Below are 51,200 nucleotides of genomic sequence, written 5' to 3'. Positions count from 1 at the left end.
CCTTAACATTAAAAGTAAACAGTACTAAAAATGTTTCGTTAAAACTCTCTGTAAAAATACTTACGATCAATCAATCAAGACTATTCCACCTAAAAGCATTCCCTTTGGTTTGAATCCACTTGGGCATTCATTCTTCTTTTTCACAAAGATATGCATTATTTTCTTTCTACTTTTTTCTTAAGCTTCTTTTCACAATGTCACCTTTTTTGGAGGCAGATTGTATGCCCTCCTGTATGGTGTCCTTCCCATCCTCTTTTATTTGTGTGGTCACGATTAAATCATGTCAACATTTTATATTGATTTTTTTATAGAGATAATAAGACAAAAAGTACCAAGAATATAAAATATTGATATGACTTAACTATGACCACATAAATAAAAGGAAATGAGAAGGGTACCACGGCAGACAATCTGCCTCCACGTTTTTTTCCACTTAAAAGCATTCCCTTTGGTTTGAATCCACTTGGGCATTCATTCTTCTTTTCACAAAGATATGCATTATTTTCTTTCTACTTTTTTTCTAAAGCTTCTTTTCACAATGTTACTTTTTTTTACACGTCAGAATGTTCACCACAAAACACGTCCAACACAACAGTGAACAGTAAAAACTGTACCTACTTCTCTCATTATATTAAGCACATTCATGGAGTGCTCTTAACTTTCAAAGATTGTTGCTTTGATCTCGTTATAAGCATTGGCTACTGCAAAAACTTACCCAATTACTACAATTTCATTGCTAATTCGTGGTGATGCAGAAGCTGGCTGGTAACCTCTTTCTCTTTGTTTGCTTCATTATTATTGCATTGAGTTGCTCCACACATCTGGGACTTGCTCAGCTGATTATGCTACCCCAGCAGGAAGGTGAGTGCTTATTACTATATATCTTTCTATTGTTTACAATCCCTAGTTGCCTGTTTGGTTTTGAAAAAGTTGTTCTGCGGCCCTGCGGGAAAAAAGTCTTTGTCTTTCGTACGTACAAGGACTCATCAAAGTTGCTTGGATTAGCTGCATGGCCTGTCTGATATGGACAACCCAAACTGAGAATTGTGTCGGTTTTCATTTTCGAGGCTATCACTATGAGGCCCTCCTTTTGAGACTGCTTCTCGGGAAACTGCTCATATATAAGCGTTTTTGTTACAAACACGTCTGAATTCTATTGACAATCCAAGTGCTTCTTGAAGAAGTGCTAGGTGCTTCTCAACGCAAAAGCACTTTTAAGTATTGTTGTCAATCCTAGTTTCAAGTGTTTTCAGTCGCCAGAACCGTGCATAAGCAATCTAGAGACTAGAGAATATAAGCTCCTCAAATAAAATGGCATCTAGTCTTGGCCTTCACTCATTGCTTGTTTATAGTATTGATTGCTACATGCTATGACTCTTATAGTATCGTTTGAATTTGGATGCCTTTTAGTTTATGCTCTCCGAGAAATTGCTACCACGATGGGTGCAAAATATTGGACTTTTAACGCTGGTACTTGCCGAATTGAAACGGTGGGTCTAACAGAGAAGCAACCAAAGGGATCCGAAGGAAATACTGAATGTGATTGCAACTTTGAGAACGGCACTGTTTGTCATATTGCAACGCTGTATGACTCTTAACTTTTACATTGATTTTTCCATCTCGGCTTAAGGAAAGGCAACGCGTTCCATGTCACAGAGCTCTGAATCTCAGTAGCAACTTTAATATCATGTGTTTAATGTGTTACAGAACGCTCATGGGTTATAGTTTACCTGGGTTGCTGCCACCTCAACTCGTCAAGCTTCCTTACCTTCGAAAAATGTAAGAGCTATCATATTTGACTTACATGATATACATTGGAGATTCGGTATCGAAAGCTACATATCTTTATTTATTTATTAATTAATTAATCAAAGTAACGTTTCTCTCTTGTAGTGATTTTTCTTACAACTATCTCAGTGGTACAATACCAAAGGAATGGGCTTCAATGAAACTAAATTATTTGTGAGCCTTTTGAATTTCTGTGAGAAGTTTTTAATCTCGTTGCTATGTACGTATTGATAAATTCTGGTGAATTAGTTTTGGTTCCTGGAGGCAGACAAGAAGATGAAAATAGAGAACACAGAATCGGGGGAGGAATGTGAAAGGTTTCTTATCTGTGAAGTAATCACAGATATTTCAATAAATATCAACTTAGGATATTTCCTTACAAGCTAATCTAGAGCAATCTCAGCCCTTGATTCAAAACAAAGATCTAAAGCATACACTTGTCTTATGAGACTAGACATACACTTTTCTATTGATTTCTTCCTTCTTAAACACTTGAACAAAACTGAATTCTATTTAATTCCAACACTCCCCTTTGAATGAATTCTGGTTTTGATCCCAAGCATTCCTCTGAGATAGACAAACCTTTCCCTCGGTAGAGCTTTGGTGAAGATGTCGGCCATTTGATCCTGTGATTTGCAGTAGATCAGTTCAATGGTATTCTCCTGCAAGGCTTCCCTTATGAAGTGAAACTTCCTTTTGATATGCTTGGTTTTCTGATGAAAAATAGGATTCTTGGTCATAGCTATTGCTGATGTGTTGTCACACATAAGTGGTGAAGCATCCACTTGCATTTCACCAAAATCCTTTAACACAAACCTCAACCATATAGCTTGGGAGGTAGCCATTGCAGCACTCACATACTCTGCTTCAGCCGTAGACAATGCAACACTTTGTTGCTTGACAGAAGCCCAAGAAAATATCCCAGAACCGAATGTAAATGCATATCCTGAGGTACTTCTCATGTCATCTTCACTGCCACCCCAATCGCTGTCACAGAAGCCTACCAGAATTGCTTTTTCTCCCTTTTCATATTTGATTCCATAATCCAAGGTCCCTGAGATATACCTTAGTACTCTCTTAGCAGTTCCCATGTGAATTCTCGTGGGATTATGCATAAACCTTGATAAGAGACTGGCTGCATACATAATGTCAGGTCTTGTAGCAGTCAAATAAAGCAGACTTCCAACCATTCTTCGGTATAAGCATTCATCAGCAGATTCAGAACCATCCACTTTACAAAGTTTCTCATTCGTGATCAATGGTGTTGCCACAGATTTGCATCCTTTCAGATTGAATCTTTCAAGCAGTGATTGTGCATACTTCTGTTGATGTATGAAAATCCCAGTAGTTTCTTGTATTACTCCAATTCCCAAGAAGTGATGCAACAAGCCAAGATCCGACATCTCATATTGTCGCATCATTTCCCTTCTGAATTCTTCAATCATTTCTTCACAATTACCAGTAAAGACCACATCATCAACATATATAGACACAATAAGCATCTCAGAGTTCTCACCAGTTTTTGTATATAATGTTGCTTCACTAGGACTTTTGTTAAATCCACTCTTGCTGAAATAGGAGTCTATCTCACTGTACCAAGCCCTGGGGGCTTGTTTGAGTCCATACAGTGCTTTGTTTAACTTGTAGACCTTCTCCTCTTTATTTGGCACTTCAAATCCTTGTGGTTGATCCACATACACTTCTTCCTCCAAAATGCCATTTAGAAAAGCTGATTTGACATCTAACTGGTGAAGTTTCCATCCCTTTTGGGCAGCAAGAGCAATCAATGTTCTAATGGTGTCTAACCTTGCCACTGGGGCAAAGGTTTCATTGAAATCTACCCCAGGTTGTTGTGAGTAGCCCTTGGCAACTAATCTTGCTTTATTCTTCTGTATTGATCCATCCAAATTCAGTTTGATCTTGTAAATCCATTTCACACCTATCACAGGTTTATCACTCGGTCTATTTACCAATTTCCAAGTAGAGTTTTTTTCAATCATGGCAATTTCTTCACTCATTGCTTTCTGCCAGGATTGATCCTTCTCAGCTTCTTCAAAACTCTCAGGTTCAACAACACAATAGTTACACACTGCATAGATCTCATTTAAACTCCTCATTCTCGATGGAGTTGTTTCAGGGGAGGAATCCTGTAATTCTTGTCCTTCTGCATTTGAAGTAGAGGACTGAGATCCTTGTGTTGGAGTTGAAAAATCAGTTTGACTCTCATCTTGTATAACAGGTTCATTCACATTTTGCACTTCAGCTTGTGCTTCTTCCATTGCTAGTGGAAATGAGATAGTGTCTATGTTATTGGTTTCCCAATTCCATGCTTCATTCTCCTTGAACACCACATCCCTTGAGAGAATCACTTTACGTGACTCAATATTGTAGAGCCTATAGCCCTTTTCACAGCTTCCATAACCTACAAGGACACACTTGACACTATTGATCTCAAGCTTGTGTCGTAGTTGAGATGGTATCTGTGCATAGCAGATTGATCCGAACACCTTCAAGTGCTTCACACTTGGTTTTCTGCCACTAAATGCCTCAAACGGTGTTTTCTTCTCAAGTGCTTTAGTTGGACACCTGTTTAGGAGATACACAGATGTATTGACAGCTTCACCCCAAAAAGAAAATGGCATTTTCTTATCATGGAGCATTGACTTGGTCATTTCAACCACGGTCCTGTTCTTCCTCTCAGCCACACCATTCTGTTGTGGTGTGTAGGCCACTGTCAATTGCTTCTGTAATCCTGCTCCTTCACAGAATTCTTGGAACTCAAGTGAAGTGAATTCACCACCTCTGTCGCTTCTTAGTCTTTTGATCTTGAGACCACTCTGAAGTTCAACCATCATTTTGAATTTCTTGAAGATTGAAAAGACTTCACTCTTGTTTCTCATAAGATATACCCAAACCATCCTGGTGCAGTCATCAATGAATAGCAGAAAATATATGTTCCCACTGAGTGTAGGTGTCTTCATTGGACCACACACATCTGTGTGTATGAGTTCTAGAGGTTGACTTGCTCTCCATGCACTTCCAGTTTCAAAAGAGTCCCTGTGATGCTTCCCCAGTATGCAACCTTCACACGGTTCTTTAGTCTCTTGTAACTCAGGAAGACCAGTCACCATTTGTAGTTTCTCCAATCTCTTTAAACTGTGAAAGTTGAGATGTCCGAACCTCTTATGCCATAACCAAGAGTTTTCTGCAACACTTGCTTTTAGAGCAATTGAATCATTGTAATCTAGCATAAGTGGAAAGCTTTTGTTTTCTGTCATGCCAACTTGTGTTACCAAGTTTTGGAGGCTTCTGTCATCAAAGATCTCCACCATATTGTCTCCAAAAAGTAAGAAATAACCATGAGCAATCATCTGTCCCACACTAAGGAGATTCTCATCAAGACCTGGTACAAGTATTACATCCTTGATGAATCTTCTTCCACCCTTTGTCTCTAGAACAAGAGTTCCTTTTCCAGTAGCTTCCACTAGTTGTCCATTCCCCATTTTAACTCTGCAATTGAAGCTTCTATCAATGTTGATCAGTAAGGATTCATATGCAGTCATGTGATTACTGCATCCACTGTCAATATACCAGATTCCTTTCTTGTTTTCAGTTTTTGCAACACTACAAGCATAAAAGACATTTACTTCCTCTTCTTCTGCTCTATGTGCATAGTTGACAACTTGGTTCCTTCTTGGATTACAATCTTTTGCTAGATGACCAAATCTGTCACACTTGGTGCATTTGGGTTTTCCCTTGAACCAGCAAACACCATAGTGTAATTTGTCACAGATTTTACACTTGGTTTTGGTAGACTCACTGCTAGATTCTGATTTTGATTGTGAAGTATGGTTGTTGTCCCATTTCTTCCCTTTTCCTTTCCATAATTTCTTTTGATTTGAGTTGCTCCCCTGACCCCTGTAACTGCTATCTCTCTCAGTCACACTTAGGCTAGTAAAAGCCTTTTCAGCTAAGTTTTCAGAATGCATATTTAACCTCTGCTCATAGCCTTTCAATGTACCAATCACTTCTTGAACCTCAATGGAGTCAAGGTCTTTAGTTTCTTCTATAATAGATGCAATGGAATCATAAGATTTAGGCAAGCTAATAAGTATCTTTTGCACTAATCTTTGATTTGTCAGTTCTTCACCGAGAGTTTTCATTTGATTCACAATATCAGTCAATCTTGTTAAATAAACAGATAGAGCTTCACCATCATTCATCCTAGTGTACTCAAAATCTCTTCTTAAACATTGTAGTTTGACAGACCTAACCTTTTTATCACCACGAAATTCTTGTTGAAGAACATCCCATGCAGTCTTGGAGGTTTCAAAGTTTGAGATTCGAGGAAAGATCTCATCAGACACTGCCCCTTGAATGATACCAAGAGCTTTTGCATCTCTTGTTTCATTAACTTTCATTGCTATCTTCCTCACAGACTGTTGATCTTCATCGCTAGAATCATTTTCAGTTTCTACAGCTTCATAACCCTTGTCCACCAAATTCCAGAGATCATGTGATTTGAATATGGTCTTCATCTTGATGGACCAAAAATCGTAGTTGATCCCATTGAAAATAGGAGCCTTCAGATCTCCTCCACTGCTCGAAGTAACCATGTGAGGCTTTGTAAGAACAGATGAGATTTTCACGATCTGGGTATGTTTTTCCCCTTTTCTTTTCAGAGATACGAAGCACACACACAAAACGCCCAGTCCTGAATTTGATCAGAACCTAAGCTCTGAGGCCATGATAAATTCTGGTGAATTAGTTTTGGTTCCTGGAGGCAGACAAGAAGATGAAAACAGAGAACACAGAATCGGGGGAGGAATGTGAAAGGTTTCTTATCTGTGAAGTAATCACAGATATTTCAATAAATATCAACTTAGGATATTTCCTTACAAGCTAATCTAGAGCAATCTCAGCCCTTGATTCAAAACAAAGATCTAAAGCATACACTTGTCTTATGAGACTAGACATACACTTTTCTATTGATTTCTTCCTTCTTAAACACTTGAACAAAACTGAATTCTATTTAATTCCAACACGTATGTCTAATTGTGAATTTCCTGCAGCTCTGTGCTTGTCAATCGGTTATCGGGGAAAATCCCAAAGGAGTTGGGAAATATTACCACTCTGACAGACCTGTACGTATTGAAAATTGGTTTATGTTTAGGGCCTCAACACTACATTTTGATTCAAGTTCTTGTAATTGTTGTGAAAATATACTCACATACTCATAAAAATGATACATCAACTTTTCTTTCTTTTTCTTTCGTAAATCATCAGGAACCTTGAGGCGAACCAATTTTCTGGTAGTCTTCCTACTGAGCTTGGGAATTTGGTTAATTTGCAGACTTTGTACGTTATCAAACCTCTCTTTACATTTCTAAAAAGGAGATAAGAGAATTTTATGTCGAGTTGATAGTTCATTACTGCGTGTTGCAAATGTAGGATGCTTTCCTCCAATCAGCTGACTGGATACTTGCCAGAGACATTTTCTGGGCTAAGGATTTTAACAGATTTGTAAGGTTTAATTAGATTTTCTGTTCTTTTATAACATTAAACTGGTGCTTGTAACTAATTAATTAGCAAAATTCTAATGAAATGCAGCCGAATAAACGATAACAACTTTAGTGGAACACTGCCCGGCTGGGTGCAGAATTGGAAAAACCTGACAAGATTGTAAGATCCTTATATTTTCGTAAAAACAGTTGTTCCCGTTGCCTTTTGACCATTTAAAAGTTTATACCCTGTATTGATCGTTTTCTTTTTTCTAATTGCCTTGTCAAAGAGAAATGCATTCGAGTGGACTGGAAGGACCGATTCCATCAAATATTTCACTTTTGAACAATTTGAAAGAGTTGTGAGTAATTTGCATTCCATTCTGCTCAGTTTTTCTGCATGATCTTTGGTGCATCTTTGATCAATAATTCTGCGCGTCATGTCATATCTTATACAGGAGGATTAGTGACACAAATGGACCAAATCAGGAATTTCCTTTGCTGAGAAATATGACAAGCCTAGTAAGATTGTATGTTGAGAGCGTCTTGCCGTTTAATGCTTTGATAACCTTGTTGATTACATATACATGTATTAGTGCAAACACATACTTACGCACACTGACAATCATGTTTTACTACTTGTTGGGAAAACAAATTCCATTTTTCATGAAATTTAAAATAAAAAAAAATTAACAACTGGCGAAAGCATTTTACTGGATTTGCTTATTACCGCTGGTTTTGACGTAACAGTTGGTGAGCATGGATTTCGTGCTCATCATTGTGTTCTTCTGCCAAAAATCGTGTGTATCTGCTGTTCCTTTTCTATTCAATAGCTATAAGCCTCTAACTAAGAGCTGTTTGATGCTGATTGTTTAACAAATTGAAGGGTTTTGAGGAACTGCAATATTTCCGGAGAGATCCCCGCATATGTCTGGTCCTTGAAGAATCTGGAGATGTTGTAAGTAATAAAAGTTTATTTAATGTATCTGCTGAATGATATCTGTGTGAGGACTTAGGGTGGAGACTAATTGGTTGTTATTATAACATGGTGATAGGGATGTCAGTTTCAACAAGTTAACAGGCGAACTTCCATCCACGATAGGAGCTGAGCGTCTAAAATTTGTGTAAGTGCAAAATTAATTTACGTTTTGATACTATCAGTTATAATATCTAACAGAGAACAGTCAGTTGTTTTCAAATTCTCGATACACAAGTCATAACTATTACAGGACAAAAGACGTGATGATTTTTATGTAAGCATGTACATCTTCATCTGCACACTAACAAATCAGCATACTAAAAATTAACAGTTTTTCATCTGAACAACTTGCTTTTCACCAATAACCATGTCGTAGAAACAAAACCAAACTGATGACGTTCGCATATTTCTCCGTCGTCCAGATATCAAATACTAATACTTTTGAGTTGGTTTGATTAGCTTTTTGACTGGCAACCTGCTAAGTGGAAACGTGCCAAGGTCAATCTTGCGAGATGGAAGTAAAGTGTAAGTTTGTTTTCTGAGATGTTTTCTATTAGCTTCTGCTTCCATTTTATATCTGCATTCTAATAAGTTCTAAATTATGTGTATCTACCATTGTATATTTCAAATTTCTCCTTCTTATTTGTAATTCCATGGCACTCAGGTTCCTGTTTTGTTGCAAAACTGACAGTTGTTTTTTATGCTTTGTTCACAGTGATTTGTCGTACAATAACTTCACATTTCAAGGCCCTGAGAAACTGGATTGTAAAAAAAACTTGTATGAGTAGATGCTATTCTCCATAGATTACTTTTTAGATTATGGTGGTTTAGGAAAACTAACAGTTTTTTCACCGTCATCTTTCAGGAATCTAAGTCTAAACTTGTATCGGAGCTCTTCAGAGGAGAACAACTTGTAAGATGCTTCCTTTTGTTTTGATTGATTCTTACTTCATATCTTTTCTTTTCAATTTCCAAAGTTAACTTCAAAATTTGCATTCATCGTTAAGCTCAATCTGTGACAGGAGGGGAATTCTTCCATGCTTGAAGAATTTTAAGTGCCCACGATGTAAGCATACGTGCTGGAGTTTTAAATATTATAGACTGCTATGAGACTAATTTGATCTCATTAGCCTTATTGTACACCTAAAAATTCAGAGTCGAGTTCATTTACGAATGTGCACATAGAAATATAATGTCAGAAATTACACCATATTTGAATTTATGTTCACACATGACAATTTTTTGGGGCAGATTCAAACTGTATGCATGTCAACTGTGGCGGAAACGATATAATTGTCAATGACGAGAATCACACAAATATCCGGTTTGAAAAAGATGGGGGAGTTGAAGGTGGCAGTGCTAAATATTTTTGGAATGAGAAAAGTATGTGGGGATTTAGTAGCACTGGTGACTTCATGGATGACTTCGAGCTGCAAAATACACGCTACTTTGTATCTCTGGCATCTTCGAATCTTTCTGAGCTATATACAACAGCACGCATATCTCCGCTTTCACTTACTTATTTCCACCGTTGTTTAGAAAATGGGATTTACACTATAACTCTCCACTTTGCGGAGATTGAATTCACAAATGACAAAAGATACACTAGTCTTGGGAGGCGTATTTTCGATATCTATGTTCAGGTAATTAGCAGCACGAATAGGATTGCCATCTTTATGTTCTTGTAACTTAAGGTTTTGATAAGGTCATTTTTTTTTCTCAGGAAAGGTTGGTGTGGAAGGATTTCAATATTGAACACGAGGCTGGCATGGCTCAAAAGAGATTAGTTAAGCAAGTAGATAATGTCAATGTGACAAGTAACGTCTTAGAGATCCGGTTCTACTGGGCTGGAAAAGGGACAACGAAGATTCCAGAGAAAGGACACTATGGTCCCCTCATATCTGCTGTCTCTGTGGTTTCCAGTGAGTCAATCTTGTCTACGTTTCCTTCGCTATCATTTTAGTACTATCATTTAAACTGAAGGTTGTCTAAAAGGCTTCCTAAGATACTGTAGAATATGAAAGGCATTCCTGCAGTATTAGCACATTTTGAATATTGTTTTCACATTTCATAATTTTGCTTATCTGACCAAATCTTTGTAGTCAGCATTATCTTCTTTCTTTTTGCTTGAAATCATTTTTTGAGTGAGCGTAACTGGCTTATTCTTTTGTTCAGTCTTTAAACCGTGTACAAATGGTGGAACTGTGCGAACCATTTACATCATTGCCGGTGTTGTTGGGGGATGCCTAACACTATTCGTACTGGCAATCCTTTGGTGGAAAGGATGTTTGGGAGGAAAAAGGGGGAGACAACAAGGTGCATATTACATTAAACATCCCATTCTCAAATTGCTAGCTTGCATCATGCTGAAAAGTATATTGAAAACAAAACTAGCTTTCTTAATACTCAATTTAAAAGCTGCTACTAAAGACTTTGATTCTGCGAAAAGATGTTTGGCATACTTTAATTTCTTCTTGGACAGATCTTGGACAAGACATGCAGACGAGGACTTTTACTTTGAAACAAATAAAAGCTGCCACTAACAACTTTGATTCTGCAAGAAAGATTGGAGAAGGTGGTTTTGGTCCTGTCTACAAGGTAGCCCTGGTTTTCTTTGGAATATATATAGAACTCTCAAAGCAAGTCCTTTTCTTGTAATACAAATCTTCATGGCTAAAAGTAGATTCTAAAAATTATGGGTGAATGCAGGGTCACTTACCTAACGGTTCATTGATAGCAGTTAAGCAGCTCTCATCCAATTCAAAGCAGGGAAATCGCGAATTTTTAAATGAGATTGGCATGATAACTTGTTTGCAACACCCGAATCTAGTGACACTGCATGGATGCTGTATTGAAAGGGATCAATTATTACTGGTTTACGAATACATGGAAAACAATAGTCTTGCGCATGCCTTATTCGGTAACTTTCATGACGTCAATACTCAATAGAATCTGATCAAGTTAAAACCTGAATATACAAGACGTTTAACATTTGGTTTTTCTTGTTGGAAAGTCTATAATTCAACGTTTCTGTTAAGGGAAGTTTTCAGGTTTGCTTATCGGTTTTTTATTTGTACACTTAGAAGTATTTTTGGTTGTATGATATATAGGCCTGGAGAACAAAGTTAAACTGGACTGGCCTACACGGCTTAAGATTTGTACCGGTATAGCCAGAGGTTTAGCTTTTCTGCATGAAGAATCAAGACTCAAGATTGTTCACAGGGACATAAAAGCTACCAATGTGCTGCTGGATGGGGATTTGAACCCTAAAATATCGGACTTTGGATTGGCTAAACTTTATGGTGAAGAGAGCACACATGTCAGCACCAAAGTTGCAGGAACCATGTCAGTTGTCATAACATTTTCTTTCGACGCACGTTTACATATATATGTATGTTTTATAGTTTTACTTGGAAAGTGACAAATTATTGGGACAATCTTAATTTGCAGAGGATATATGGCACCAAAATATGCTCTATGGGGTCACTTGACCTACATGGCAGATGTTTACAGTTTCGGAGTTGTCGCGTTGGAGATTTCCAGTGGGAAGAAGAACAGTTATGTACCAAGTAACACTTGTGTCTGTCTCCTAGACTGGGTACTATACAGCTTTCAATCTCTCGAGCTACCGCACAATTTGTGGGTTTTCGGACAATTTTATGTTAATCAGTAAGAAACATTTTGATAAAGCGAAATTTCCGTGGCATGCAGGCCTATCAGTTGCAACAAGGTGGAAATTTGAAGGAGCTGATAGATGTGAGCTTAGGGAGTGAAGTCAATTACAAAGAAGCAGAAGTACTGATTAAAGTCGGTTTGCTGTGCACGAATGTTTCTCCGTCACTTAGGCCTACCATGTCCGAGGTGGTGAGCATGCTTGAAGGACGAACAACAGTCCCGGACACAAAGCAAGAAGCGATAAATTATACTGAAGATTGGAGGCTCAAGGCCGTGAAAGATCGACATCATCAAAGCCAAACACAAAGTTCAAGTGGAAGCCAACACGAGAGTTTGGTAACTTCTTACACATTTTACTCTTCCTCTACATGAGGCCATGAATCGAGTTCAATCAAATTTGAATCAAAATCCTGACGACATCATATATAGTAGCAGTCTAGCTAGCTGTCCGTCCTTCTGTTGTAATTTTACCATACTAATTGTTTGAGATCTCGTAGCAAATACATATGCTCTTCCTAAAGAACGATATTAAATATTTGGAAGGCTTTGCGTGTCTAGGATAGCTCTCATACTGAGGGTATGTGTATTTATAAGAAAGCGGTATGCAAAGTATCAGTATTATTCTCATTCTTAATATATCATGCTTTTACTAATACATAAGGAATGAAAAATTGGTTTTCAAGTTGAAATTAGCTAATACGTCATAGTCGAGCATTTAGGTATGAGATAATTAATGTGGGTTTACGTCATATACTTGGACAACGAGTATACCTCATTCTCATCCATGACTTCTCTTATTTCATAAAATATAAACATGCTTTGAGTGAGACTTTAAGGTAAAATGAAAGCAAAATACGAGGAGTCTTATATTTACGTAAGGATACTCTACGAATGATATCGTCGACACTCTTTCCTTTAGGCTTGATCCCCATTGTGTACCCAGAGTTACAATGGGCTCCACCAATAGCCTGGTCAACTATTTACGTGGAGAATAGAGTCACTAAAGTCCAATGTCATCACCTTTCAAGTTTGAAGTTAAACTAATTTATTAGGTGCGACAGATATATACATATATAAGACCTCTAATCATCGAAATAAAACTCAAATTTTAAGTTCTAAACTTACCCCACTTGCTCTCACCCTTGGGCCAAATATAAGTTAAAACTCATTTATGGGGCAAAGTTAGCCCAGGATTCTCCTTGAGTTAATGGAGCTGGCCCACCATATATGTGTATTTTTTTAGTTTTATATTTATAAATGAATTGAATCAAACGATTAAGATCTAATTTGATCAAATCCAACGGTAATATATATATATATATATATATATATATATATATATATATATATATATAACGATCCAAATTTAAATCCAATGGCTAAAGTAATTAAAAAAATTTATTTTATCTGTTTCATATTCTTTCGTAGTATTCCGCGAGTTTCATGGTGTCGGTTTAGTGATTTTTCAATATTTATAGGAATCAAAATATTTTTAGGTTAAAATGTTCATAAAATTAAATTAGGATAATCTACATAATTTTTTTTTTTCAAAAGTTACTTTAGGAAAGAAATTATCCTAAATTTATTCTTTAATAATCTCAGGCTAAATATTTAACCCAGAAGGGTTAGAGAAGAAAAACTATTCTAGATTGAAACCTAAATTTTTTAGGCTAAAAATTTTATGTTTTAATTTAAAAATTGGAGATGGTCTAAGTCATGGTATTTATCATATTTGCAAGTTTTAAGGAATTGTTTCCCTATGTAGTTTGTCAGACATGAAGAAACAGTGATTTGGAAATTTTGCATCGGATGGTCAAACTTGGATGGAATATTTTAAAAGAAAATTAATGAAAAATGATTAAAAATTTTAAGTTTTAACGATAAGAACAAAATAAAAAATAAAGTGAATAGTATCATGATTGACTTTTTAATGTAAAAATATAATTTTTCATTAAAGTGAACAGTATCGGAAGTTTTTCGTTTAAATGTTCATATTTTAACTGCATTTGAGATCTTGCTGGCTGGGTGGCTGCCGGCTGCTGGTTGCTAGCCCAAGCTTAGCTCGTTCATAATTTCATTCTCTATTTTCATACTGCATGCCCGTTAAACTCAAGGTTCGTTTTAAATTCTTGAAATTATATTAATTTTGTAAAAAGGAGACGGAATATATTGATGTGAAACAAATATGACTTACACCAATTACTAATTAAAGCAGTCAAGCAAGCTCGATCCATAATTTTTGTCATTGTCCATATTTGAATCCGATTTAACAAAAATTAGGCCTTAAACTAGTGATTCCACGTACTCTAGGTTGATTAGTCTCCAAGGGTTTAAGCCGCCATGCATGCATTCAACTTTGTCTAGATTTTTTAGTCCAAGAATTACAAACGTTGTTTCAACGACACTGCATATGAAAAATGGGGAAAAAGAAAAAATTTTAATGAAAAACTTTCGGTATTGTTTACTTTAACGAAAATCACATTTTTATACTAAAAAGTCAATCCTGGTAACATTTACTTTACCTTTTATTTTGTCTTTATCGTTAAAACTCAAGGTTTTTAAACTATTTTCATTAATTTTTCTAAAACAAAAAGATGTTAAAAGATATTAAGAAGTGAGAACTTGGAAAAACAAGAACAATTAAACAAGTCTAAAAAATGCTTTTGACTGCATGTTGACAAATGCGACATGGCCCTACCCATGGCGACAACGAGGCCGTTTCGTACTTGTCCAAATAAAGATCAGGGAGGGATGTAATTGAGAACTAGGCGGTTTCGGAATCATTCCAAGTTGAAAAAAATATATACGTGAAGGTATTTTGTGTATTTTACGAATGTTTGATACAAATATCTTTTGTATGTATTAAGTGTTTGATAAAATGATTGTTGCATGTTGAATCAACAATATTATTTGAATTCTCTCATAGCACTTATCAGATTACTTCAATATATGTTTATATGCGGAAATTTGTTCAGCTAACAACAACAAGTTCATCAAGTGTTTGACAAAACACCTTAATGAATAAACTGATATTTTTTGTCCCTTCACGCTCGGATTCTAACTAAAATCTTAAACCTTACCACTAAGACTCCTCACTTAATACTACGACATAATGATATTTTTTTTACTTGTAAGTGAGAGATTCTATATTACATTCTAGCCAAACCCAAATTTTGAACCACATTATTACAAATCTATTGTGAGACTTGGTCACTCCCTCATTCCTCATCTAAATAATGTCATTTATTAAAAAAAAAAAATTAAGATCCCCAATTGAGTTTGAATTCGCACTGAGAAAAATTATCCTGTAGTCTAATAAAAAGATTATCCATCAAATAGTAAATTACGTGCGAAGGAGATGTACAGCGCCTCACGTACTGGTCCTATTCAATGTTTCGAATAAAGTCTCAAATATGTCTTGTTCTGAAACCGACAACCCCACCCCTAATATTTATATCTCGTCATAGCTGAGATCTTATCACAATTATTTAAAGGGGTTTTAATAAAAAAATTTCAGTATTATTTATTTTAACGAAAAATTATATTTTTTTTATTAAAAAGTAAATTCTGATACTATTTACTTTATCATTTATTTTATCTTCATAGTTAAAACTCAAAATTTTCAAATAATTTTCATTAATTTTTATTTTTTTAAACGATACATACCAAATTAATATTTAATAGAGAAATACTAAAAAGATCTCTCACAAGTAAAACTTATTATAAGAGAAAATAATGAATTTCTTGTATTAAAAGAGAAATAATTAAATTTTAATGAATCGCTCACCATCCTTAAATGGAATGATGCTCATCATCCTATTTATCATTGTTAAATGAATTTGAATTTTAAAATTTGTATTTACTACACAAATTTTAAAACTCAAATTTATTTAACGTTGATAAATATGATAATAAACATACACAATAACTTACGGTAGTAAGCAAAAATACTTTCCTAATAATCCAATCGGTTCGATACTTTCGTTCTTTAAGTTTTCAAAGAAGTTCAAACGTTTTCTTTTGCTTTGCAGGGTCATACGTTGAAACTTGAAAGCAGTCCATTCTATCACACCGCATGCATTGGCTGACCCCACGACTTGTCCAAACTCCAAAGTTACCAGCTTTCCAATCTTAAAAGAAGATATCACTGGCTTCACTGTACAGTACTATATTGTCACAAATCTTTCAGAGGCCAGGACTCTCGTCCCACATCTTTCAGAGGGCAGGAGGACAAGGAATATCGTCCCACATCTTCAATCTTCTTCACCATGCTGCCCAAGAGCAGCAGCTTCTCTGCTCTACTGGTTATTGTTTTCAGCTGCAGCTTCAGCTTGCTGAGATTTTCTGAGTCTGTGGTGCCCCAGGATGAAAGTAAGAGATAATTTCTTACTCTATTGCTTTGAACTTCAATTAGGCTGGTGCCAAAATGTGTGGGGAAATGAAAAGTTTGAATCTTTGGAAGTTGCCCTCTGAAATTTTAAAACCTGGGTTTTGTTATCTTGAAATAATAAGAATCAACCATTTTTCTTAAATTTTGTTCTTAGATTTACTCAGTGACCAAAATGGGTAATTGGAACTTAAATTGCTGTGGGCATAATTTGTTTTTCTTTAATGTGATGTTCAAATGCTAAATATTGCTTTTTCCCGAAAAGGAGCTAGTTCATCAGTAAATTATTTGTCATCCGTGAATGCAAGAAATTCATTATTTTCTTTAATATTTATATCTGTATGTGATGGTCCCTTATAATTGTGGATAGTTGATGCTCTCCAAGCAATATCTAAAACGATGGGTGCAAATTATTGGAAGTTTAATGGTGATTCTTGCGAGATTGAATCTGTTGGGGTAACAGAAGAGCCACCAAAAGGAGCTGAGAGCAGTATTGGTTGTGAATGCAACAACACTGTCTGTCATGTCACAGAAATGTATAGTTCCCTCATCTTATTACTGAATATTTCTTACATGATTATATATATTTGGTATATTTTGTAATAATTTACTCGGAATCAAGAAAAGGAAAATAAATGAAGAAAGTTTTTATACTTGTTTCTATATTTTCTGGTCAACTATACTGACCTCCGATGGGGTTAGGTGAAATACAAGAATCCTCCTTGCAGTGGTAGAACTTACCTTTGGCCGTCCTTGTCTAATAGGTGCTAGAAGAGGTTCTGTTGCTGGAGGTATAGATGTTCTCAGTTTTCCACCTAATGCTAAACTTGGCAGTGGTAATGAGCTTGATGTTCTTGACCTTAATGTCTCGGAGGTTTGTGTAGTTTGCCCATATTGGTATTTCCGTCTAAAGGAAGGGTTCTTGACCTTAATCATTCATTTGCAAGCAATCCCCTTTATGATTATTCTGCTTTCTTAATAACATTGTACTCTGCGTAATACTCGATTTCATAATTTTGAATCTAGCAGAGTACTCAAGGGTTATAGTCTACCTGGCATGCTTCCCCCTCAACTTGTCAAACTTCCTTACCTTAAACAAATGTAAGAGCATTTTGTAAATTTCAAGAGTAATGTGACTATGTCTAATGACTTTGTTCTATCTGTGACCTTTATTTCTAGTGACTATGAGTATCACTTCATTTTCTTTTTCTTCCTCTTTGTGTAGTGATTTTGCTCTCAATTATCTAAATGGTACTATACCAAAAGAATGGGGTGCAATGCAGTTAACTTCAATGTGAGCTCTTGTCAATTTTTGTGGTTGTATTTTGATTTTGTACTTCTTGTTGTAAATTAAATAGAAATTCTATGCAGCTCTCTTCTTGTGAATCGCTTGTCAGGGGAGATTCCGAAGGAGTTGGGAAATATTACTACTCTTACATCCCTGTAAGCTTAGATTTTTCGTTTTTCTCAGTTATTATTTTTTTTGATCATGGACTTATTGTAACTAAGATTGTCAGGGTCTCCATCCCGTCTCCCTGGATTACATTCTACTATTACTTCAAAAGCTGCAGAAGCTTTTCTATTTGCATTCATCGTGAAACCCTTTTTTTCCCTCCAATTTGGATTTTCTCGCAGTCAATGAAAGTGATTCTGGCTTGCTCTTTCCAGTCTCAATATTCTTTATTTTTTGACAATCAGGGTTCTTGAAGCAAATCAATTCTCCGGAGTTGTTCCCCATGAGCTTGGAAGTTTAATCAACTTGGGAACTATGTAATGCAATTTTCCTTTTAGACAAATTTGGTTCTTTATATATTTTTTGGTACACTGTTAACACTTTTTGAAGGATGAAAGATAGGTGAAAATTGATGGTTCATTGCCTTGGCATTGGAATTGCAGGATGTTGTCCTCCAATCGTTTGATTGGAAACTTACCAATGACATTTTCTGGGCTAAGAAATTTGACAGACTTGTATGTTTTTTCAGTGTGTTTGTTTTTGAATGTCTAAAAACCTGCTTGCGTGTCACCTGATACAATTTTATTGTCCAATGCAGTAGAATAAACGATAACAACTTCAGTGGAACAATACCTGATTTTATACAGAATTGGAAACAACTCGAGAGATTGTAAGATCTTTTGCTTTTGAAAAAATTCAGACCTGCCGTTTAAATCATTATAGATGAGCCAAATTACTTCAGACTTATTTGTTTCTAACGTGTCATGTATGCGTGAAATATGTATATTTTGGATCGTTGAAGAGAAATGCATGCGAGTGGGCTTCAGGGACCAATCCCTTCCAACATATCTCTTTTGATCAACTTAACAGAGTTGTGAGTAAACGCATTTTCAAGTTTTCTTCGCAGCTTTAAGTTGTTATTTTTATTTTTGTTCTATTGAATTACTTGCTTTTATTTCTTGTGGTGCCTACTTAGGAGGATTAGCGATATAAATGGAACAGAGCAGGGTTTTCCAGTATTAAAAAACACAACAGGCCTAGTAAGATTGTACGTACAGTATTTGTATCATCCAATACCATGAAGGTGTTAGTTATATTTACCTTTTATGCCAGTTTTTCTAATGCTATTTAGTTACATATCTTAGGGTTCTGAGAAACTGTAACATTTCTGGAGAGATTCCTCCATACGTCTGGACAATGCAAAACCTGGAAATGTTGTAAGTAGTGTGTGAAGTTGGGGACTGATTGCACTGTTGTTTTATGACTGGGAATGCAGTTTAATTATATTTTTGTATTCTGATTGTTATAGGGATGTCAGTTTTAACAAGTTAGTAGGGGAAATTCCATCCACATTGAACTTAGAGCGTTTGAGATTCCTGTAAGTATATCCTTCTGATACATTGACTATGAACTATATTTTGGGAATGAAACTTTAGATTTTCAGGTTGCTGCGTGCTTAATTGTTTTTTCATTCGTTATATAATCTAATTGAATATTGATGTAACACTCCAAACATCTGATGTTGCTTTCTGTAGATTTGTAACTGGCAACTCTATGAGTGGAAGTGTACCAGACTCAGTCTTCAAGGATGGAAGTAACATGTATGTCCGATACTTATTTTGAACGCGTCATCTTATTTCTTTCTCTCTTTTGATATATTTGCAATTCACCTTTACCTTCGATGCTTCTCTTTGTACCCAAGATCTTTCTCATGAGTGTATTATTGCTAAGTAGGTACTAACACTGGCATTCTGGGAGCTAACCTGTTTTAGCAATATAACGATGTTTGCACATATGGAAGATTTTTCAGTCTCACCTTTTCCTTGAAGTATATAATTTTCCAAAATCTGCAATATGCTTTGCTATAAAATACATGTACAGTACCAGACTACCAGTCTCCTGTTTCCATTTTTTCATTTCCTTAGATGAATCTTCTTCATTCTTTTTGGCTTTGACGGAGAGGGGATGCGCGTCCGGAAATGGCATCTCCAGGAGCAACGTCACTCTAGCTTATGTACCTTTTTCCTAGATAGAGAGTGACCTTTACGATTTATTTATTGCATGCAGTGATCTTTCGTACAATAACTTCACATGGCAAGGCCCCGAGAAACCTGCTTGTCAAGACAACATGTCAGAATACTTCTCTAGTAAATATTCATGTTTTATGCCAGTTTTATAGCGATATAAACTGATTATTGTTTCACATATTTCCCTATCGTTAGCAATCTAAACCTGAATCTGTTCCGGAGCTCTTCAAGAGAAAACAACTTGTAAGATTGTCTCTCTGTCTTGCTTTCTTTTGTTGCATTATACCAATCACAAAAATGTTCATATATGCATGGTGTACATTCCATGTTAACATATTTTCCACTCAATTATGGCAGAATGAGAGGTCTTCCATGCTTGAAGAATCTCGACTGTCCACGATGTAAGGATATATTTAAGATTATATACGCAATAAAGTAAATTCTTCTGACTGTAAAGTGTGTGTTTCAAAAAAAAAATGCTGGCAGTGAAGTTTGAAACCCGCTTTGCCTGAATTTTTTTTTACATAGAACATTACATAATTCGAAACTTCAATGTTTTCATCACTGTTGTGTGTTAGTAGATAGTTGTATTGCATCCTTAGTACGTTACTATCCAGCATTCTTTCATGTTCTCTCACTTATAATTTTATTTTAACATATTATGCCAGTTTCAACTTGTTTGCATGTTAATTGTGGTGGAAATGACATCACTGTCGAAGGAAACAAAGGAAACATTTTGTATGAAGGAGACGGAGGAGTTGAAGGTGGCACTGCAGATTTTTTTTTAAATGATGCTTCTTATTGGGGATTTAGTAGCACTGGAGACTTCATGGATGACAACGATTTCCAGAATACACGCTACTCTGTATCTCTGGCATCTTCCAATATCTCTGGATTATACACAACAGCACGCATATCTCCACTTTCAATCACTTATTTCCATTATTGCTTAGAAAATGGTGACTATACTGTAACCCTTCACTTTGCGGAGATACAGTTTACAAATGACCAAACATATACGAGTCTTGGAAGGCGCATTTTTGATATCTATGTTCAGGTAATTGGTCATATTGTTACAAATATATGTTGAAGTCACAAAGCGGTTTAACTCAAGCACTTTGTCTCAGGATGAAGTATTGCGGAAGGATTTCAATATTGAAGAGGAGGCAAAGGTGGCTCAAAAGCCTGCAATAATACAACACAATGTCAGTGTGACAAATAATATCTTAGAGATCCGATTCTATTTCGCTGGTAAAGGCACAACAAGGATTCCTGACAGAGGAGTATATGGTCCCCTTATCTCTGCTATTTCCGTGGAATCTGGTGAGTAATTTTGATGAGTTCTTCATTGCAAAGTATGCCTAAGAAAAAGCTTGTATCACAAAATTTTCTGAGTTTAGAACATGAAAATGAATGGATTTCAAATTTTCAACTTCGTTTACGGTTTCTTTTGTTCAATATTGAAAGTGTTATGTTCATTTCAACCTTTGAAATTAACTTGTACCTGGACATATATCTTATCCTTTCTTCTTATATGTTATTTCAGTTAACTAATTGATGTATTCCTTTGAGCAGATTCCAGAGATTGCTCAAATGGTGGAAAAAAAAGAACTGCTCACATTGTCACTGGAGTCGTAGTAGGAGCATTTCTCCTAGTATTCATCATATTAGGGATCCTTTGGTGGAAAGGGTACTTGCCTTGCAAAAGGGGAAGGAAGAAAGGTGCTTGATCTTTCAAATGTGCCATTCTAAGATTCAATGATTCGTATTGATAATTTTCACAAAAGAAAACTAACAATTAGACGACATGTTTGCTCAAGAAAGGAAATATAGTGATGAATAATACTTTACATGCTTTTCTGCTGTGCCTCCTTGGACAGATAGAGACGGACTTGATGGGCAGAGAGGGGGTTTTACTTTAAAACAACTAAAAGCCGCCACTAATGACTTCAATTATGATAACAAAATTGGAGAAGGTGGCTTTGGTCCTGTCTACAAGGTACTTTAGGAACCTGTACCAATTGTTTCCCTGGTGTTTAAGATTTTCTCTTTTTTACATTGAGATATGTAATTCTGAACATGGATTGGGTGCAGGGTCAATTGCCTGATGGTAGAGTGATAGCTGTTAAGCAGCTTTCGTCTATGTCAAGGCAAGGAAATCGTGAGTTCTTAAATGAGATGGGCATGATTTCTTGTTTGCAACATCCGAATCTTGTGAAACTTCATGGATGTTGTATCGAAGGAGGTCAGTTATTGTTGGTCTATGAGTACATGGAGAACAATAACCTTGCAAGAGCTTTGTTCGGTGAGTATGATGCCAATTAATGAACTGTATAAGTATGGTTATAACCTTTATTTATTTGTATTTAGATGCGCTAGACTGATTTCTAGATTTCTTCTTCTATACTCCCTGAGTAGAGTTTCGTTCTTTTTGGAAATATCTGTTTACATAATTATTATAGAGATGAAAAGAAAGTTTGAGTGAGCAATATTTTCTTTGATATAATTTTGTAGGCCGAGAAAATCATCTTAGATTGGACTGGGCAACAAGGCTTAAGATCTGCATTGGGATAGCAAGAGGACTAGCTTTTCTCCATGAAGAATCTGTGCTTAAAATTGTTCACCGAGACATCAAAGCGACTAATGTGCTGCTTGATGAGGACTTGAACCCTAAAATATCCGACTTTGGATTGGCAAAACTTGATGAAGAGGAGAAGACGCACATAAGCACCCGAGTAGCTGGGACAATGTCAGTTCCCACTTGCCATATCCTTGTGTACATTGACTTCGTGTTATACTTGCAGTGAAATCTAGCTAAATTGGTGAATATTTTTTCAAGTAACAACATATCGGGATCTTGATTTGCAGAGGATATATGGCACCAGAATACGCACTATGGGGTCACCTGACCTACAAAGCGGATGTTTACAGTTTTGGAGTAGTGGCCTTGGAAATCATCAGTGGGAAGAACAACAGCAATTATATTCCGAGTGATGATTGGGTTTGCCTTTTAGATTGGGTACTCTTACCACACCCTTTTTCTGTTTGATCCATTTTCGCATCCATTCATCTGGTTGTTATCATTAATACTGATTCGGCACGAAACTACGATGAACATGTGCAGGCTTGTCATTTGCAACAAACAGGTAACTTATTGGAGCTGATCGATGAGAAGTTAGGTTCCGAGGTTGACCAAAAAGAAGCAGAGATCATGGTTAAAGTAGCTCTCCTGTGCACAAATGCCTCTGCATCACTTAGGCCTTGCATGTCCGAGGCGGTGAGCATGCTCGAAGGACAAATACCCGTCCCTGACGTGGTACCAGAACCGAGGACGTATAAGGAGGATTTGAGATTTAGGGCCATGAGAGATCTCCACCGCCAGCGGGGTGATCATAGCTCGAGTATTAGCCATACGCAAAATTCAATTACTGTCCATGCATTCGAATCTACCTCTACGACTGGCCTCTACTTCTCGGAAATCAACTCGGAATCAAGGCCCTCTTGAGAATCAGTGGAAGTTCTATTTCTCTTGTAGCAAACTTCTTGTGTTGGTAGTCTTTGTAAACGCATATGCAGATCTGCTGTGTCCATATTTTCTTTTACATATATGTGTTCTCTCCAGGGTTTAGGTTGTACTGAAAAAAAATTGGATGAAATAATTATTTGCATGGAATCATTTGAAATGACTGTTTAAATGATTGTTTAATGAATTTAAATGACTGTTTAATGACATAATTTTGTTCTCTCTAGGGTTTAGGTTGTATTGGAAAACATTGGATTGAATTAATGAATTTAAAATGACTGTTTAAATGACATAATATTTGCATGGAATCATTTGAAATTCGTTTTTGTTTTTGTTTTTTTGGTTTTTTTGAAATTCTACTTTCATTACGGAGAAGGCTGGAGTTTTGAACTTGGTACACATGGATAGAAATTCAACTCTCGATTCACTATATATTGGATCGGCATGCCAAATAAGTGAAGACGATAGAAGCTCTAAATTGGCTAATTTGTCAGCACCTGCATTCCCTTCTCAAAATGTATGAGAGCAATGGAATATTATGTTTTGTAATCGAGAAATAGATGTCTGGAGCGACCAACGAGGATAAAAAGAACAAAAAACAAAACAAGATATCACGCTATATAAGAGTCATTTTCAAATCATAAATTCTGTCAATCTCGCGTGCGAGCCAATTCCACATCAATTAATGCTAGTATTCGTCAAATTAATTTATTCTAACTTCTCAGTTTTCCCAGTATTTATTTGAATGCTTATACAGACTCATCAATTTACCAAATTGATATTTTGTCACAGTTACAAGTTACAACATACAAGTCATGATCATGCAAGTTGAACCCAACGTATGATTGTTGAAACTGTGTGTTGTGTGCTTAATCAAGGTTCCTGCCTTTAGTTGTCAAAAAAAAAAAAAAAAAGATTGTTGAAACTTCCAAGTTCCAAAAGAATATCTGCAATTCATGGGGTCGTGTCTTTAATTACTCGTGCCCATTGATCAATTCGAAAGAAAGGGACTTGTTTGGTTGCACTACTTCAACAGCATCACTTATTGAAACTTAAGGTGAATGAAGGGTTTCATTTTCCTCTGAATTTTCTTACGAGCTAGACAACTTTTTCCCAAATCTAAATTTCTCGTCCCCAAACTCATTTTTCTGGGAACCAAACGCCTTCTGATTAGTGGCCATCCATGCATGAATTGGACCAGAGCGACAGCACATGTGTAATGAATACTTGATTATAGTCGCAATATTGTTCTATTCCTTCTGATGACTTTTCAAAACACAAGATTATAGTCGAAATATTGTTCTCTTCCTTCTGATGACTTTGCAAAACATGAGGTTTGTCATGCACGGTGTACTTATTTTCTCGATGGTTTGAATTTTCCAAGTTAAAGAAGGTTAATCTACTTGCCGACGCATAAAAGTTAAAGGAATTAACTTGGATCCTCAATGAAGGAGGAAAGGTCGCTCCTCAATTCACCACGCGACATATTCATGCAACTTCATATTTATGATCAGAATCATTACGATTATAAATCAGTCTGTAAAAATCATTTTTACAAAAAAAAAATCCATTAAATAAGAGATTGTTTAGTCATCAACCTGTATAAAAATGATGAATAGATTCAATAAAAAAAATTACGAACCGTCTATCTATTTGTTATAATTGATTGACCTAATAACCTTAATTTTAGTTGCTTTTTTTTGTATAAATAATCTTTACAAAATGATTTATAATATAAACAGTTCAAATTATAAACACAAAACTCTATGAAAATAAAAAACCCAAGTAAATATTGATAGGAAAGGAAGCAAAACACCTAAATAACTTTCTCCAGCGAAAGGAAAAAACATCTCAATAATATTGTACATATGAGATTGAATAATACGGGCCACGAGAAGTCCTTGATTATTATGTGTAATGAGGGTCCCTTCATAATTTAGGAATTTGATTTTCTTATCTCCTAATTCTCTCTTTGTCACAGCCCGTTCCAAAATATTACATTCGTGGCTGTGAATGGACGAAATTGCCCTTAAGAAATACTAAGTATGTGAAGCTCAAGTTGTTAATTATCTAGGTTCCTAAGTTTTGAAAATAAAATGGAATTTATTAAGGATGGAACTTAGATTTTTAGGTTAAAATTTTGTGGTTTGGAGTTGGGGATTGGAAAAGGACCACGTGGGATCCCCATTCCTTATTTCCCTCCCTAAAACCCGTAACTCCTTCTCTCTCTTTTTCTTCTTTCATCTCAGAAAACTCTCTCACTCTCTCTCTTACTCTCGAACATACGGACTCACACACAACCTCAATCAAACCTCCACGAACGTCCAATTTAAGACTACCATCGTGATCCTGAGGACTTCACGAACACGGGGATACCAAATTCAGGTGAGTTTCATTTCGAAAAACCCTAGTTTTTAAAGCCCCGTGAAATGGCACTGTTCATGATCTTCTAAATGACTACGTTTTAGGCTAAAACAAGCTCACAGTGAGCTTAAGGAGGTCACGAGGAGGCTCGGAGTGCCTCGTTTGAACAAAATGGACGTCGGAATCACGTGGTTCATCTTTGGCCGGTTTCTTGGAATTTTTCCGGTGAGCTTTCCTGGTTTTTAGAGCTTTAAAGTAGTATATTGTGATTCTACATGTTTGGGGCTTCAATTTGATATATTATACGAAGAAAATGGTTGAGAAACGAAGGAGAACGAAGCATTTGAAAATTCCCCAGTTTTCCGGTCACCGGAAAAACCAGTCCGGCGACCCAAGGAAGAAGAAGGTGCGCGTGGGGGCGCGTGGACCCGTGCCTTCCTTGGCGCGTGGGGGCGCGTTCTACAGTAAAAAATTATTTTAAAAATATGTCGACGTCCGTGATGTCGAGTAGATCACTGTGGTATATTCATATACCCAAATTGAGCACCGTATGAGAAAGTTATTAAGGATTGTTGGTTAGGTGTTCAAATAACGTTTTATAGTTTTTGCATTTAGGTGAAAATATGAATTGACGATCCGACTGTTGGATCATCACCAAAATTTGATACGTTGCAATACGTAATGTTTGAGGATTATTGGAACTTACGGATTGGGAATCCAAGTTACGGATCTTCCGGAATTGGAGTTGTAAGTTCATAAAATAAAATGTTAACCGTCACTTAGTTTTGTTAATTGACGGAGATCCGACCGTTGGATGGTGATGAAATTTTAGGATGTTATCCTAGAGATATATTGTGGACCTCTGGAAGTTATGGATTTAAAATCTGAGTGGTGGATCTTCCGGATCGAACTACGTAGTGACGTATTTTATATAAGTTATATATTCTATCGATATGAATTCTGAGGTTGGAATTGATTATTGTTTTAGGCGCCGATCGTCATGACGCCTTGGCGTATTGTGCTAGGGAGTTGTAGGGCGAACTCCAGGTGAGTGGGCAGTTTTGTTTTCCGTATACATATATATATACTTGACGTTTTCCCAGAAATTGAAAATGCATGAAATTATGCTTTAGATGAAAATGTATAAAAGTATATGAGATATATTAGTTGAAATGCCATGCATAGAAGTATGCGAAAAGTATATAGAATTATATGAAAAACGTGAATCGAATTGCCATGCATGAAATGATATGAATTGATATATGATGCATATGTATGAATTGGTGCGGCGGACGCACAGGTGAGTATCAGGTGAGTATTTAAATACTGTTATGATGATGTTGATATATATTGAGCTCAAATCCTGCACCATGGTTTAGTGCTTATAGTATTCACCGCATCGCACGCTCGCCTTGGATCCAAGTAGATGCTGGTCGCACAGTCCACGCGGAGTGGGTGCGACGGGCCAGTCGTAGAGTGTTAGTGAGATTTCGACTGGTGGGTGACCTTAGATTATGTGCACAGATGATTGATGAGAGAAGCACTAGAGCGTAACTTGTGTGCAGAAGGCCGGACAGGTCACAGAGGTGACTCCGGCAGAGTGATAGTGATAGATTTTGAGCTCTAGGTTCAACCGTATAGGGCTATTAGAGGGCCTCCGGTTGATTACTTTCTTGCACCTGATATGATTATTGTTGATGCATCCATACTTAACTGTTGAATTAGACATGGCATGGCATGATTGATAAAGAAAAATGTTGAAATAGTAAAAATGAAGTTTTGAGAATATATATGTATATTTATATTTTATATTTCTGGGAAGGTATACAGGTTTTACGGAGAGGGGTTACAACGTTTTGAGAAATGTTTGGATTTGGAAAAGAATTGTTTTACTGACCCACTCAATTTTGGTTTTGCGCCCCTCCAGGTTCAGGAATCACAAAGGTGTGGTGACTACGAGGAATTCGACGGTGTTCTGACAGATTGAACAAAATTAGGACTCACCTTCGGGTGTATCAACTTATAAATTGTATCTTAAAGCTTCCGTACTGTGCAAATGGTTACGTCACTCTCACGTGACGGCCAGCATGCCCTCCTTCGGGACGGGGTGTGTCACTCTTTCTCGTGCATCCTCCTCTCACATTTTTTTTATTTTATTTTTTTGTCTCTCTTTTTAAAACTCAACATAAGATATTAACGTGGCTTAATTGTAACCATTTAAATATAAAGGGACAGATTGAGAGGGGAAAGAATCGTACTCCATAATTTTAATGCCTCATGTATTAAGACTGAATAATACTAGGAAGATCAAAATTTTAAACTAAATTTACAAACCAAATGGTGTGTCATCAATAAGAAATAAGAACATTAATCCATAATTAAGTAATAATCCAATCATAACAACCACATCATTTGGTTTAAAATTTTGGTCTTCCTAGCATTACTCTTGTTTGTATCATACTTAGGGCATCCGTATTTAGATCTCGTATAAATACTCGGAAGACTCAAATATAATTATGTAATAAAGGAAGAGGCAAATATGTAATAAGTGAGAAATCCTTATTCTATAAAAGAACCCCTCACTCTCCTCATTAGACCATCTCCAAACCTGGGCTAAAAGCCAAATTACCCCCCCCCAAAACACTCTCCAACTCATGTTAAAATTTTAGGCTAAATGCCAAATGTTATTTCTGGGCCAAATACTCCCCAGCTTTCCCCCCGGGCTAAATGCCAAATGTTTATCGGAATTTAAATTTTTTTAGATTAAAATGTTCATAAAATTAATTTACAATAATCTACATATTTATTTTTAAAAAAAAATTGATTTAAGAAAAAAATTAGCCTAAGTTTATTCTTTAATAATTCCAGGCTAAAATTTTAAGGCAGAAAGATTGGAGCAGAAAAGATGTTTCTGGGTTAAAAGCCAAATTTTCCGGGCTAAAAAATTTGGCTTTTAGCCCAAGGGTTGAAGACGGTCTTAGGGGAGGCTAATTCCTAGGCCATGAGGATCCTCATGCTCTCTCCCTCACAATCTTCTCAGAAATACAATATCAACGTCGACGTAGCCCAAACCTTGGGGTGAACCACGATACATCTTGTGTTATTTACTTTCATGAAGATTCACGGTCGAATTTACATTGTTCCAAGACCCCTCCGGTTTTGTGCATCAACATTTGGCGCCGTCTGTGGGAATCGATACAAGAAACTGTCGGTTTTCTCTTAATTTTTCATCTCAGCACCATGAAACCTTCACAACCTCACCACTGTCCACCGTGGATCTGCAAAACCCAAAAACAAAAAAGAAACCTACTCCGTATCTGCCTTATTTTATTTTGGGTGCAATCTACTCTCTATATTTCAATCACACAAAAAAGCAAGCAAAAAATGGGTAAGGAAGGCAAAGCTGCTGAGCCAGAAAACATGGATGCTCGGCCTCTTGGTGTTCATAACATCAAGATCCAACCTTTCAAGCTTCCCAGTGTTGGGGCTCATGATGTTCGAGTTCGGATCAAGGCTGTCGGCATCACAAAATCACAATCGACGCTCTGCTAGGTTTTGTGCAGAGAGAGTTTCAGTGCACAACTGACAATCCCAAAATCACAATCGACGCTCTGTGGCTATCCGTCTACTCCTCCCTCTCTGCAAATTTCTTCACTTCATCGTTGCTATACAAAGTCACAGTAGCACCATAGTTTCATGTGCGAACTCCAAGCCACAGTGCAAGAGCATTTGCTGGAGAACGAGCTGCGGCTTTTTGTGGACAACTACTTGGCACATTATGATGAAGTGTTGAACCCCAAAGGCATGGTTACCAAGACCAATGTGTTTCATATTGTTTCTAGTATGTGGAAGAGTCCGCTGAACATTGCTTTATGTGGATGGGTGGATTTTGGCCCTTTGACGTTATCAAGATTATTCTGAATCAAATCGAGCCATTAACGGAGCAGCAACTATTGGGTATTTGTGGGTTACAACAATCCACATAGGAGACTGAAGAAGCTCTTTCTCAAGGTCTTGAAGCTCTCAATCAATCTCTCTCAGAGACCATAACCTCTGATTCATTGAGCGATGTTGGCGAAGTACGACCACGACCTTACGCACTACATTTGGGAATTGAAATTGTCGTCGAATTATCAAACTATTATGGGTAAAGTGTTCAGCGATGGATTGGAAAGTCTGGGTAAGAGAGATGAAGCATAGAGAGAGCAAGATTACTTTACAAAACCGCAGCAACACTCTGCCACTCTCTCACTGCCGGTCACTCTCACACTCACCGAAAAGTACGATCTCACAGTAACCGTCGCCGGCGACCAGGTCTCTCTCTACATCGGAGTTGGCTCGTCCCGAGTCACTGACACAGTTTTGGACGCGACTCTTACCACCACCTCCGTCAGTTGCTTTCCAACCTTTCATCCAGAGACACCTGTCTTTGATACCCCAGTGTGCAGGTTCCTCATCTTCGATCCGATATTTTGGCGAGATAAGCAGAAGTGGAAACCAGTTCGACGAGACACGTGCGTACGCGCTCTCGAAGCTCGCCGACGTCTTGCACACCAAGGAACTCGCTCGCAAATTCAGGCAGAATGGAGAAACACCAGAAGGGCATACTGATTGGGGTTTCGACAAGGCTGACAATATTCCATGTGGTTTTGGGCTGTCCAAGCAACTGTCATTCTAGAGAAAAGCAATGGCAATTAAAAGCTTAAAGTCAGATGGTCTCCAAAGGCCATAAAACATGGGTGGACAGAGATAATTGCGGAGGACCAAAGATAGTTGCGGGGGACTTGTGGACCATGCAGAAACAAAAGCAGAAAAGAAAAGAAAAAAGAAAAGAGAAAGCAAAAGCAAGAAATAAACACCCACCAGAATGATGTGATTTACTTTTCTTATTTTTGTATGATGTGATTTATTTTTCTTATCTTTCGGAGACATCTGTATAAACCCCATCAGAGGGTAAAAAAAAAAAAAACGACAACCCCAAAAAAATGGGCTGGAAGGTTAATTGGAGGGCGAAGGCCCGTATGCCTAAAAGAGTCACGTCCTCTATTATCACCAACCAGGTGATCAAAAGTACGTCCAGTACTCCAAAATTATTCGGCAACTTGCCACTATTATCACCAACCAGGTGATCAAAAGTACGCACAGTACTCCAAAATTATTCGGCACCCTGCCGCTATTATCACCAACCAGGTGATCAAAAGTACGCCCAGTACTCCAAAATTATACATGAGCATTACTCATGTCAATCATACATAAACATTTCATGAGCATCACTCATGTCAATCATACATAAACATTCACGACCATCATTCATGTCAGCATTCATGAGCATCACTCATGTCAACATCCATGAGCATCACTCATGTCAATCAAACATAAATATTCTTAAGTATCACTCATGTCAATCAGCTTCAAAAGCTTCATTTACAGAGTTCTAGCTTCAAAAACTTCATTTACAGAACTCTAGCTTCAAAGATTCACATGCAAAACTTCACCTACAAAACTTCAGTGTAGGGTATACAAGTACCACCTCCGAACAACCGCCATTTTGGCCCATATATGAATTCAATTAAAGTCTCCAACCAACAGACCCTATTGACTGAAGACTTGGGGAACTACATTATGTACCATATATTGGGCCTCAACTGGGCCTCATGAAAAATACTTGGAGGACAACCCATTATTTATGTATTAAGGAGCAAACCCTTATTCTATAAAAGAAACTCCCCCACTTTCATTAGAGCACCCATTATTCATGTACTAAGGAACGAACCCTTATTTTATAAAAAAAAGACTCCCTCACCCTTATTTTATAAAAATGACGCCCTCACCTTCATTAGAGTGCATCGCCGCCAGCTGGGCAACCGCCTCGCCGCGAGCATCAACTCTTGCCCACCATTTATGTATTGAGGAGCGAGCCCTTATTCTATAAAAAAGACCCCCTCACCTTCAAACGCCATAAGCCGAGCCAACCAAAGGCAACATAAGCCACAAGCCGAGCAGCCTCGCAACATATGCTACTTATAGTTGAGCACTGCCTCATATCAAGTATCAATTCAAGACGACATCTAGTTACTTCGGCCCACACATGGACTGAATTTCAAGTCTTCAGTCAAGAAAAAGTCTCTAGCCAAAAGACTCTCTTGACTGAAGACTTGGGAGACTACTGTTTGTACCATACTTAGGGTCTCCGTATTTAGATCTCGTATAAATACTCGAAGGATTCAAATGTAATTATGTAATAAAAGAATGGGCAAATATGTAATAAGTGAGGAGTCCGTATTCTATAAAATGACCCCTCACTCTCTTCATTAGGGGATGCCAATTCCTAGGCCATGAGGATCCTCACACTCTCTCCATCACAATCTTCTCAAAAATACAATATCAATGTGAACGTAGGCCAAACCTTGGGGTGAACCACAATACATCTTGTGTTATTTACTTTCATGCAGATTCACGATCGAATTTACGTTGTTCCAAGACCCCTCCGATTTTGTGCATCAACAACTCTTTAAGATAGATTGTTTGTGTTTGTTGTGCTTTTGAGTTAATTGTTTGAGTCTTTGAGGTATTATTATATTAAAATTGAACTTGAAGTAGCTTATGTAGCACATATTTACATTGCATGTTTGTTTCTTGTTTTTGTTGTAGGTTATATATATGTGTTTGTTGGACAAGGCTCATTATGTCCCCCTTTCTAGTATATCTAGTATATACTAGCAACGGTGCTCGCGCGATGCTGCGGGTTTTTAAACAGCATAAAACATATAGAAAGTTATATTTACAACTCTGCTTAACTCAATCTATTTACAACTCTGCCTAACTCAAGGAATAGATAAAATTGTGTTTCTTACCTAAATATATGAATTTGAATTAAATGTATCAAAGAAGTATAAAGTGGAGCAAACCTTGTAATTTCTATAAGATGGACAGCTGGAATACCAATAGTGATATAATTTGACGGAATCTGGCTATGATCCAACTTGGTTCTTTGTAAATTTGTTGGAAAATGTAGTAGTTGGCTTGAAAATAACAATCAAGAGCGTTGAACGAATCAAACCTGAATGATATCAAATCCAATCTTAATTATATACCAATGGTGAACTTATATTTCACAGGCACCTTGAAGCATAAAAGTTTTAACCAAACAATGAAAATTGAAACGTATAAAAGTTTAGTGAAACAATCAAAACCCAGTTAGAAACCTCAATGGTTGAGCTCACAAACTATGTAAGTTTATGTTGTATTAATTCATACACATCATTGCACTAAAACAACTGAAAATGCTAAGAAAGGTTAGACATACGTAGGATTTTGATGCTAAAAGCAGTACCTGAAGTGGGCAAAAAAGTTAGACAGTGCAGTGGACTTGAGAGCTTCTCCATGAGATATAAGACACATCATTGTGGGCAAGAAATTGGAAATTTAGTGTTATGGTTTGAGTGTATGGAAACAATATAAATTAGAAATAGAAGAGGGACAGCTTGAACACATGTTGAAGGAGTTTTGACGCTATCCTTTATCAAATAGGTGGTGGGCACTAAAATATTCAATTTGACATAGTCAAGCTCATTTACAGTTGTTTATCCACTGAGCAAAAGACACATTGTGAATGTATATGTGATTTTTAAACACGAATCAAAAGCATGAAATTACTCTTAATATATTTTCAAAATTTTATTTCATTAAGCTGTGTTACCCAAATGAAGGAATAAATATAGGATCAGGATGGCAGGAAACTGGTGAATGTTCTCTACGAAGCTTTGCTAGTTCTCTGTTTTCCTCAATTCAATTAAGAGTTTAGACCCACTAATTTATCAGTAAATAAATAAATACAGTAAAAAAACCTTAAATTACCCAATTAGAATTGTTTGCACCATACTTGACCAATCCCGAAACTACCAAGCACCGGTCAACATTATACTGTCAAGGACCCAGAAGAGTTTCTGAAACACCCCAACCCCATTGTTTTATTTAAAAATGGTTTTTGGACCTAAATTGGGGAGCCCAAGGGGCCAACCCCTTTATTTTGTCCCCCGGTATCTCTTTCTCTCCTTTAGCTCTCTCCCCTCTTCTCTCCCTCTCAACACATCTCTCTCCCTCTCACCTGTGTCCTTCCTCCCTGCAAACCCTCATTTCCACACCACATCAATGAAGACGACAACGCCCATCACCATCAGTCAGATCCTCCCTTCTCTCTTGCCCCTCTCCGAGCTCACTTTCTCTCTTCTTCCCACTATGCACAGTCACGGTGCACTTGAATTCCGACGAGGTAAGTCGAAAACACCATTCAATCTACATTCCTAGTAGTCTAGAAGGCTTAGTGGTTGTTAAAATGTGATTTTGATGAAGGTTTGGACACGAAAATACGTCGGGGAGACTTCCCCAGATTTCCGACGAGGAACCCTCCACTTTCGAGGCAATTTCCGGCCAAACCACGACGAGTTGGCCAGCGTGCAAGGTATCAATCTCTTCGTCTCGCTGAGAACTACAACTTTCCTTTTTGTTTCATTCAATTTCGTTGAGTATTGAAGAAGTTATATCCATTTGAATCTTACCCAGTTTCTGGCGAGTCCAATAGCTTTCGAGGCATTTTCCGGCCAAACCACGGCAAGTTAGACGTCGTGTAAGGTACCATTCTCTTCGTCTCTTCAAGGGCTACAACTTTCGTTTTTGTCTCACTTAATTTCGTTGAGTAGTGATAAAGTTATGGCCGTTTAAAGTGGGATGGTTTTCCGGCCGATTTTCCGGCTTTCTCTCCCATTGGGTCCGGCGACCCACCAAACCCAAGCCCTTTGGGCCTTCCCTGCCGAGCCCCACTCTTTTAGTTTTGTGTGTGTGTGTGTGTGCGGGTTGTGTGGTGTATGTGTGTGGTGTGTGTGAGTGTGTTGTGCATGTGTCGTGGGTGTGTGTGTGTGTAGTTGTGGTGCGTGTGTGTGTTTGGGCTTAGGCCTAAACCACATTTCTTCACCCTAAACCCTTTTAACCCAAAAACCTTAGAATTCCAAAACCCAATAGATCCTAATCCTATTTAACCTAAACCTAAACCTTAATCCAGATTTCAAGCCTAAAACCCGTTAGACCTAATTTGACTGTTGACCCCCGGTCAACGTTGACTTTAGGATTGACTTTTCAGGTTTTCGTCCGGGACCCTTCTTAGGGCAATTCGACGTTCTGAATCCGTTTCCAACGTCTATTTTTCCAAATTCAATTGTTAAAATAGAGTTTTATTAATTGGACCCTTTATGTGCTTATGGGCAATTATTTGTGACGTTTTCTTGTTCGTTAGTTTGCATGGCTCTTAGGCGGCTAAGTACTGTGAGTGGACCCCTTCTAAAATGCATGTTTTATAGTAGAAATGCATACATGAAAAGCATAATTTGATGATTACGTTTTATGAAACGTTTTGTGAGATAACATGCTTACTGATGCTACTTTGAATTATTACTATTTTTCCTATAACCCGTGTTCTTATATAATATCTGATGGATGACGATATGATATTTAGAATATGTTTCGAACACTTATTTATAGTATAAATGATAGATGACTTTATACTATGAAGTTGTTTTTCAATATATATACGTTCAATGGTTTTGTACTTCCCTAGTGGTCCTTTCCGCTACGGGACGTAGGGATAGATTTCGGTCCGTCCCTGGCGACGGTTTGGTGTTGGCATAGGGCCTGGAGTGTGTTTCCTCTAGCTATTTAGCATAGGGACTGGGAGTCGGCATGGGGCCTGAAGTATATTTTCCTCTGACTGTCTGCTCAGAGACGGGGAGCCGGCATAGGGCCTGAAGGTTATCGGACAATTCACTAGTGATTATTATATATGAGTTATGATTTGAGACATTGCACGACATGCTAGATTTCAGAAAACCTATATTTAACATTATATATGTGTTTTCATAAACCTGGGGATTAGTACGTTGATAACTGTTTTATTATATATATATATATATATATATATATATATCAACTTGGTCCACTCATATTTGTTTTGCGCCCCCTTCAGGACTTAGAATCGAGGCATACAATTCCAGCATCAAGGCACTTCTGCATCGGCATCTTCGAGTCATCTTGATGTGGGACCCATTCTTTTATTCATTCAATTTTATATTATTTCTTTTAGTATTCTAGTTAATCGTATGCTCTAAACACATTCCTTAAATGCATATTCTTTATTATTTTATATTTATATACCTTATCTATTCCTTGTTTTCAGCAATTGCATTCAATAAATGACTTTCGTCACCCTCGGGTGTCAGCCAGCACGTGCCTATCCTGGTATTCAGGGAAATATTGGGATGGGGGCGTATCAGTTTCCCTCCAACCAGGAGACCAATCACAGCGCAACATATGTCGACATCAGAAGCCAATCACAACACGACACATGTCAATGTCAAAACAAAGCTAGAAACTCTCTTCTATAAAAGAAGATTATTCTCCCACAATATTTTCTAATGTCATTTGTTGATGCACAAAACCGGAAGGGTCTTGGAACAACGTAAATCCGACTGTAAATTTGCAAGAAAGTAAATAACACAAGACGTATCGTGGTTCACCCCAATATTTGGGCTATGTCCATACTGATATTGTATTTCTCTGAGATGTTGAAGAGGGAGAGAGCTTCTTTGTTATCCCGTGAGATGAGAGCTTTGAGAGGATAAAGGGGCTTAAGAAATGGCCTCCGGGGGTGAGGAGGCTCATCCCCATTATGAGGGTGCGGAGTCCCTTTTATAGAATAATGGCTCCTCACTTATTACATATTTGCCCCTTCCTTTATTACACAATTACCTTTGAGTCCCCCGAGTATTTATACGAGGTCTAAATACAAAAGCCCTAAGTATGGTACAAACAGTAGTCCCCCAAGTCTTCAGTCAATAAAGTCTTTTGGCTGGAGACTTGAAATTCAGTCCATGTGTGAGCCGAAGTAACTAGATGTCGTCTTGAACTGATACTTAATATGAGACGATACTCAAAGTGAAATGATGCTCAACTATAAGTAGCGCATGTTGCGAGGTTGCTCGGCTTGTGGCGTTTAAAGGTGAAGGAGTCCCTTTTATAGAATAAGGGCTCGCTCCTCAATACAAAAATGATAGGCTAGAGTTGGTGCTTGCAGCGAAATGGTTGCTCAGCAGGCGGCGATGCTCTCAAATGATGGTGAGGGAGTCCTTTTTATAGAATAAGGGTTCGCTCCTCAATATATAAGTGATGGGTTATGAGTGATGCTCACAGCGATGCGGTTGCTCAGCTGACGGCGATACTTTCTAATGATGGTGAATGAGTCCCATTTATAAAATAAGGGTTCGCTCCTCAATACATGAATAATGGGTGCTCTCTAATGAAAGTGAGGGAATCCCTTTTATAGAATAAGGGATCGTTTCTCAATACATAAATAATAGGCTAAGTCTCCCAACTATTTTTCATAAGGCCCAGTTGAGGCCCAATATATGGTACATAATGTAGTTCCCCAAGTCTTCAGCTAATAGGGTCTGTTGGCTGGAGACTTCAAATTGAATCCATGTATGGGCCGAAGTGGCAATTGTTCGGATGCGGTATTTGTATACCCTGCACTGAAGCTTTGTAGGTGAAGCTTTGCAAGTGAAGATTTTAAAGCTGGAACTTTGTAAATGAAGCTTTTGAAGTTGGAGCTCTCGAAGCTGGAGCTCTGTAAATGAAGTTTTCGAAGCTGATTGACATGAGTGATGCTTATGAATGTTTATGTTGATTGACATGAGTGATGCTCATGGATGTTGACATGAGTGATACTCATGAATGTTGACATGAAATGATGCTCATGAATGTTTATGTATGATTTGACATGAGTGATGCTCATGAATGTTTACGTATGAGTGATGTTCATGTATAATTTTGGAATACTGAACGTACTTTTGATCACATGTTTGGTGATAATAGCGGCAGGTTGCCGAATAATTTTAGGAGTACTGGGCGTACTTTTGATCACCTGGTTGGTGATAATAGCGGCAGAGTGTCGAATAATTTTGGAAGTACTGGGTGTACTTTTGATCACCTGGTTGGTAATAATAGCGGCAGAGTACCGAATAATTTTGGAGTACTGGGCGTACTTTTGATCACTTGGTGATAATAGAGGGTCTGGCTCTTTTAGGCATATGGGTCTTCGCCCTCCACATAACATTCTAGCCCATTATTTTGGGCTTTGCCGTTTTTTTTTTTTTACTACCCTCTAATGGGGTTATACAGATGTCTCCGAAAGATAAAAAAATAAATTACATCATTCAAAAATAAATCCAACTCTCTACTCAATGAGTCACGCCCATAATTCTCTTTTATGCATGCCATCACCACCTCAATTATCTCTGCTTCTCTGATGAGCATCACAGCTATCATTGTCTTCCTTTATTGTTGTCATTTCGGCCCTACTCTTTCTTCTTTTTGACGAAATAAAGGTAATTTCTTTCTCTTCCATCTTATCAAAAGCTGAAAGAACACTACTTGTATTGACGTTTCCCACCATCTTTCACGTTAGTTGCAGTCTTCGCAGACTGAGCACGTGCTTTAAGGGTATCTTGCCTCCTGTATCTTGCTTTCTAAAAGCCGTGTATTAGACACAAGATTATCAACAACTTTCCGTTGGTCAAGTTAAGATTTCAAAGTATTAGAATTATCTTGCTTTCCAGTGGCTTCTTCAGAAAAAAAGGGAGCATGTGCAGCCTGGTCAAGATATATCCTCCTCTTTATTCTTTTTCTTACTTTTGTTTTTCTTTCTTTTTCCCGAAAGAGGATCCATATCACCTGATTATCATTCCTCTGTTCACATATAGAGACCGAAGACTTGCACGACTGAGCTCGATTTTTGCAACGGCTTCTTCCTGTTCTCGCTCTGCTTGACTGCCTTGATCTTCCTGTAACGGAGGGAGGTGTTGCCGCAAACGACGGAGAAGCAGAAGATGGCGGAAAGTGTGAAGATCTTGAAAAACTGGCAGCTGGAGAGGATGTGCTGACATGGCACCATCTCGAGGAGGTGGATAGCAACGTAGCTGTAGGCGGCGCAGGAGATCATGTGGAGCATTGTGAGGAATATGGGGTAGCGAAAGCCGTAGAAGCTGAGGAGGTACTTGTTGAGGAGGAGAATGCCGATGTTCGACAGGTACCAAGATGCAATAATCGCCGCCGTCGATATTGTCGGGGAGAAGAAGGATCCGACGACGGAGGAGAACCCATAACTCGTCCTATTGCGGACGTCGCTGAAGGGAGTGGCCGAAATGTCGACCACGTCGTGTCCTGCAGCCACGGATTGCTCATACGACGCGTCGTCCATATCTGTGCCTCCACCATCGAGGGCAAAATGGGAATAAAATAATTCGAGCACCCCAACAGTCAGAACACTATCTCACTTTCTCTCTCAGATCTGAAAAATTGAGATGTGGGATGACGATTAAGGACTTAGGGGTTTTGGTAAATGAAGGACTAGAGTTTGAAACATCTTGATCAAGATCATCGCAATTATTATTAGAGTTGGAGTACTTCTGGTTTAGCTGCTGCTGCCATGGGTTGGTAGAGCTGACAAGATCCCACCAATTTTGTTGCGTTAACCGCGCAGAGGAAGAAGAGATCGTGCCAACTTCTGGTTTAGCTGTTGCTGCCATTTGTTTTTAACTTTGTTCGGTCTCTCTCTCCCCATTTTTCTCTCTGTAAATTGGAAAGAGAGAGAACGCCTGAAAATTGGCTGAGGAAATCGCATCGCTGAAATCCCTGTGCATCTGCAAATTCTGGTTTCTCTGAAATCCATGGTTGCAGATCGAGTAGGATCTCGGGTTGTGCAGATTCACGGTAGAGGTGAAAAAATGAAAGAGAACCGACATAGCTTTTCGTGTTGTTTCCCACAGACGGCGCCAAATGTTGATGCACAAAACCGGAGGGGTCTTGGAACAACGTAATTCCGACCATGAATCTGCAAGAAAGTAAATAACACAAGACGTATCGTAGTTCACCCCAATGTTCGGGCTACGTCCACACTAATATTGTATTTCTCTGAGATGTTCAAGAGGGAGAAAGAGCTTCTCTGTTATCCCGTGGGATGAGAGCTTTGAGAGGATGATGGGGCTTAAGAAATGACCTCTGGGGGTGAGGAGGCTCATCCCCATTGTGAGGGTGATGAGTCCCTTTTATAGAATAAGGGCTCCTCACTTATTACATATTTGCCCCTTCCTTTATTACATAATTACCTTTGAGTTCCCGAGTATTTATACGAGGTCTAAATACGAATGCCCTAAGTATGGTACAAACATCATTTGTACTAAATCATTCACTAGTACTCACTAAAGGAGAGCTTGAACCTATGTACTTGTGTAAACCCTTCACAATTAATGAAAACTCATCTACTCTGTGGATATAGCCAATCTGGGTGAACCATGTACATCTTGTGTTTGCTTCCCTGTCTCTATCCATTTACATATTTATCCACACTAGTGACCGGAGCAATCTAGCGAATGTTACAAACTTGATACTTTCTGTTATACCAAAGTACTCACCGATTTTGTCCATCAACAAGAATAATGACAACAATTGGACAAAACAAAAGAAACCGTAGAGATTCAGCAATTCAGTGTCTACAACCTCAAAATTTTACCGAGTTTATGCAACTAAAGGGGCAATCAAATTATTAAATTGTAAACAAAGTATCCAATTTCACGAAAAAAAAGTATCTAATAGCACATTAGATAGTAAACTTGGAATTAACCACTGGATTTTGCAAGACAACATTTAAGATAGATGTGTAAACATGGATACAAATGCCTATCTAAATGGGTAAGGCATGTGTGTGGTTGTTTTTGTGCATTCATATGTTTATCACAAAAGATAACACAGGGCAATAAAGTATTTTGTCAAATTGGAAATTGTGAATATAAATTTGTCTAAAATTTGTGGAGTGATTAATCTGAAAAAGGTTGCCATATAAGAATGGGATATAATATGTGCTAAGATGGATCAGATATCTTCGGTTCGGTTTCTCTGCAAAATATAGAGATGTAATTTGATCAAGCATTTCAGATGTCATCATTTTCATCTTTTTTCTTCATAGGAATTGGTTATTACCAATATATAGATAAAAACTTTCTTCTTTTGGGTTGCTCTATATACATAATCAAGTATTCAACTGTTTATTGAAAAGTTTAAGATGGACATCTAAAAGTATGGATACAAATGCTCCAACCAAATACACACCTTCTCCATATGCTTTGATTGATCCAAAAAACATCTTAGAATTGGAAAAATTGTTAAATACGGGTAATGAGGGATGGAAATAGTACATGGATAGATTTAACCATTTATGTATCATTAAGGTGTACTTTGGCTAATTAAGGCATGTGGAGAGGGTATATTTGTAGTAGAGACAATTTTACTAATACTTTTGTATACCTATCTGAATTTGTTAATGGTCAGGCAAACAATTGGTCATATATTGAGACCAAGCCAAAAGAAGATAATGATTATCCATACTGGTAACAGCCAATTCCCCTAAAAACAATTGTTACCAAAAATCGAATTTAAACGTTGAAAAAGAAAACAAATGAACCATGAAGAATATACAAATAATAATGGTAGGGTAGAGGTAAGCCATCTCACACTCACTTTTTGAACAATTATTATCTTTTAAGCAGGAATCTTATCTCAAAATCAAAAGTTAGATAGACAATTCACACAAAGACTTTTAAAATCTCACTCTCATTTTTTTGTTATTATCTTTTAAGCAGGAATCTTATCTCAAAATCAAAAGTTAGATAGACAATTCACACAAAAGACTTAAAATCTCACACTCACTTTTTGAACAATTATTATCTTTTAAGCAAGAATCTTAACTCAAAATCAAAAGTTAGATAGACAATTCACACAAAGACTTTTAAAGTTGGGTGTCGTGGAAGAAACGATTGTCGGATTCTGAGTAAAGTGGAATTCTTCATCTTAAACTTTAATCTGATAATTATGTAATGCTTTTGAGATGAGAATATGCAAGACAAATAATAGTGGTAGGGTCGAAGTGAGTTATCCCTCGCTTATTATAGGTTCATTGTTTGTTTGATTCTTTTAACTAAAAATAAGCACACAATAATTGCATTTATAATTCTTGTCCCCCAAAGCAATTAAAACAGTCGTATAATGTAAACAGTTTCACACCAACACAATAAAACAGATTTGTAGAAAATGCTGGCAAAACAAAGAATAACGAAAAGAAAAAACATGCAACGATCATAATCCAAAATCATTTAAGTAATTAATCCACGGAAATCACGCATTACAAACCCAAACCAAAATATATCATGCGAGACATTTTATTTCTACCTTTGTTGTTGCGTCTTTATACTGATCAATAGCAGAATTGCTTTCTTTTTGAACAATCTGCGAAGGTCAAGTTTTTAAAAACCTGCAATCACAGTATATAGTTTTAACACTACAAAGACAGAGGGAATTACAGTTTCAAGAATCTATAACAGCAAAACAATTCCCCATAGCGATAACATTGATAAACAGAGATATATCTCTTAATCAAAACGAAAGAATACACATCAACAAAAAATGTTAAGTTTTTGTCCTTCCTGATCAATACACCTTAAAAATTAAGTGATACAAAGAAAGCGAAAAAGAATAGCCAAAAGTAATGAAAAAAAAAAGATTTAAACACATTACACCACTCAGTGGATAACCTTCGTAACATTGATTAACAAAGATATATTTTTTAATATGTTTTTTAACCAAAAGATAAAGAAAACACATTAAAAAAAACTGCTAAGTTTTTAAGATTCCTGATCATCGCAGTTTAAAAATCAAGTGATTCGTTTCTGCTTTTGCTGTTTAGAGGTCAGTCCCCCGCTGCGCTTTCTCTCTCCCCACTCTGAGAAAATTCACTTACTTCTTCATTGGGTCTTCGAATTTGACCAAAAAGAAAACTGATTTTTTTCTTTCTTTCTTTAATTAAGAAAATTGGGTGATTCAGTTCTCCATTTTTGGAAAATTTTGAAGAATCGGGTGCTTGTGGAGAATGTGTGAGTTAATTTTTTAACTTTTTTAAAATACCATATAATTGCAAACTAATTAGGCAAATGGGTCGCTGAAATTCACCGCAAAAATGCTCCGCAGAATTGTTGATTCTAACAAAATTGATAGAACCGAGTGGAAGTTTGTAGGACCCATTTGCAGGAAGGAAACGGGTGCTCTGTAGAAATTGAAAAGATAGAAAATTGATAGTTCTCATCTGCAACCACACTCCTTATACCCCGTCTCTTTCCCCAAACCTTCTTCACCAAATGACGCACCAGACCTCTCTCCCCACAGCCAAGGGAGCAACCAAATTCAACTCCAATATAATAATACTTAAACAAAACTCTAAATCCACCAAAAACAAAAACCCCCAATAATTACATATTTTTTCTAATGCTACGCATTGAATCAATTGAGAACACAGAAAGAAAACCAATTTTCAGGGTTTCTTTCAAACAAATACAAACTGAGAATCGAAAATTACGCGTAGTTGTTTTAAAACTTACCCAAGTTCAATATAATTTCTTTGTCAATAATCTGAAGAGGCAGCATGCGATTAGTCACCAATTTTACAAAAAAATTGTCCCAACCTGCAGATCCGCAGCAAAAACAAAAAACAAAGACCTTAAATTTCTCGGCCTAGAGATAGCAAAATGAGGATAAAACATTGAGAACAAACTAACCTTAAAGTTTTTTCCCCGACGATCGCAAGATGAGAACAAAACGCCGAATAACAAAGGATTCAATACCGGGAGAGACTGGAAACTAAATGCGAAAGAAAAAGAAAGGATTTGAGGGCAAAAGACGGGCTGACGAAGAGGGAGAAAATCGCAGACTAATGAAGGTGAAAATCGAAGAGGAAGGGTAAAAGCCAAAAAGATGGCAAAGAAAAAACCAAGGGTATTTTCGTCCTTTCACTTTTAATAAACAGTATCAGAAAGCTGGATTTTAGTATATGTATAATATGTTAATTGTTAACGAAATTTACTCATACTTTTGAGTTTTGTTCATTATGATACCTTTTATGCCTAATACATATTTTTATATGTGTATATATGTGTATATATATATATATATGTTTATTTTTTTTCTCTTTTTTTTATAGGAAAACCTTGACAGTACGAGGAAATTTTTATTGATAACAAAAAAAATATATACACCTAGTCGGGGGATATAAACTTTACCTCTCATAAAACAGAGATGACAAAAACAATACATGAAAAAGAAGGGGCACATAAAATGTACCCTTCTAGAAACAAAAACAAGAAAGATACAAAGAAAAGAGGGGGGACATGAAACCTTACCCCTCTAAAACCAAACATAAAGGTCTAAACCTGCAAAACAAGTTGAGCAACACCACAAAGTTAGGAAAAACAAAAAGTAAGACAAACCTGGATACCTAGATGCACATTAATTTGAGAAGCAGTAGTCATGCAAGCGAACATAGTCTGAAAACAATGCAGCACAAGCCGCCGACAGAGGAGAGTCATGCCAAGTTAAAGTTGGAGAAGACAATCCCATGTTAGCAAAATTGTCTACAACAAAATTTCCTTCCCGATATATGCATGATGAGTAGATATGCGGTCCAAACAAATAGACCATTGCGTACGAAGAGGTCACGGATGATCAAAATCAGACGATTGAAAAGCATAAATAACACTAAAGCTATCACTTTCCAACCGAAGATAATGCCAACACAGCTGATATGAAAACTCTAAACCAATAATAATTGCTAATTCTGCAAAAAAAGAGTTGCGATAATCAATTCATTGACAGAAACCACCTAGAAATGACTATGGCAATTCCTAAAAACTCCTCCACAAGCAGCAAGATTGGGATTTCCTTTAGATAAACCATATGTATTAAGTTTAATCTAAGGAAACCAAGAAGGCTTCAAAAGGACAAGAAGAATAGTAGGTGTCTTGTGAGAGACAGGTAGGACCTCCATAGAAGAGATGATTCGAGTATCAAAACCCTGAGAGTAACCATAATAAACTTTCCATCATGAACAATCGTAGAATTGATAGACATGCAGATACAGTGAAAATAGAGTGGTTGGCCCTCAAAAAAAAAAAAAACTGGTGATTCCACGTACTCTAGGTTAATTAGTCTCCGAGGGTTTAAGCCGCCATGCATGCATTCAACTTTGTCTAGATTTTTTAGTCCAAGAATTACAAACGTTGTTTCAATGACACGTGCATATGAAAAATGGAAAGAAAAAAAAAAGAATTTTAATGAAAAGTTTTCAGTATTGTTCACTTTAACAAAAAATCATATTTTTACACTAAAAAATTAATCATGGTACTATTCTATTTACCCTTTATTTTATTCATATCGTTAAAACTCAAATTTTTCAAAACATTTTAATTAGTTTTTCTAAAAAAAATGATGTTAAAAGATATTAAGTAGTCAGAACTTGGAAAAACGCGAACAATTAAACAAGTCTAAAAAATGCTTTTGACTGCATGTTGACAAATGTGACACGGCCCTACTCATGGCGACAACCAGGTCGTTTCCTACTTGTCCAAGAAAGATCAGGGAGGGATATAATTGAGAACTAGGCTGTTTCGGAATCATTCGAAGTTGAAAAAAATATATATGTGAAGGTATTTTGTGTATTTTACGAATGTTTGATACAAATATCTTTTTTTTTTTTTTTTTTGAAAGCGTTTGATACAAATATCTTTTGCATGCATTAAGGCCTCGTTTGTTTGACCTCCTTAGCTAGGACTGGATTAGCTAGGACTAATAACCCATGTTTGGTGCAAGCCGGGATTGAGTTTAGTGGGATTAAGTCGGACTCGTGACGACTAAATCCTTCCTTAGCTGGGCTTAGCGAGACCCCCCGAGAAGGAGGGGATTGCTAGTCCCGTTTCCCTGTCTTCCCTCTCACGCCGCGTCCTCGTGCTCATCCTGCACGACTGCACCATCTCTAACGACGACTCGTCTTCCTCCACCCACCCCTTGCCGTCTGCAACTCCAATCCCTGCCCATGCCCATACCTAGCCCCACCCACCCGTGCCGTCTGCAACTTCAATCCTCACCCATGGAAGAATAAGTGAAGTTGGACGGGAAAAAAGGCAAAGGGAAGAGAGAGAGGGATTTGAACGGAAAAACAAAGGGAAGAGAGAGGAAGCTGAACATGAAAGCTCACCATGGTTGCCATTAAATTGGCGATGCTAAGCTTGAGAGGGAGGGGGTTGGGGTTTTTTGGGGAAAGCCGGTGGTACTGCGAAAATGAGGGAGAAAAGGCAGAAAAATGGGCGGAGATAAAAATGAATCTGGGAAGAAGATGATTCCACAAATGATAAAATAATAATAATAAAAAATTAGTAGATTAGATTAAATTAATGATAAAATATTGTATATATAGATTTAATAATATAATATTAGAGTCCTGCTTCTTAATCCGGCACTGCATCAAACGCTTCACTAAGTCAGTCCAGCTTAGTCTAGTCTAAACCAATCCAGCTTAGTCGCTGAAGCTAGTCCAGTCCGAGATAGTCCGGTGCAACAAACGCATCCTAAGTGTCTAATAAAATGATTGTTGCATGTTGAATCAACAACATTCTTTAAATTCTCTCATAGCACTCATCAGATTGCTTCAAATTCAATATATGTCAATATTTGTTGACATATGCAAAAATTTGTTCAGCTGACGACAACAAGTTTATTAAATGTTCGATGAAACGCCTTAATGAATAAACTGATTTTTTTTGTCCCTTCACGCTCTGATTCTAACTAAAATCTTAAACCTTACCACTAAGACCCCCTCATTTAATACTATGATGTAATGGTAGTCTTCTTTAATTGTAAGTGAGATGTCCTATATTAAATTCTCGCCAAATCTGAATTTTGAACCATATTATTACAAGTCTATTGTGAGGGTTAATCACTCTCTCATTCCTCAGTCTAAATAATGTCATTTATTAAAAAAAATAATTAAGACCCCCAATTCGAGTTTGAATTCGCACTGAGAAAAATTATCATGTAGTCTAATAAAAAGATTATACATCAAATAGTAAATTACGTGCGAATGAGTTGTACAACGCCTTACGTACTGGCCTTATTCAATGTTTCGAATAAAGTCTAAAATATGTCTTGTTCTGAAAACGACAACCCCACCCCTAATACTTTCAAGGAGTTTTAACGAAAAGTCCACAGTATTATTCACTTTAACGAAAAACCACATTTTTACACTAAAAAGTCAAACTTGTTACTATTCATTTTACCCTTTATTTTGTCCTTATTGTTAAAACTCAAAGTTTCAAACAATTTTCATTAGTTTTCCTTACTTTCAATTGGCTAAGATCTTATCATGATTTTTAAAGAGAACTTTAACGAAAAGTTTTCGGTATTGTTTACTTTAATAAAAAATCACATTTTTTTCACTAAAAAGTCAATTATGATACTATTCATTTTATCATTTTTTGTCATTATCATTAAAACTTAAAATTTTCAAACCATTTTAATTAGTTTTCATTTATTTAAACAGTACATACCAAATTAATATTTAATAGAGAAATATTAAAAAGAGTCTCTCACAAGTAAAACTTATTATAAGAGAAAATAATGAATTTCTTGTATTAAAGGAGAAATAATTAAATTTTAATGAATTGCTCACCATCCTATTTATTATCGTTAGATGAATTTGAATTTTGAGATTTGTATATACTATACAAATTTTGAAATTCAAATTTATTTAACGTTGATATATAGGGTAATAAGCATACACAATAATTTATGGTAGTGAGCAAAAATGATTTCCTAATAATCCAATCGGTTCGATACTTTCATTCTTTAAGTTTTCAAAGAAGTTCAAACGTTTTCTTTTGCTTTGCAGGGTCATACGTTGAAACTTGAAAGCAGTCCATTCTATCACACTACATGCATTGGCTGACCCCCACGACTTGTTCAAACTCCAAAGTTACCAGCTTTCCAATCTTAAAGAAGATACCACTGGCTTCACTGTACAGTACTATATTGTCACAAATATTTCAGAGGCCAGGACTCTCGTCCCACATCTTTCAGAGGGCAGGAGGACAAGGAATATCGTCCCACATCTTCAATCTTCTTCACCATGCTGCCCAAGAGCAGCAGCTTCTCTGCTCTACTGGTTATTGTTTTCAGCTGCAGCTTCAGCTTGCTGAGATTTTCTGAGTCTGTGGTGCCCCAGGATGAAAGTAAGTGATAATTTCTTACTCTATTGCTTTGAACTTCATTAGGCTGGTGCCAAAATGTGTGGCGAGATGAAAAGTTTGAATCTTTGGAAGTTGCCCTCTGACATTTTAAAACCTGGGTTTTGTTATCTTGTAATAATAAGAATCAACCATTTTTCTTAAATTTTGTTCTTAGATTTTCTCAGTGACCAAAATGGGTAATTGGAACTTAAATTGTTGTGGGCATAGTTTGTTTGTTTTTCTTTAATGTGATGTTCAAATGCTAAATATTACTTTTTTCCCGAAAAGGAGCTAGTTCATCAGTAAATTATTTGTCATCTGTGAATACAAGAAATTCATTATTTTCTTTAATATTTATATCTGTATGTGATGGTTCCTTATAATTGTGGATAGTTGATGCTCTCCAAGAAATTACTAAAACGATGGGTGCAAATTATTGGAAGTTTAATGGCGATTCTTGCGAGATTGAATCTGTTGGGGTAACAGAAGAGCCACCAAAAAGAGCTGAGAGCAATATTAGTTGTGAATGCATCAACACTGTCTGTCATGTCGCAGAAATGTATGGTTCCCTCATCTTATTACACAATATTTTATACATGATTATATGTCTTGCTTCATTTACGTGATTATATATCGTTGAATGATAGAGGTTGGTATATTTTGTAATAATTTACTCGGAATCAAGAAAAATAAAATAAATGGAGAAAGTTTTTGTACTTGTTTCTCTATTTTCGGGTAAACTATACTGACCTCTGATGGGGTTAGGTGACAATTTCTGACACGATCCGATAACCCGACACGACACGGCACAAAATTAACAGGCGTTCGGGTCGACACGATAACGAATCGGATCGTTATCGGGTAACCCGATAAGCACCTGTTAAGATAACGGGTTGATTCGGATATACACGTGGGTAACACGATACACGATAAATAGAATATTAATTTAATAATTTTATAACCCTAAAAATTACTATAATTATATATATATATATATTAAATTAACTATAATAATTATAATAATTATATATACTATAATAATATACCCCCAAAATATTAACTATAATAATTATATATATATAATTTTAAATTAAATTTTATACCCCTAAAAACTATAATAATTATACGTACATAATAAATAGATTTAAATCTACTTAATAAATATATATATACCATTGAACTTGATGGGATACGAATTATACGAAACTAATTTCAACGATCAAACCGTCAAACTTGTTTGTATATGCTTCGAGATTGCATCATTAAAAAATCGCAAAAAACAAACATTCAGGGATCAAGTAACCGAACAAAACTTTTCAACGGTTATAAAACGAAAAATCACGGTTTAACTGTTATTTTAAATCCGATTTTTATGATTTTTTACAGCTACACTCCTTGACCCTATATGAATACAATGAATGAATTCGATCTTCAATTTAAAATATTTACACTAGTGGATATCTATGTTATACTTAATGAAAGTATAAATAAACTTTTAAGTGTTAGTAAATCTATTATTTTTATGGGATACGCATTATACGAAACTAGTTTCAACGATCCAACTGTCAAACATGTTTGTAAATACTTCGAGATCGCATACGCCCAAAATTGCAAAAAACAAACATTCAGAGATTAAGTAACCGAACAAAACTTTTCGACGGTTATAAAACGAAAAATCACGATTTAACGTTTATTTTAACTCCGATTTTGATGATTTTTTTTACAGCTACACTCATTGACCCTATATGAATACAATGAATGAATTCGATCTTCAATTTAAAATATTTACACTAGTGGATATCACAAAATCTTATGTTATACTTAATGAAAGTATGAATAAACTCTTAAATATTAGTGAATCTATTGTTTTGATGGGATACGCATTCTACAAAACTAATTTCAACGATCCAACCGTCAAACATGTTTGTATATGCTTCGAGATCGCATACGCCAAAAATTACAAAAAACAAACATTCAGAGATCAAGTAAAATGACAAAACCTTTCGACGGTTATAAAAAGAAAAATCACGATTTAATGGTTATTTTAACTCCGATTTTGATGATTCTTTACAGCTACACTCCTTGACCCTATATAAATACAATGAATGAATTCGATCTTCAATTTAAAATATTTACACTAGTGGATACCACAAAATCTTATGATATACTTAATGAAAGTATGAATAAACTCTTTAAGTTTTAGTGAATCTATTGTTTTGATGAGATACGCATTCTACAAAACTAGTTTCAACGATCCAACCGTCAAACATGTTTGTATATACTTCGATATCGCATACACCAAAAATTGTAAAAAACAAATATTTAGAGATCAAGTAACGGGACAAAACTTTTCGACGGTTATAAAAAGAAAAATCACGATTTAACGATTATTTTAATTCCGATTTTGATGATTCTTTACAGCTACACTCCTTGACCCTATATAAATACAATGAATGAATTCGATCTTCAATTCAAAATATTAAGTATAAATAAACTCTTAAGTGTTAGTGAATCTATTGTTTTGATGGGATACGCATTCTACGAAATTTGTTTCAACGATCCAACCATCAAACATGTTTGTATATACTTCGAGATCGCATACGCCAAAAATTACAGAAAACAAACATTCAGAGATCAAATAACGTGACAAAACTTTTCGACGGTTATAAAAAGAAAAATCACGATTTAACAGTTATTTTAACTCCAATTTTGATGATTTTTTACAGCTACACTCCTTGACCCTATATGAATACGATGAATGAATTCGATCTTCAATTTAAAATATTTACACTAGTGGATACCACAAAATCTTGTTATACTTAATGAAAGTTTGAATAAACTCCTAAGTGTTAATGAATCTATTGTTTTGATGGGATACGAATTCTACAAAACTAGTTTCAACGATCCAACCGTCAAACATGTTTGTATATACTTTGAGATCGCATACACCAAAAATTGCAACAAACAAACATATAAAGATCAAGTAATGGGACAAAACCTTTCGACGGTTATAAAAAGAAAAATCACGATTTAACGGTTATTTTAACTCCGATTTTGATGATTCTTTACAGCTATACTCTTTGACCCTATATGAATACAATCAATGAATTCGATCTTCAATTTAAAATATTTACACTAGTGGATACCACAAAATCTTATGTTTTACTTAATGAAAGTATGAACAAACTCTTAAGTGTTAGTGAATCTATTGTTTTGATGGGATACACATTCTACGAAACTAGTTTCAACGATCCAACCGTCAAACATGTTTGTATATACTTCGAGATCGCATATGCCAAAA

At 36.5% G+C, this 51,200-nt stretch overlaps 3 protein-coding genes and 2 long non-coding RNA genes across 10 annotated transcripts in view; 4 read left to right on the top strand and 1 right to left on the bottom strand.

Annotated features, from left to right (window-relative positions):
* Positions 1-625: 625 nt before the first annotated feature.
* LOC126623382 (probable LRR receptor-like serine/threonine-protein kinase RFK1) lies at positions 626-12,570 on the top strand. Of its 2 annotated transcripts, none has more exons than XM_050292266.1 (24): positions 626-861; positions 1,411-1,585; positions 1,708-1,779; positions 1,894-1,962; positions 6,861-6,932; positions 7,075-7,146; positions 7,240-7,311; positions 7,399-7,470; positions 7,580-7,651; positions 7,748-7,819; positions 8,176-8,247; positions 8,345-8,413; positions 8,728-8,793; positions 8,984-9,046; positions 9,134-9,181; positions 9,276-9,334; positions 9,520-9,911; positions 9,992-10,190; positions 10,444-10,584; positions 10,751-10,866; positions 10,978-11,188; positions 11,379-11,613; positions 11,719-11,866; positions 11,980-12,570. In XM_050292266.1, the coding sequence occupies exons 1-24, from the start codon at positions 750-752 to the stop codon at positions 12,313-12,315; spliced, it is 3,015 nt and encodes a 1,004-aa protein (XP_050148223.1). In that variant the 5' UTR covers positions 626-749; the 3' UTR covers positions 12,316-12,570. The 2 variants fall into 2 exon arrangements, with proteins under 2 accessions (XP_050148223.1, XP_050148224.1); XM_050292267.1 differs by having other exon boundaries at positions 628-861; positions 9,291-9,334.
* A 3,449-nt stretch (positions 12,571-16,019) lies between these two features.
* On the top strand, positions 16,020-23,545 carry LOC126623378 (probable LRR receptor-like serine/threonine-protein kinase RFK1). Of its 2 annotated transcripts, none has more exons than XM_050292261.1 (24): positions 16,020-16,314; positions 16,701-16,866; positions 17,360-17,431; positions 17,556-17,624; positions 17,702-17,773; positions 18,029-18,100; positions 18,227-18,298; positions 18,382-18,453; positions 18,586-18,657; positions 18,760-18,831; positions 18,929-19,000; positions 19,093-19,161; positions 19,319-19,384; positions 19,851-19,913; positions 20,006-20,053; positions 20,168-20,211; positions 20,479-20,867; positions 20,938-21,133; positions 21,386-21,532; positions 21,691-21,809; positions 21,905-22,115; positions 22,325-22,559; positions 22,679-22,829; positions 22,935-23,545. In XM_050292261.1, exons 1-24 carry the CDS (start codon positions 16,212-16,214, stop codon positions 23,313-23,315), a joined length of 3,033 nt encoding a protein of 1,010 aa, XP_050148218.1. In that variant the 5' UTR covers positions 16,020-16,211; the 3' UTR covers positions 23,316-23,545. The 2 variants fall into 2 exon arrangements, with proteins under 2 accessions (XP_050148218.1, XP_050148219.1); XM_050292262.1 differs by lacking the exon at positions 16,020-16,314 and adding an exon at positions 17,095-17,204 and having other exon boundaries at positions 16,718-16,866.
* A 6,811-nt stretch (positions 23,546-30,356) lies between these two features.
* Positions 30,357-43,594, bottom strand: LOC126623386 (uncharacterized). Of its 4 annotated transcripts, none has more exons than XR_007623746.1 (5): positions 43,403-43,594; positions 43,226-43,309; positions 42,024-42,105; positions 32,606-32,757; positions 30,357-30,371 (listed from the first exon to the last, which is right to left on the bottom strand). It is a non-coding gene; the product is annotated as an uncharacterized LOC126623386 (long non-coding RNA). The 4 variants fall into 4 exon arrangements; XR_007623745.1 differs by lacking the exon at positions 30,357-30,371 and adding an exon at positions 32,422-32,436; XR_007623743.1 differs by lacking the exon at positions 30,357-30,371 and having other exon boundaries at positions 32,423-32,757.
* LOC126623388 (uncharacterized) lies at positions 33,952-34,433 on the top strand. Its single transcript, XR_007623747.1, has 3 exons — positions 33,952-33,969; positions 34,050-34,158; positions 34,260-34,433. It is a non-coding gene; the product is annotated as an uncharacterized LOC126623388 (long non-coding RNA).
* Positions 43,595-47,619: 4,025 nt separating the features above from the next.
* Positions 47,620-51,200, top strand: part of LOC126623379 (probable LRR receptor-like serine/threonine-protein kinase RFK1) — a 14,187-nt gene continuing 10,606 nt past the window's right edge. Inside the window, exons 1-2 of the mRNA XM_050292263.1 lie at positions 47,620-47,902; positions 48,293-48,458. Of these exons, the coding sequence (XP_050148220.1) occupies positions 47,800-47,902; positions 48,293-48,458 (269 nt within the window). The 5' untranslated portion in view covers positions 47,620-47,799. The remainder of the gene's footprint in view (positions 47,903-48,292; positions 48,459-51,200) is intronic.

Source organism: Malus sylvestris, chromosome 5 (genome assembly GCF_916048215.2).
Source record: "Malus sylvestris chromosome 5, drMalSylv7.2, whole genome shotgun sequence".
Taxonomy (NCBI): domain Eukaryota; kingdom Viridiplantae; phylum Streptophyta; class Magnoliopsida; order Rosales; family Rosaceae; genus Malus; species Malus sylvestris.
The sequence above is the reverse complement of the archived record's forward strand: the minus strand, read 5'-3'. Positions and strand labels throughout refer to the sequence as shown.

Excerpts from the sequence above, each read along its gene's own strand:
- LOC126623382 (XM_050292266.1), top strand. The coding sequence starts at position 750 with ATGCAGAAGCTGGCTGGTAACCTCTTTCTCTTTGTTTGCTTCATTATT. Across the intron at positions 1,780-1,893 it reads CTTCCTTACCTTCGAAAAAT|TGATTTTTCTTACAACTATC; the intron begins GTAAGAGCTATC and ends TCTCTCTTGTAG. Across the intron at positions 7,471-7,579 it reads TGGAAAAACCTGACAAGATT|AGAAATGCATTCGAGTGGAC; the intron begins GTAAGATCCTTA and ends GCCTTGTCAAAG.
- LOC126623378 (XM_050292261.1), top strand. The coding sequence starts at position 16,212 with ATGCTGCCCAAGAGCAGCAGCTTCTCTGCTCTACTGGTTATTGTTTTC. Across the intron at positions 18,101-18,226 it reads TTAATCAACTTGGGAACTAT|GATGTTGTCCTCCAATCGTT; the intron begins GTAATGCAATTT and ends TTGGAATTGCAG. Across the intron at positions 19,001-19,092 it reads ATGCAAAACCTGGAAATGTT|GGATGTCAGTTTTAACAAGT; the intron begins GTAAGTAGTGTG and ends TGATTGTTATAG.